Below are 72,089 nucleotides of genomic sequence, written 5' to 3' on the forward strand. Positions count from 1 at the left end.
AACAAAATCTCAGGGAAATATTCTTTACGTATTTCCCTGAGTCGAGGAATTGTCAAGTCCTGAGACCGTCCTAGACCTTGACAATTCCAACTCAGAAGGCTCATTAGATTGAAGACGGTCCCTCATTTGGGACCATCTTTTGGTTTGTGAGTTTAGGTACTTTATGAACATGAGTTGCTTCATCTAAACCTTTCCTTTTACCCAGCAAATTTATTCCTGAATCTAGAGGCAGCTCAGAATGAATTGGAGGGTCTAAGAGAGGTGTACCTAATTTGTTTCTTGCAGGCTTCAAGGATTTTTTCCTGTAGGTAGAGTTAGCCTTTGTTGTTCTAGACGTGCTCGCTTCAGAGTTAAGGATGTCGTAGACGTATGATGATTCCAGTCGAACTTCATAAAGGTTTTCTGGTTCAGTAGTATTATTCGTTGGAGAGCCTGGAAAATGAGTCTCGGTAGTGGGGGGGATTTCTGAGCCATGAGAAGTCTGACCAGTCGTATCAAATTGGAAATCAGTGGGATCATCTGACATCATAGGAAGAACTGTATTGTTATCCTTCTCGATTGGAGGTTCCATAACTTGGTTAGCTTGATTAATCAGAGTCGGGGAGTTAAAAGAAGCTAATACCGTGGATCGATCATGGACGAAATTCTGTGTATCTTTCCCTTTGAAATCTTTAATCTTCTGGAGAAGCAAAGGACACTTTTCTCGTTCATGCGTAAGACGCTGATAGAAGTAACATCGTTTCTGAATTCTTTCATAATCATAAAGGATTGTAACAGCTTCACCTGAAGGGAGAACTAGCACTTTGGATCTGCGGAGTGATTTTGTAACATCGAAAAGTATCTCAGCCCGAATGATATCCTTATTCTGAGAGATTGATGGATCATAATCAACTTGCAGAACTGGTCTTGCAAATTCAGCGAATATCGTGATCGCTTCCTTCGTGTGATGGTTAACCGGTATGTTACGAATCTGTACCCAGATTGGAAGAGATTGGAGATACTCTGGCGGAGGTTTTTCTACCCATCGGTCCATAACCAGTGACCATTGGTTATACGTATGAACCCCCAAGTTGAGAATCTTTTCCATATCCTGTGCGTATTTGAAGATGAATTGGAATTTGTCTTTTGAGAGAGCCACGCCCCTAACACGCTCATAGATGAGCCATTTCCTTGGCATATCCAAAATGATGTCTGACACATTTTGGCAGTCTGGGTTGAGGATTCTACCCATCAAGCTCAATGAATTTGTATCCTTCGAAGAAAATTGTGGCAGGTCCGGCAAATGATAGGGCTCATCTGCTTCTTCTAGCGACATGGTCTTAATCATGTTATCAATTGAGGAAGACATTCCTGGAGACTTACGAGCTTGATTAGGGAAGAGTAAGATTTTGCAGCAAGGATCAGAGCCTGAAGAAATCTTTAAAGATCTTGATTAAACAGCAGGGAATCAGATTAAAAGACCAAAGTAACAAGAACAAATGAGTAAACTGGTGAGATACGAAGAAAAAAAGATGTTTTTTCCGACAAAGATATTTTGCTTCACTTCGACATGGTCCTCCTAATTTCTCTTCATTGTGTAAAATTTCATTAAAGTCGCCTATCAGACACCAAGTTTCTTGTCTACTTATTCCAATCCTCATAAGCTTTTACCAAACTATTGATCGAGAGGTAAACAAAGGGTCCCCATATACACACGAGACAAAAAGATCTACAGAATCAAACTTAACATGAAGGTCTAGAAGATTTTTATCCATAGATAGAAAGGTGATATCAACACTGCTTTTCCAAAGTAAGGCTAAACCTCCACTCTTGCCTATAGGATTAATTGTAAACACCCTATCATAACCTAACCACTCCTGTATATCTATCAACACATTACTGTTATTCATAGTCTCCATAAGAAACAAAATCTCAGGGAAATATTCTTTACGTATTTCCCTGAGTCGAGGAATTGTCAAGTCCTGAGACCGTCCCAGACCTTGACAATTCCAACTCAGAAGGCTCATTAGATTGAAGACGGTCCCTCATTTGGGACCATCTTTTGGTTTGTGAGTTTAGGTACTTTATGAACATGAGTTGCTTCATCTAAACCTTTCCTTTTACCCAGCAAATTTATTCCTGAATCTAGAGGCAACTCAGAATGAATTGGAGGGTATAAGAGAGGTGTACCTATTTTGTTTCTTGCAGGCTTCAAGGATTTTTTCCTGTAGGTAGAGTTAGCCTTTTGATCCAATATCAAAGCATATATAAGCATGAATTCTACATGCTCTATTTAAGTATTGAAGCATAATACGACAACAAATTATTAAGTACTATCAACAAAATAATATGTTTGGTACTTAGCTCGATGATGGTGGCGTTGATTTTGGACAATTATTCAATTGAGATGATCGGCTACGAGATTAACATGATTCACCAATTGTTACATCGATTCAATGCAACCCCAGCTGCTTACCAATGAGGCAAAGATTCATAAACTAAAGCAAGAGATTACACAAACAATTAAGTATAGATGTCGATAATGAAACAATAGAGGATAAATTAAAGCATGTGTCAATCGATTTCAATAATATGGTTGTTGTGCCTATAATAAAATTATGCCATAAATTGTTTATGGGGTAAGCCGTATGTTCTACGAGCATAATAAATATGTCGATCTTAATAACATATGACTTTAGAAACTTGTCGTCTCGTACTGTTTCCGTTTAAGTAATCGCTTAAAGATCGGAGGAAGAAGAAATCTCTGAAATAGTATACGATTTTGTTCATCAAATTGTTTGTATACCATATATAATCCTAAGCTTATCCTACAATATATAAAAGCTAAAACAAATTAGAAATCACATTTCTCGTGTTGAACTATTTATAAATGTATCGTTTACCTCTTTCTATCCATATCTTATTAGAGCAAGTTCAACAGTGTATTTTAACCGATTGTTAAGGAATCCTTATGATTAAAAATAAATCAAAACACATTAAGAGCAAGATCAATGGTGGAGTGTTTAAAAAAGATTTTAAGTATGGTTTTAACTATAATAATGAGAAATAAGGAAGTTAAAAACTTTTTAAAAAAATGTAAAATGGTATGCTCCAATGGTAGATCTTAATTTTGGGTTCTTAATTTAAAAAAAAAAAAAAAAAATTGAAAAGTATAATATGTCAAATACAATTTGGTTTGTTGAATTTATAAACATTTTGTAAAACATAAATTATTGCATTTAGTAAATTTAAAGTTACATAATTTAAAAGCATATTAAAAAAATTACAAAAACGAGTAATTGTAATCTTGACTTGTGCCGAATTTTTGCCATATATTCTCAACCAAATCAGCTTTCAATCGTCGATGTCTTTTTCTATCACGAATATCATTTCGAGTGATCATCATTTCCGTGAGGTTTGAAGGTTCCACAGAATATGTGGCATCCACTTGTGAAGTTCTGTTTGATTGTTCTTGTGCGAATTCTAACACATTAAACTGAGTGTATCCATCTCGTTCGTGTTCTACTATCATATTGTGCAGTGTGATACACGCTCTCATTATCTTTCCAATTTTTGCCTTATCCCAAAAAAGAGCAGGGTTTCTGACTATGGCAAATCGAGCTTGCAATACTCCAAAAGCACGTTCCACATCTTTACGTACAAATTCTTGATATTGTGCAAATAAGGATGCTTTTTGATCTTGTGGAAGTGGAATAGATTGGACAAAAGTAGCCCATTCTGGATAAATACCATCTGTGAGATAGTAAGCCATACGATACTCATGGCCGTTGACACTATATTTCACTTTAGGAGCTTGACCGTGTAATATATCATCAAAAACAGGTGAGCGATCAAGAACATTGATATCGTTTAATGTACCTGGAGGTCCAAAAAACGCATGCCATATCCAGAGATCTTGTGAAGCTACAGCCTCTAAAACAATTGTTGGCTTTCCAGACCCACGTGTATATTGACATTTCCATGCGGTTGGGCAATTCTTCTNATCGTCGATGTCTTTTTCTATCACGAATATCATTTCGAGTGATCATCATTTCCGTGAGGTTTGAAGGTTCCACAGAATATGTGGCATCCACTTGTGAAGTTCTGTTTGATTGTTCTTGTGCGAATTCTAACACATTAAACTGAGTGTATCCATCTCGTTCGTGTTCTACTATCATATTGTGCAGTGTGATACACGCTCTCATTATCTTTCCAATTTTTGCCTTATCCCAAAAAAGAGCAGGGTTTCTGACTATGGCAAATCGAGCTTGCAATACTCCAAAAGCACGTTCCACATCTTTACGTACAAATTCTTGATATTGTGCAAATAAGGATGCTTTTTGATCTTGTGGAAGTGGAATAGATTGGACAAAAGTAGCCCATTCTGGATAAATACCATCTGTGAGATAGTAAGCCATACGATACTCATGGCCGTTGACACTATATTTCACTTTAGGAGCTTGACCGTGTAATATATCATCAAAAACAGGTGAGCGATCAAGAACATTGATATCGTTTAATGTACCTGGAGGTCCAAAAAACGCATGCCATATCCAGAGATCTTGTGAAGCTACAGCCTCTAAAACAATTGTTGGCTTTCCAGACCCACGTGTATATTGACATTTCCATGCGGTTGGGCAATTCTTCTACTCCCAATGCATACAGTCGATGCTTCCTATCATCCCAGGAAATCCCCGTAACTCTCCAATATCGAGTAGTCGTTGCAAATCTTCCGGTGTGGGTCTCCTTAGATACTCATCTCCAAATAAATCATTGATTCCTTTCACAAAATGTTCCAAGCATGAAAGTTTGTCGAAGAAATAAAACAGAAATGTTTTTGAGAAAGAAGATGTGTGAGATAACTTGTTATTCATATCAAAATAAACACAACTTGCGGTGTTTAATCGTGTAGCAAGCTTGTGGTGTACATTGTTTGCCAAAATTTGTGGTGATCCTATCAAAGTATATATCACATGCAATTTCTACTATACAAAGGTACAAATGCACTGTCACATTCTATACCAATATGTGGTTCTGAATGCACACCATCTTCTTGTCTTCTTCTTCTTTTTCTTCCGAGTACCCGCCATGCCAATATGTGGTTCTGAATGCACACCATCTTCTTGTCTTCTTCTTCTTTTTCTTCCGAGTACACACCATGCCAATATGTGGTTCCAATTTCATCTCGTGCAAGGACACAAACACAAATCAAACTGAATGATACAAAAGCAGGAAAATAAACTTGCAATTTCAAACTGAACTCAAACTAACATTTATACAACATAACATACAACAGAACTCAAAAAACAACTGAATCAGCTTAAACATACAACCGATCTTCTCAAAGAACATAAACTGAATATTACAACATACACTAACAACGTTTATAAGAACATAAACTTAAATAAACATAAACAATAAACTTAAATAAACATAAACATGAACTTAAACTCATAACTAGATCTCCAACATGTCACTGATTAACTTACTCTTCAAAGCCATTTCTTGTTCAGTAAGTGGCTCTGTTTTGCGATGAACTTAAGCATTTTATGCTTGACAATCTTCTCTTTACGCAAGCTTTGCTTCTCTTTCAATGCATAGTCCTTTTGCCTTATATCCCACATGCTGTCAAACCCTTCACTAGAAGCAACAGCTGCTTGACTAGACGTTGGTTTACTCACATGTCTTTTACCTTTGGCCTTTGCTGCCTTAATTCCAGGAGGTCGAGCTTCATCCTCCTCAGCGCCCATAACTGGCACGGAGCTTGAAGTCTGATCATCAAACTTTCTTCTCTTTGATGATCCATCACCTTTCGTGGCATAAGAGAGACACCATTTCTGATCATGTCGAAGCTCCCTCCAAGCATGCTCAAGAGTGAACTTTATCTTGTAATCGTTGGCGAATATCTGGTAAGCCATTTTCATGACATCATCTTCACTCTGGCCACTTGACCTCTCTTTTGTTGCCGCATGATAGCTCCCAACAAACTTGCTAACATGATTGTTGATCTTCTGCCACCTTCCCTTACAGTGAAGGGGCTCTCTCTTATCTATACCAGCTAGCTTAGGACTATCAGCATAATATTTTGCAATGCGTGACGAAAAGGTATTGCCTTTTTGCTGATTCGAAGTAACTGCATCCTTGCTAGTGTTCAGCCAAGCACTGATGAGCACCATGTCTTCTGTGTGAGATCACTTCCTTCTTTCTCTATGCTCCTTAGGTCCACCTTCACCTAGGCTTGGATCCTCAGCATACGAATTGGTTTCAGGAGTGTTGTATGTGGTTTGACTATTTAACAGGTCTACAAAATCTACATCTTCACTATATGGATCCATAGTCAAGTTTCTGTTTTGATTTTAATGGAGAAGGAAAACAAGAAAGCGGAATCTCTGGTTTGTGTTTACAAGGAGAAGGAAGAGCAAAGAAGAATCTCTGGTTTGTGTTGAAAGCTTTGGAAGAGCAAAGAAGAATCTCTGGTTTGTGTTTAAAGGAGAAGGAAGAGTATCTAGAAGTAATTATGTTAATGCGTAACTTGTTAGGTATAAGTATATTTTGTGTTTAAGTGTGACTTGACAAGCAATCAATGACAACTACCGAGCATAAGCACTAACTCGACAATAAATCTTTAACTGTTACAACTACCAAGCAATTTGTGTTTAACTAGGACAAAACAAGCAATCAATGTCAACTACCAAGCATTGAACTCAAACACTAACTCGAGAAAGAAATGAATTAAACAAGATTCTGAGAAAGTGAAATGGAAAGGCAGCAAAACATTATGCGTATGAGAGAAGCTTACTTGTGTATGGGTATGAAACTAACTTGGTGAGGTCATCTTCAAGACTGACAAAGCAGGAAAATGACAGAGTCACATACAGTAAGAAAAGAGGTACATTGATGGAGACTAACATGAAATTTAGACAAAACCCCAACTGAAATTTCCAGACTAACATGAAATTTAGACAATAGTACTCAAGTTACAAAACGGAGAAATCAAATAGATGATAAGAAGAAGACTGCTTACCCTTTCCAAGAAGAAGCTTCAAGACTTTGATTTGCAGTGAGGGGATTTTACTTCTCTCACTTCTCCCGGAAACAATGAGATGATGAGTCAGATAAATAAAAACCATTAGCTAGATAGATATGCCCAAAGCATATTCTTATTTATTCCCCAACACAAATTCTTTGGCCCTTATTTTTCCGGGTCTTAATCAATTTCAAACAAAGTAATTGAAGAAGAAGTAGAGGAAGAGATGAAACTCACATCCTGAACTTGCTAAAATCAAACCCCAATCGAAAGACCCAATCGACAAAGACCCAATATTAATCAAACACAAAAAACAAATACCCAAATCAGAAAACCCTAAATTTCTAAATTCTACACTTCAAATTAGAGATATGCGTACCATGGGGACAAGATTGGAGCCTTTGAACCAAACTCATCAATTTTTTAACTTCCCGATTGGTGTTTGCGGTTGAGGAATCAGGCCGAAGTTGTCACTGGCGTCGCTTGGAGGGTGATAACGGCGGATAAGAAACCGATTTCTGACACATCTCTTCTTTCGATTCGACGAATTGAGACTTGAGATCAAAATCGCAGAGGAGGAGGATGGCTCGAGGATGGCTCGAAAGAAACGAAAGAGAGAAGAAAAAATAGGCTTTGGTCGATTTTCTTTTGTTCTTGTTTTGTTTTTTTCCCCAACCAATGAAAGAGCAACACATATACGATCCTAAACAATTCTTAAAATGCTTAACTTAGAATCGATTTTAGCATTATTAGAGCAAGTTCAACAGTGTATTTTAACCGATTGTTAAGGAATCCTTATGAATAAAAATAAATCAAAATAAATCACTCTTGAGCATGCTTGGAGGAAGCTTCGACATGAGCAGAAATGGTGTCTCTCTTATGCCACGAAAGGTGATGGATCATCAAAGAGAAGAAAGTTTGATGATCAGACTTCAAGCTCCGTGCCAGTTATGGGCGCTGAGGAGGATGAAGCTCGACCTCCTGGAATTAAGGCAGCAAAGGCCAAAGGTAAAAGACATGTGAGTAAACCAACGTCTAGTCAAGCAGCTGTTGCTTCTAGTGAAGGGTTTGACAGCATGTGGGATATAAGGCAAAAGGACTATGCATTGAAAGAGAAGCAAAGCTTGCGTAAAGAGAAGATTGTCAAGCATAAAATGCTTAAGTTCATCGCAAAACAGAGCCACTTACTGAACAAGAAATGGCTTTGAAGAGTAAGTTAATCAGTGACATGTTGGAGATCTAGTTATGAGTTTAAGTTCATGTTTATGTTTGTTTAAGTTTCTGTTCTTATAAACGTTGTTAGTGTATGTTGTAATATTCAGTTTATGTTCTTTGAGAAGATCGGTTGGATGTTTAAGCTGATTCGGTTGTTTTTTGANGGAGGATGAAGCTCGACCTCCTGGAATTAAGGCAGCAAAGGCCAAAGGTAAAAGACATGTGAGTAAACCAACGTCTAGTCAAGCAGTTGTTGCTTCTAGTGAAGGGTTTGAGAGCATGTGGGATATAAGGCAAAAGGACTATGCTTTGAAAGAGAAGCAAAGCTTGCGTAAAGAGAAGATTGTCAAGCATAAAATGCTTGACAGTCTACTCGCAAAAACAGAGCCACTTACTGAACAAGAAATGGCTTTGAAGAGTAAGTTAATCAGTGACATGTTGGAGATCTAGTTATGAGTTTAAGTTCATGTTTATGTTTGTTTAAGTTTCTGTTCTTATAAACGTTGTTAGTGTATGTTGTAATATTCAGTTTATGTTCTTTGAGAAGATCGGTTGGATGTTTAAGCTGATTCGGTTGTTTTTTGAGTTATGTTGTATAAATGTTAGTTTGAGTTCAGTTTGAAATTGCAAGTTTATTTTCCTGCTTTTGTATCATTCAGTTTGATTTGTGTTTGTGTCCTTGCATCAGATGAAATTGGAACCACATATTGGCATGGTGTGTCCTCGGAAGAAAAAGAAGAAGAAGACAAGAAGATGGTGTGCATTCAGAACCACATACTGGCATGGTGTTTACTCGGAAGAAAAAGAAGAAGAAGACAAGAAGATGGTGTGCATTCAGAAACACATATTGGTATAGAATGTGACAGTTCATTTGTACCTTTGTATAGTAGAAATTGCATGTGATATATACTTTGATAGGATCACCACAAATTTTGGCAAACAATGTACACCACAAGCTTGCTCCACGATTAAACACCACAAGTTGTGTTTATTTCGATATGAATAACAAGTTATCTCACACATCTTCTTTCTCAAAAACATTTCTGTTTTATTTCTTCGACAAAAGTCTCAAGTTCATAAACATTTCTATTTAATTTCTTCCACTAAAGTCTAAAGTTCACAAACATTTCTATTTTATTTCTTCCACTAAAGTTTCAAGTTCACAAACATTTTTCTTTTATTCTTTATTCTAAGATGGCATCTTCTTCTCGTCCAAGTTTTTCAAAAATGATGGATGAATATTTTGATAATACTTTTGATAATGCTTTCGATCAAGCTTTGGATAATCAAGTTAATCAGCATGGTGATTTTGAAGAAGCAACCAACCCAAAGAAAACAAGAGTCCACATTGAAAGAAAACGGGAAGAAGGGGATATCCGTTTATGGAATGATTATTTTAGCAAAGATCCCGTATATTCTTCTCAAACATTTCGACGCTGTTTTAGAATGAACAAGGGATTGTTCATGCGTATTGTTGAACGACTCTCCACTGAATTTACATTCTTTCAACAAAGGCGAGATGCTACCGGAAAGTTCGGTTTCTCAACACTACAAAAGACTACAGCAGCAATTCGTATGATGGCATATGGCTGTCCAGCTGATGCCCTTAATGAATACCTCCGGCTTGCTCCAAGAACGGCACTTTCATGCTTGGAACATTTTGTGGAAAGAATCAATGATTTATTTGGAGATGAGTATCTAAGGAGACCCACACCGGAAGATTTGCAACAACTACTCGATATTGGAGAGTTACGGGGATTTCCTGGGATGATAGGAAGCATCGACTGTATGCATTGGGAGTGGAAGAATTGCCCAACTGCATGGAAAGGTCAATATACACGTGGGTCTGGAAAGCCAACAATTGTTTTAGAGGCTGTAGCTTCACAAGAGCTTTGGATATGGCATGCGTTTTTTGGACCTCCAGGTACATTAAACGATATCAATGTTCTTGATCGCTCACCTGTTTTTGATGATATATTACACGGTCAAGCTCCTAAAGTGAAATATAGTGTCAACAGCCATGAGTATCGTATGGCTTACTATCTCACAGATGGTATTTATCCAGAATGGGCTACTTTTGTCCAATCTATTCCACTTCCACAAGATCAAAAAGCATCCTTATTTGCACAACATCAAGAATTTGTACGTAAAGATGTCGAACGTGCTTTTGGAGTATTGCAAGCTCGATTTGCCATAGTCAGAAACCGTGCTCTTTTTTGGGATAAGGCAAAAATTGGAAAGATAATGAGAGCGTGTATCATACTGCACAATATGATAGTAGAAGACGAACGAGATGGATACACTCAGTTTAATGTGTTAGAATTCGCACAAGAACAATCAAACAGAACTTCACAAGTAGATGCCACATATTCTGTGGAACCTTCAAACCTCACGGAAATGATGATCACTCAAAATGATATTCGTGATAGAAAAAGACATCGACGATTGAAAGCTGATTTGGTTGAGAATATATGACAAAAATTCGGCACAAGTCAAGATTAAAATTAATCGTTTTTGTAATTTTTTTTAATATGCTTTTAAATTATGTAACTTTTAATTTACTAAATGCAATAATTTATGTTTTACAAAATGTTTATAAATTCAACAAACCAAATTGTATTTGACATATTATACTTTTCAAATTTTTTTTTTTTAAATTAGGAACCCAAAATTAAGATCTACCATTGGAGTATACCATTTTACATTTTTTAAAAAAGTTTTTAACTTCCTTATTTCTCATTATTATAATTAAAACCATACTTAAAATCTTTTTTTAACACTCCACCATTGAACTTTCTCTTATATATAGTTGGATATACAATTAATTATTAATTCTAAATTTTGTAAATACTCACTTCTATATAAACATAGATCGTCTTATATTTTCATCTAACAAAATAATTTATTCAAAAATATTGCTTTCAACTTGGTTCTACTGGTAAAAAAAATTTAATGGAAAGGTAATTTTTTTTTTTTAAACAAAATTTTTTTCCTACTTTTCTCCTTTTTCAGTTTTGAATAGGTAAGATTAATATGTTGACCTAAAAAAAAGATTAATGTATGTGTCTTCATTTTCTAATACTGTATTTTAAATTTAATGTAGTATTTTTAGATTTTTTTATTTAGTTTATCTTTTCACCTTTAAATTATTTGGGATTCATTTATTATCGTGCTTATAGTTTTCTATTATTTATTTATTTATGTCAAATTTTTTTTTTTTCTAATTTTTCAACCTTTATTGGGTGGTCATAGACCCTTTTTTGTGCAAACATAATTTTTACCATTCATTCAATCCTAAAAGGGAGATAAGGAGTAGAAGCTCATCATCAACCTAATGGTTAGATAAAATAGGTTAATCAAACACAACCTTACAACAAACATAGATAGATAGATAGATAGATAGATAGATTGTAAAAACAAAAATTGTTGTTGATAGATCCAGAGGACTTCGGACAAACCGGCCGCTGGATATGGGAGGGCCAGGAGTAGACGTGAGGCCCACTGAGGAAGGTGGCCAAGGAACTGAGAGTGGACATGGGGCTTACTAAGCAAGGTGGCAGTCGGGGCGTTCCAGAGACAAAGACTATATCATGGTGTGTCAAAGACACTTCCACAAATACAATGGAAAATTTAACATTAGTTACTATCAAAAGATTTTGTGACGTTAGAAAATGGTGTTTAGTTTCATTGGTTATCGGAACAAGCCATTTTGAGATAGCTAAAAGACGTGAACATGTTGTCGGCACACATGAGGAGGGCAGAGCTAAGGTTCTCTCTATGGTGGAGGAGGTTGGACGCAAGGTTATCTCCCCAAGGGAGGAAGGTGGAGGAGGTTGGACTCAAGTGGGGCCAAAGTTTTCTCCATGGTAGAGGAGGTTGGATACAAGATTATCTCCATAAGGAAGGAGGGCAGAGCCGAGGTTCTCTCAATGGTTGGTCATACACTATTATGATGATACATCATTGATTAGTATACTATGTAATATATATTTCTTTTGAAATATTTTTTGAGTCAATAATTTTAATAATTAAAAAAACTATGCAAAAGTGAAAGAAAAAATATATAATAGTTGGCTTAATGTGTTCATACAAACATTTTCTAGGTAGTGGTAAATGATATATTTATAACATAGAGTATATTTAGGTGTAAAATACGCTTTTAATGGTAATAGTAACATACATAAAAGATTTGTAAATGGATATAAATCAGTATATTATAGCAAAATAAAACTTATAAATAACGTACAACAAAAATTTAATATATTTGTTTAAATTTAGTTTTATTTTACAAAACTTTAAACCCACACATCGAACGGGTCATTATCTAGTGTAAATATATATAAAGTAGATAGCGATGTTGTACGCGAAGAAAGTTTTTTTTTACCTAAATTTGGATTTGTTAGTTACAAAATAATAGTAAAATTTTTATTTATTCAATATATTTTATAATGCTGTATATTTAATTTATTTAATTTCATACGCCGATTTTGATATGTAGTGGGTACCACTATTTAGTTTGGGTACAATACCAAAATTCGTTAATTATAAACTTGGTAAAATTTAAAAGAAATCCCAACGAATTCTATATTGACTTGTGATCCGGCATTACAAATTGATGGAATCATTTTTAGAGATCTTAATATACTAAATTTATAATAGTGATTAGTGTTAATATTAACATCATTACAATTATCGGTATACTATGTTAGTATATACTAAATTTATATACCAAAATTACATTTAGATTATGTATATGTATATTGTCAAAGTTTTATTAAGAGGTTAAAATTGTCTTCTTTTATATAGGTTAAATTAGATCCGAATTTGCAAACATTGGGCTGCATGTTGAATCTGGGAAATATGTGTAGAACTAAAAAACAGAAGGAATGAGGTAAATTCCTATATATATATATTGTCTTTGTTGATCTAGATTTTGATATGAATAGTTAACGTTATACACTTAGTGTTGTTTATATAGGGAATATTGTGTATAAAAATCAAGTTTTAGGCTAATTAAATAGTTTATTATTGTTTTCTAAGATTTCTGAAACAATAAATCAAATTTGTTATATAATTTTGAGATATTATTTTATTATTTTGTAAACCAATATAAATTTTTCTTTTGTTAGATATTAAATTAATTTAAATACAATGAAATTTTTCGTAATATGCAACATTAATGATGGTAAAAGTTTTATCAAAATTGTTTTTTTTTTTTTGTCAACAAGAAAATTAGCTCAAACGAGCCAATTTGATGGGAAATCGTTTACAAACAAAATGTGGTACGGACTTACACGCGCTTGGCGTGCTAAAGAGTCCGCCCTAACATTAACATTACGAGGTACATAAATTAAAGAAAAAGAAGAGAACTCCTCCCTGTCCATCTTTATGTCGTCTAGATAAGGTGCAAAGGCAGGCCATTCTTGAGGAGAAGACACCATCTTCACCAGATCGGAACAGTCCGTGAGAAAAGTCACCTCCCGAAAATCATGCCCAATCATACACCGCATGGCCCACCGAAATGCTTCAACTTCAGCATGTAGCGGGGAAAGACTGCGCCTGTAATTGGTAGCTCCGAGCAGAGGGGACTCTTGCTGTACAAAAGTACAACACCATCCTGCACCTGAAAAAACATCGGACTCTTTCCAAGAGCCGTCAACAAAACATCGATACCCCGAAAAAACCAAAGGAAGAGAAGGAGGACCCCCTCGAGACGGCCGAGCAGAGAGGGAAGTAGGGGACGGACCCACCAAATCCCCCTCCTCCGTCTGGGCCAGAAGCCAAGATGACGCCTCCCCTTCGGCCAATCTTACCACCTCATCAGGGTGTTCCGTTCGATTTTCAAAAACCTTGGCATTGCGTGCTTTCCAAATATACCACATAAGCCACGGGAAAAAATCAATATGTGAACCCGGATTATTCCGCCCTAGAAAATGATCTACATTAGCATAAACCGATTCTGTCGGGAAGTTCTGTGGACCCACCGGTACATGAGCCAGAGCCCAGGCCTGACGTGCAGGGGGACAAAGGAAAATAACATGGTTAATAGTTTCTTCCTCTGCCCCGCACCGCGAACAACCAACATCACAGGAAACACCACGCCGTTTCAGGTTCGCCGAAACAGAAATACAACCAGTAAGAGCTTGCCACATGAAATGTTTCAATTTAGGTGGACACCGCACTTGCCAGACCCCAGCAAGGAGAATGGTGATATCCGGCCCCGATCCAACAGCTTTAAAGAAACTGGGGGCACCTAGCCGCGCTGTATCATACCCTGATTTAACCGTATATTTACCAGACTTTGTAAAATGCCATCCCCAGGAATCCGCTTGCGGATAACTACTTAAAGGAAGGGCCTGAATCAAAGAAACATCCACAGGATCAAAATGTTCGAGAAGCCGATCCCGTCGCCAAGTGCGCGTAGCAGGATCAATAAAGTGAGATAAGGATAAATTAGGATCTGCAGGAGACCCGTTTTGTAATGCTGGTCTTGGGGATTGGGCTGGAATCCAGGGATCCGACCATATATCAATGGTATCTCCCGATCCAACCCGTTTAATAAGTCCTAGATTCACCAAAGAGCGAGCAGAGACAATACTCCTCCATCCATAGGAAGGAGAGTATGAACGCAACGGTTCCATCGGAGTAGAGTTCCGATAATACCGACTTTTAAAAACCCTGGCAAACAGAGAGTCCGGGAACTCAATCAGTCGCCATAACTGTTTAGCCAATAACGCCGTGTTAAAATCATCAACATTTCAAAAATCCAAACCACCTAACTGTTTGCTACTGCAGAGCTTGTCCCAGGCTAACCAATGCATACCCTCCTCCTGACTCGAAGAGCTCCACCAAAAATTAGCAACTGCACTTGTCAGTTTGGATGTGATTGTTTTTGGTAAACGATAAAAAGACATCACAAAACTCGGGACAGCAGTCGCAACCGACTTAACCATAACCTCTTTACCCCCTTTTGATAACAGTCGAGCCGTCCAACCAGTTGTACGGCTCTGTAATTTATCTCGAACAAAGGAGAAGACCTTCGTCTTGGACCCTCCCAAACTCTCTGGTATTCCCAAGTATGATCCCATCCCGCCCAAAGTAGAGATCCCCAGAATCCCCTGCATCTTCAATCTAGTCGGTTCATCAACCGTATGACCAAATTGGAGTGAAGACTTAGCAAAATTTATTTGCTGTCCAGATGCCGCCTCGTACTGCTTTAGAATATCCAAAACTACCCCACACTGATCCTTATCGACTTTCCAGAAAAAAGACTATCATCTGCAAATAGCAAATGCGTTATAGGGGGCATTTATTAGCCACCTTAATTCCCGTGATCCGCTTATCCGCTTCTGCCTTACAAATATTTGCTATTAAAACCTCTGTGCAAAGAATAAACAGGTAAGGAGACAGGGGATCCCCCTGCCGTAATCCTCGCTCAGGTATAATCTGACCATGTGGCTGGCCATTAATAAGAACTTGATATTGTACCGAGGAGACACAGAACATTATCCATGAGATCCATTTTTCCGCAAAGCCCATTCGGCGAAATAAAGCCTCGAGGAACCCCCACTCCACCCTATCATATGCCTTACTCATATTCGTCTTTATTGCCATAAACTTTCCCTTACAAGACTTATTAGTCCTCAAACCATGAAACATCTCTTGAGCAATCAGAATATTGTCCGAGATCAAACGACCTGGAACAAAGGCAGACTGAGTTTCTGAGATTAAACCTGGTAAGATCGTTTTTAACCGATTACACAGAACCTTTGAGAGAACCTTGTACCCCACATTACATAAACTAATCGGACGTAATTCTGCCATTCGGGTCGGTTTAGTGACCTTGGGAATCAGACATATATGTGTTTGTTTTATACCCGACTCGAAAGTGTTTTCCTCAAAGAAGCTGTTGACCAATGAGACCAGATCTACCTTAACCACATCCCATGCCTTCTGAAAAAACGAAGCAGTCATCCCATCAGGCCCCAGTGCTTTATCCGGATGCATCATAAATAAAGCCTTCCTAACTTCGCCCTCCAAGGCTGTGGCCATTAACCGTTCATTATCCATCACCGTAATAACGGATTTCCATCAAAACTTCGTCAAAACATGACGGATTAATAGACGAAAACATGTCAGCAAAATATGATACCGCTGTATCACGAACCGTCTCGTCATCCGTAGACCAAACATCATGCTTGTCGTAAAGACCGACAATCCGGTTTTTATCAAAATTGTTTAAATAAGTATATAAAGATTTGCATGTATGAGTATATTTAAATCCAAACTGATTAGGAATTTTATTGTATTTGGTTTAAAGTTTGACAGATAAAAATAAATGGTCGAATTGTCACATCACCTAAATAAGGTGGTTAATTTTTTTTTTTTTATCAGTTGTAGAAAAAACCGTTAAAGAGAAGACGATCATAAAAAATGAAAAAGGCGGCTGAGTTAGAACAAACAGTTAGATAACATTAATGATTGATAATACACAATTAAGTAGTAAAATATTTTAAACTTTTTAGTTTTATTTTTAAAACTTGTTAAAGAAAAATAATAGAAAAAAAAAAAATTATAGAAAATAAAAAGGTTTAACCTTCTAATTACTTCTTGAATTCCAACCACTTATTTCATCCATTCAGTTCAGTAACTAAATATTCAACATTAATTTATGCTACCAATCAAAACTAAATTTAAAATAGAATAATTGATTGTTTGCTAAAAAAAAAAAGGAATAATCGATGGAAACAAATATTAAATTATAATATTCTCAATCTTATAAAAGAAATATATAAAATAAGTATAAGTTTAGTAGAACCATAAGCTTGTAAACTAAATAATGTTAAAGGTGTCCTCGGACCTATCAATGTTAATTACCAAGCAGGCACCCATGAATTTTAGCCTTTTGGGGAGAAAATCACTAGATAAGATATAATACGTGGACGATCAGTTCCATGTGGTGATTCACACATGATCACTCCTATATATACAAAAGGCAAATATATCGAAAGGCAATGATTTGATGAACATGTTTTTATGTTACCATTGAAAAAACTTGTATATTCATACAGACTTGACCTAATAATCAATCCTCTGCAAAATTTGAGACTGGACAAACGTTTGCTGTCCATAACTCCATGTGCAATTTAATGAACCAAAACAAATATATATATATATATACTAGAGGGTTATTCCGTGCTACGCACGGATTTAATTTTACTTTTATTTTACAATCAAACTTCATATATTAAATTATTGAAAAAGACTCTTTCTCTCTTCAAAAGAGAGTTACCCACAAGCTTAAGTGAGAAAAATAGAAACCTCCTGTTCTTGTAAATTTCACTTGGTACATATATTATCCTTAAGAGATATGTCTAATACAAATTCAACATATCAATTTCTAAAAACCTAAAATCATTCAATTGTGATGAAAAGATCGGCTAATTTTCGATATTTGACATTATCATCACAAGGAGATTTGAACAATCTATAGCATAAATAATAATTTATCCATACCCAACCCTAACCGACACTCCATTACTAAAAACAAACCTTGATGTATAATTTAATTTATTAGTCTTGTTTAATTTATTAAATAACAAAATGTATAAAAGATTAAAATATCTCTCTGTTTTACAATTAGAATGTGTTGTTTTGGGATGCTACCAATTTTTAATATATATACGGTGAAATTTGAAATTTGTACTGTCTTCTTTTTATGTGGCTTGTATTTGTCTTTGCTTCGCAGATGAAACGACAAGTGTTTTTATTCCCTTTTCCTACTGGTTTTCCCAACATCAGAAGTTGTTTTACTTTTGTTATTGTATTTTCTGTCAACAATAGACCAGTAATGTTAAAACCCCAATCAATGCTTTTATCCCTTGCAAAATCTTGGAGAAACTTCAACCTCGGTTTTAAGCTTTGGTTTATATCATCAGTAATTATCTGTTAAATTAAAATAACTAAGAGAAAAATGTAAAATTGAAAATGTTAAAATTCAAGCGTAAATGGTTTATGATTCCTTGTTGAAATTTTTTCCACATGTGTGTCTCAAGTTCTAAGGGTAAGTGGTGTTGATCATCTTTGATAGATGTGACAGACTGACAGTGAAACTCTGGTACATAGAGAGCCGTGAAATTGTATGTAGACTCTTTGACATTGGAATAGAATGTCTTCCCTATTAAGTCTTTGATGAGGTAAGCCACCTCGTCGTCCAATTCATCTAAGTTGGCCTAAGAATAAAAAAGTGACTTAGGTTGGCAATTTTAGTTTGAATAGTACCTTCAAATAGTTAATACACAAAATAAAATAAAAAAACATATGAAAAGAACTATGAAACAACGGATTGCCACACTACGGACTCATTGAAAACAACACACCGGAGTATTCCCACAGCTTCGAATGGAGAGAAAGTGTAACGTGTCAAGGTCAAACCAGAGTTTTTCATTTTCAAATTACAGTTAGTGCATGAAATGTAGTGTCACCTATTGTGCAATACACAACTTCAACCACTTTCGCTTAACACCAAAAACAAATGTTCCTTAAAAATATCAAGACGATGTTTTAAGTAATAGTAGTAAAAATAAAATATAAATTGGTCATATTACCTGGCCTCCATCCTTGTTATTTGACGTAAGTCTCTATTTGTTCAATCATGTACAAATCTTTTGGGTCTTAATAAATTTTGGCAACTAAAATTGACGGGACATGACTTGCCTTGAAATAGTTACTGGGGAAAATATTAAAGACTATAAGATTGTTGTTCATTTAAAAAGATTATTGTACGAATATTGGGAAAAACTGATGTGCAAAGTAAGACAAAAACTGATTTAATTGGAAGCAATATATATTACATGTTGGAGAATGGGAAAAAACAAATACAGAATTAACCAGATGTATATGAAATATAATATCTTTTGCGGAATTGTTGGAGTTCAAAAAATATTGGGTTGACGATGTTGCATTTAAATATAAATAGTCTGCCCAGAGTGTAAGAAGTTTGGCATGTGTTTCAATGGCAAGTTTTTCCCAAAGAGAGACACTGCTTTCCCCGAATCAACAAATCTTCGAACTTAGATAGGCGAGTTGCATGTCTGAAAACAAGTAAAAAATTAGTTAGAGAGGAAGTTTTTAATATACAGTATGTGAGATAGGTGTATTGTGGATTAGGTAGGTTATTTACATTTTCGTCTAGAAAGAGACATTTAAAGCTGAATAAGAGATTGTTTCTTCTAAAGTATGGAGCTTCCCAAAAACAATCATATTTTTACTGGTGTTCATCGTTAGAGAGTAATTCTAGAGTAGAGTAGAGAGAAATTTTTTTAGGTTGTAACATTTTTAAAAGCGTAATTAGTGTATGGGGTGGGGGTGTTGATTCCCAGTAGATTGAGGGAAGGCGATTATAATAATAATAAAAGTAATCAGAAATTGAATTCTATTAGATTATAATTTTATGGAAAACAAATTACTAATATTTAATTGGAAATAAATAAGAAAGCAATTATCAAATGACTTAATTTACTTTGATGGCAAGACGTTACGTTTTCAAAAGCAGAATGCAAAACTAAAACTAAATTCGAGCTTCAATTTAAGTACCGTATGGGAGGAAGAGAAACACAGGTGCTGCATGTTCAGATCCTATTTGTTTGTTTGTTAAGACAAATTTTTTAATTACCAAAGGATTAAGTTGACAGTTGTGGCAATATTTAATTAGCAATGGACAAGTGTCAACTATACAAAGCGCCAAATGTCATCGCCTCAAACAAAGTTTAGAAGAAACCTTCTCTTATTATATAAGATGTGCATCTATAGTAAAATTATTTAACTCCACACACTTGGCTCTTAGCAATAAGAAAAAAATAAAAAATAAAAATAAAAAAACTAATCTTATTATATAAACTACGGATATTGTTGTATTTTCCTTTTTTTTTTTTTTTTTTTGAGTAACGACGACAGGGGACAAAACCAACTGGACATTTTTTAAAAATTTGTTTTATAAATTTTTTAACAAAATTAAAATAAAATAAAATGGAAGAACAACTGGAAATAAAAATTATTATTTGTGTTTGATAGATGTTCTCTTCCTTGAAGATCCTTGCGCGTCTTTGATGTTTCTTCTCTCCTTCAATCATTCATCCTTGAATCTATTTTTTCTCTCTTTCAAATATTAATGCGTCCAGATGTTTTTTTGAGTCATAGATATTTTTTTGTTCTTTCTATCAAATTACTCTGGTTTTGACATCTCTGTTTAAACAGGCTTGGAAGAATCATGTCTTTGAGATCAGAATCTTCCAAGGCAGAAAAGTTAACAGAGGATCCAGTTACGTACAAGACGGCACAGAGCAGCGTGACGTGCATCTACCAAGCACACATGGTTGGATTCTGGAGAAATGTTAGGGTTCTATGGTCTAAAAATCTTATGAACCATTCCTTAACCGTGATGGTCACTAGCGTACAAGGGGATATGAATTACTGTTGCAAGGTTGATCTTAAGCCATGGCACTTTTGGAACAAGAAAGGATACAAATCGTTTGAGGTTGAAGGAAACCAAGTAGATGCGTATTGGGATTTTAGGTCTGCTAAATTCAACGGCAGCCCTGAGCCGAGCTCAGATTTTTACGTGGCTCTTGTATCGGACGAGGAGGTTGTTCTATTGTTGGGTGATCACAAAAAGAAAGCTTTTAAGAGAACTAAATCAAGACCTGCCTTGGTTGACGCTGCCTTGTTCTACAAGAAAGAAAATGTGTTTGGTAAGAAGAGCTTTTCGACTAGGGCGAAGTTCAATGATAGGAAGAAAGAGCATGAGATCGTAGTGGAGAGCTCGACCGGGGAGAAGGATCCTGAGATGTGGATTAGCGTTGATGGTATCATTTTGGTTCAGGTGAGAAATCTGCAGTGGAAATTTAGGGGGAATCAAACGGTTTTGGTGGATAAAGAACCAGTTCAAGTGTTTTGGGATGTGTATGATTGGTTCTTCAGCACGCCCGGTACAGGTCACGGCTTGTTCATCTTTAAACCAGAGAACGGTGAGAGTGACGCGAGCGATGGAGGAACCAAGGATAGTAGTTCTTCTTCTTCTTCTTCGTCTGAGTTTTGTCTCTTCCTTTATGCTTGGAAATTGGAGTAAGTCTAAAATGTTTTCAAACCAAAGCTTGCATTCTTTTTGTTGCCTGACTGTAAACTCATGTTCAACATCAATCTTAGCGTGTGACCCATTCTTGATAATTTGACTAGTTCAAATTTACCAAGACGTGAAAAAGGGTTTGTTTGCAAAGACGGGCTGTTTCTCCCACTATCTATTAGTGCAATGTGTGTGTGTGTGTGTGTAACACTGACCAAGACCTTTTGATTCTTAGCCAACTCAGCAGACGATCTGATGAAGATGGAATGATTGTAAGATTGCTTGCTTGACTTTAGAATCCTCTGGTGTACACACTAGTTCTTTTCAATCTCAAGATTGTTTACATGTTTTATCGAGGAACGCTGACTCGCTGAGAAATTATAAAATAAATCCGATAAGCAAACATTACCATAAATGTAATGAAGACTTAGCCTGCTCTAGCTGCACAACATTTCAGGTTCACTTATCTCTCTACATCAAAGAAAAGCTCTGTTGATCCTCAAACATGTGACGTCCAGCTGGAGAGGAACAAAACAGGCGAGGCCCAAACAACCAACTGCCCGGGTACCAGCTGCCAGATATATTAGTGTCTATAGGGAACGGTATCGTTGGTTAGGAATGGGACCAACTACTAATGCCCAATAAAGTCACATGGATATACTCATAACCTAACTTTTTAGATGGGTAGTTTTCTTGGTTAAGAGCCTAGTATAGGATAGGTTAGTAGTATCTATTCAAAACCACAATTAGGATATGAGAAAATTACAATCTTATATATAATTTTGTTCCGAATCTCGCGAGAAGAAAAATTCATCAACTCAGCAACTTACAAAAGTAACTCAGTTTAAGACACCGAAGTCTATGCTAGTGACATCTCAAAGAAAAAACGAAGATGTAGAGAGGTACATACTAGTAGTTAAAAAGAAACGTTAAATTAGTTACGGAACATACAAAACTTTTCTACAATTACCAAAGCGGAAACGAGTGGAACAAGATGTCTTTCACGCCATCTATCAACCTACAAACAAACAACCATATCTGATAACAAGTTTTGATAATGCTTACGAGAGAGAGAGAGAGAGAGAGAGATCAGCTTGCTGCTATGTTGCAAGTGCCGATTCCGTCTCTACAGTCATTGGTAAGATCATTGAATGTTTCAATATGCTTCTTCCCTCTCAAGAACACTTCTGTATCAACAGAAGCTCTCATGTAACCGTCAAACTCGACTGGGTTTCCTCCATTAAGCTTCGTTGTCTCTGAATACCATTCGCTACTCTCGTCCCAAAGATCCTTGAACTCATCCAGAAAATGGGGTTTATACTTATCTTTCAAAGGGTTAAAGAAAGATACCTCTGGTTCATCTGTTGCAATATAAAGATTCCTTCCTTGTTCAATTTTGTCCTGAAGGGTAGGTAAGATGGATCTTGGTGAAGTATCCCTTTCAAGATTAGGCCAAACCTCCTTGTTTCTTGCCTTGTCCCCTCGCTCAATGTGAATAGCATCATAATCCCAGTTTAACCTGGAAGCAATCGCAGAGACGATCTCCATCAGTCGTTTAGATTTCCACAATAGATGCCATGGCCTTTGCACAACAGTTTCTGTCTCGCCTTCACAAACTCTGTACCAATAGTTATCTGGTTCTACAGTCCCGAACTTCCTCATGACCAATGTGTCCTTTACATCAACAAGCTTCATCGGTGTGACCCTCAAGTCTTCAACGAGATGAAGGTTTAATCCATTCTTCTTATACCATTTCCCCCAATCTGTCCAAAACTGCACTTGGTCTAACACAGAAGCAGCAGACTCTTTCAGATGCTCAAAATCAAAGTAAAACCTGAAGTCCTTCCCTTCCTCGTTCTGACCAGACAAGGTATAACCCGAAGACAGACAGAGAGTCAAATCCATCACTAATGTCCTATTCAAATACTGTGCTTCCCCTAAAGCACACAAGAAACTCCACAAGAAATGGTTCATACTCTTACACCTATCTCCCCCACCAACGTAAACCAAGTAACGACCTTGTATAAAGGCAGTCTCAGACTCAACCACAGGAAGTGAATCATTAACTGCTTCACCAACCACAGGCAATGAGAAATCATCAACCTTACCCCCAAAATTTTTCTCAAACCCGGGTTTCAAACTCCTCTTCCTCTTCCTAGCATTCACACCTGAATGATACTCACCTATCCCCATCACACTAACACTACAATTCTCAGACTTTTCAATCACAAACCTACGGTAATCCTTATAAAACGCAGCCGTTTTGCCATCTTTAGGCCTATAACGCCAAGCCATATCACAAGAAGTAGCACCTTCCACAGCTGCAGGTTTACCAAACTTATAAAAGTGAATGTCTTTGAACTTGTCTATAGTAGCTTTCATCATCAAGTGAAAAACTTCAGGATCTTTGCAATCAATTGGGATGCTGGTATCACAATCCAGCTGATTCGCATCGGAATCATTCTCAGAAGTCTCGACATCAGCTATGTTGATGAATCCAGCGAACGCGGTTTGGTTCGCCGCCATGAAATCTTCGCCGGTTTTAACAACAGTGTCATCGGATTGAAGAGTAGCGTTTGAATTAGATGTGAGGAAAGTTGTGATTTTGTCAGATGGGTGAAAAAGCGGATCTTCTGGTTCGTATGTTGCAGCGATAATGGTGAAAACCACGACTCCGATGACCAACAAAGAGAAGCCTATGCTTCCGATTAAGTTCACTGCGCTTTGCCCTATATTTTCTGGTCGGAAGCTTCCCCCTCCGGTTCTGGATCTTCCTAACATCTCTTTTTTTTTTTTCTTTTTTCTTTGTCTCTTCTCAGGATCTCTACACGAGTACAATGAATGTCATTCTCAGAGAGACAAGTACCAAGATGCAAGAGTTTTGGTCTTTGTGAAGCGGAGGAATCGAAGAGCTTTCTGCAGTTGTTTCTCTGTAATGTGTTAAAACGACATGCTTACACGTGTGGATGTGGAGCGACTCTACTTGCGTCGTCATCGACCATGGCAAAGGATGAAAGGACATTACTTTAGATCTAACGTTAATACGCTCTTTTTGTCCCTCATGTTCCAAAAATGTTTGCCAGCTACACCAAGTATTGGCTAACACACAGTTATTTGGTTATGAGTTAAACAAATATGAGTTACGTGTACAACACCATAACCATCTAATTCTGATGATTTGTTTGCCGGAATCCAGTGTTGACCGATATTGACCGACATTGACCAATGTTGACCAAAAAATTAATTTTTTTTTTATTTTTAAAAAAAAACAAAAGTTAAAAAACAATTACATAACTTTACTAAAAAATTATATAATAATTTTTTACTACAAAATAATACAACAAATATACATTTTCCTTTTATAAATTCAAAATTTGGTTTTTAATTTTATACCATATCATTTTTTTACCCTATTATATTTTATTATGTAGCATGCTATTAAATATTTTTATATAACAAATATATAAAAAATAATGGTAAATCAAAGGTTAAATATATAGCAAGGTGCAATATACTTTGACAAAAAAAAAACAAACTAGACTCAATTATAAAAAGTCTATGAACATTTTTAAGCCAAAAGATTTTAAGAAAAAATTATATGTCTCATCATTTGATATATTTGTCATATATCATATTATATTTGTTATATAAAAGGAAATTTTTGTATATAACAAAATTTTACTACAAAGTATTATAACAATTATACATTTTCCTTTTGTATATAACAAATATAAATTTCCCTTTTGTATATAATAAATATAATATGGTATAAAATTTAATACTAACTTTTGAATTTACAAAAGGAAAATGTACATATATTATACTATTTTGTAGTAAAATTTTATTATAGTAAAGATATGTAATTATTTTGTTGAATTTTGTTGTTTATGAAAAAAAAAATTGGTCAACGCCGGTCAATATCGGACAACGCCGGTCAATATCGGACAACGCCGGTCAATACCGGTCAACACCGGATTCCGGCAAAGAAAGTATCAGAGTTAAATGGTTATGGTATTGTACACATAAATCATGTTTGTTTATGCATGTCCGTATGTAATGACAATAGTTTGTGTAATTAATAAAACATTTATATTGTATGTATGTGTGGCGATGTGTTAGCATATACTTGACGTAGTTGGCAATTATTTTTCCTTTTTAGCAGTTTTTACACATTTTAAAAAAACAATAATTACTGATTTTAACTATATAATTTTCTTTTACTTAAAATATATTTTTTAATTTTATACCAATAATAAATTAAAAAATTAAATGTTTTTAATAATTACTTTTTGAAACATCAATCTATGTGAAACTAAAGGAGTATAAATTATAACTCTTATGTAATTCGATAGAATATAGATCGTATAGGTAAAATTGGGTGGAGGAGTGATACATGCAGTCTTTGTTTTAATTTAAACTACTTTCCTTCTTTCATTTTTTTCTAATATTCTTTTCTACAATTGCTAAAATAAAATTAACCGCTTCGCTTGAATGATACCAATCAAATCCAGTATGTCTAAATGTAGAAGGTTGAATGTAGCAACTCTGATTTTTTTTTTTGAATGAATGTTATATTCAGGTAAAAAAAAATTCCTTTTTACAAAGAATGCGTCCTTATTTCAAAGAGTCAGAAGAATTTAGTTGTATGGCTGTTGAAACTAGGTCTCGACGCTAGCCAAAGCTGAAGCCCGTCCGCAAACTTAGTCGTATCAGACATCATTGAGAGGAGGATATTTCGAACCAAACGATCAAGAAAGCAGACGAGTTGGACAGCGGAGCTTGGCAAGTCACCATGTCTCCGGCGGTTACGCTCGACCCAAATGGTATGTAATGTTGCTTGTAGGACAAGGAAACAGGTGGTGCCTGGTATCGTGGAGCTGGAGAGCAAAGATAGAAGGTGAGATAGACGAGCAGAGTGTTACTACGAAGGAGCCGACCAGTTAAATCACGCCAAATCCTCAAGGAGTAAGGACACATGAAGAATAAATGGTCCAACGTCTCCACTGGTGCCCGACAAAACACACAAGACGGATCTACACCTGAGTTCCAAGACAACATACGGTCCCCCGTTGTAAGCCGATTACGTGCATTAACTCCGATATTTTCACCTCTATATTTTAAATTTTCTTTTTTTTTTCACTGAAAGGATTATCATTCAAGTTCAAACTTTTACAAACATCTGTACAAAATCTAAAGCTCCAAAAGAACAGAGGAAACTAACCCAAAAGGATAAGGGAAGCAAACAACTGCAAAAGCTAATAAGATTCAACTCTAAAAACTAAGGCAGTCGGGAGAGAAACTTGAAGTAGGCACACCGACGCATGAGTTCTTCATCCGCAGATGAAGAAAGCTCAGAGAACAGACAAACACCAATACACTCAAGAGAGCGAAGGATTAAAGCTGTAGCCAAACAAGATTAACAAGGAAATTGTAGAACAGAGAAGAAGAGCACCAGCTAAAAATGAAGAAACCATCCCCTTCTATACCGCTATATCTTCAATTGAAACTCAACCCAATAACTCCAATGACGTGCTTCAGCCAAGGCTGACAACACGAAGCTATAGCTGCTGAAATGCTCCATTGAAAAAATCATTTAAGGATGCGGGGAGGAAGGGATCTTCACCTACTGGGCGAGGTAACAAGGCCCTGAGAACATTTTCTTCATTGAAAGAATGATAACCTTTTATGTTCTCCCAGCGAAAGGACTTCACACCGAAGCTGAACCAAAGCCAAGAGAAAATCAGATTTAGCTTAACAGTCGGATAAACAAAACACAAACCTTAGAAGTCACTTAACACCACCACAGAGGAAGAACCCGACAACAAAGCAACGTAATCGCAGAACCATATGGGTTTTCAAAGCCAAGCCGTGGAAACAGAAATCTGACTAAGTACAAGCCTTAAACGAAGCAGCACCACCGCAAAGCCGACAGGTTCCAAGAATAAAACTTTTCAAATCCACCTCCACAACAACCGAAAAAACAACAAGACACCACCACTCCCAATCCAACGAGAACAAAGCCAATGAGCCAGATTGTCAAGACAAACAAACCAGATTGGGAACTTGAGACCTCTAAGACTAGATCGAAGAAGCGAGACGGAACCACCGGGGAGTAGATCCGCCTACGAACAACACCAAAACCGCCACAAGCACGAGACAATAAGATTTAGGTTTGAGAAAGCTAGAAAGATATACACACTAGAAACTAGGAAGAGAAACTATTTAAATACAAGGGAGCAGGGCCGACAACGATGATGTGGAAGCCACCAATCGCCGGCCAAACGAAAATTTTTTGACGGCTAGGGCGAACACTCAAGTGAGAATTTTTTTTTTCATTAGGGCGAGCTGTATCAAAAAGTCCCCCTCTTACGATATATGTTTCAGATTTAGGGAGAGTTACTATAATATTACATAAAAGGTTTCTTATTACAAAAGTAGCACACAATTGTTGGTAATTATTAGACTAAATTTTGTACCCTTAGTATCTTTAAAACTAGTATTAGGAAAAAACCGTAATTACGGCTGATGCCATTAGTGGAAAAAAAAGCATTGGAAACTGGGAGTAAGTCTACCGATTCTTTGACGGTACATTTATCTGGTACATCAAGTCGGTAGTTATAGTTTGTATAGTAAGGTGACTAATTCAAGGTGTACGTCATATTTTATTGGTACACTTAGTTGTAGTGTTGGTACACTTATGGGTTAAGGTAGATCAATCCAATTGATATATGATTTTGTTAGATTATGTTGGTAGAGGAATTGCCCTTGATAATCGACTTATGTTTTTAGCCGGTATATGGATAGACGTAAAAGGGTGGGAAGATATTTATGATAGGCTAATGGCCTGTTGCGACAGAGTTATGCGACCGACCTCAATATTTACAGATATTTTTGGTATACTTTGTTTGTTTTTTGAAATAGTTTTCGTAGTGTATTGGTAGACTTCTAGTCTGTGGTAGATTTAGTAGGCATTTTTGACAGTTGTAAAGTCTTACCAGAATAATACGAATTTGTTTGAGCTGGCAAAGATAGTCTAGTGTTGCGATAGACTTATTGGAGAAAGATTTACGACAGTCTAAACACGTTTGCTCTCCTTCCGAATCAATGGTGTCCATGTAATAATGTTTGGAAAAGATTAATCAATCGTGTTCTGTTTGTCGGCCGGAGCAAACGTGTTTTTCGTACTCTGATTCGGAAATCTTTCGTCTGGGTTCATCCATGGAAGAGCAAGATATCTTTTTGGTGTGTGGGAGGTGGATGGTAGACAAAAAGCGATGGTTGTTTGATGTTGATACTAGCAAAGGGTGCAGGATTATAATTGCCGATAAAGAAACAAAGTTTGAAGAGTTTACTGGTATGGTGTTCGATGACTTTGGTTTCTGTGAAGGAACTTCTGGAATAAAGTTGAGCTATATGTTAGATAGATATAAAAAAAAGCGGATGTTATATGCCACCGGTGATTGTGTCGAATTGTCGGCAGTTTCAAAATTTTCTCAAACAGTGCAGAGGTGAACTCGCCCGGCTATGTGTTGAGATTGAAGATAAATCTGGTGAAACCTTGTTCGAGGAAGTTAAACCGAAAACCATAGAACCAACACCCAAGACCTCTGAAGAGGTTGTAGATGATTTCGTAGGCGTGGTAGAGGAAATGGGAAAGAAAGATGAAGATTACGAGAGTCAGAAGGTAGACGGTGAAGATAATGTAGGAAAGGATGTAGATGAAGATGAAGTAGATGACGAGGAGAGCAGTAGATTTGATTACTGTGACGACAACGATGGTGCAAGTTCAGGGGATGAAGACTATAGGGATAAAGACTATCGGCTGTACTCCAACTTTGCCCCGGATGGAGCAGAGGAATCATTGGACGATGGACCTAGGGGGTCTTGTAGAGAGGAAAAGGTGTGTAACAAAGAAACAAATATCCGTACCCGCAAGACTAAATCTGCAACTGATGCAATTGAGAAGGAGGTTCGCAAAATAGAAAACGGAGGTGGTGATATTGCTGTAGAGGATAAGTTAGATAGCAAAGAAACGTTGGTGGCAAGGTTGAGGGTGCTGAGTGTATTAGATAAATATGATTACAATGTTCGATATTCAACGCCCAGTTTGTTAATCATTGAGTGTTGGGTAAAAGGTTGTAAATGGAGAATACGGGCTTCAACCATGGGTGACTCGTCGGTGATGCATATTCGCAAATATTGTCGCGAACATACATGCTCTGTTACGGAACGATATGGTCGTAGCTTGGCTAGGGGTACACCTGAAAGTGGATACGCTGAATTACCTGCATATTTATACAGGCTGAGGTGCTCTAATCCGGGGACCCTTACTAGACTGGTCATTGATGCAGAAGACAAATTTAAGTATGTTTTCATTGCGATTGCTGGATGTATTAAGGGTTTCAGGTATATGCGGAAAGTTGTAGTTGTAGATGGAACCTTTTTGAAAGGTGAATTCAAAGGGACTCTTCTGATAGCGACAACACAAGATGGGAATTTTAATATATTCCCTTTGGCGTATGCCGTTGTTGATACAGAGAATGACAAGTCGTGGAAATAGTTATTTATGCAATTAAGTAGTGTAATTCCTCATGATGAAGAGCTTGCACTAATATCTGACCGGCATAAATCTATTGGTAACGCTATCGGTAAAGTGTACCTCCGGACAAGTCGTGGAATCTGCACTTATCATCTTCACAAGAATATTATTCAGAGATTTAGTGGGAGCGAAACATTCCGGCTGGTAAAAAAAGCAGCTGCAGCGTACCATGTATTTGATTTCGAAGAAATCTTCCAGCAAATTCAAGAAGCAAATCCGCAACTGCATGCGCACTTTCCTGGTGATAGGTACAACTTTACCACGAGCAACAATGCAGAATCGCTAAACAAAGTATTGAATCATGCGAGAGCCTATCCCATTGTAGAGTTATTAGAAGCGGTTTGAAATATGTTAACACGTTGGTTTGCTACAAAGAGAAAACAAGCTGGCGCAATGCCAACTTTACTCACCAAAGGAGTGGAGAACCTGTTACAGGTATGAGATTTATTAACATATCCATCGATATATGTCAACCCAAGGAGTGGAAAATGGTAGTGGATATGTTGTGTTGCTTTGGTTATATGAACTTACGCTTTCATTTACTCATAGACACATATTGAACATTCAAGGCGTCTAAAGGTTCAAGAAATTGATGAAGATCGATTTCAAGTAAGTAGTGGTACCTCTATGCATGTTGTCAATCTGAGGTATAAGAGGTGTTCATGTAGGCGTTTTGATCTAGAGAGGATGTCATGCGTACATGCTATCGCAGCCGAATAAACGGCCAACCAATCAGTTATAATCCAGTTCCATCCATACTTCCTCAGAGACAGCTTCTACAGTGGTTATGCGGACTCGATAATGCCGATAGATACATCCTACATCGTTCCTACTGATGTTACACCGTCCAGATGTAAACCGCCTTTTGTTAGGAATCCTCCAGGAAGGCCAAAGATGTCGAGGATGAAGTCTTTTGTCGAGGTTGCGTTGGAGACGAAGCGGCCCCGTAAACAACATGCTTGTTCTCAGTGTCAACAGGTTGGCCACAACCGTACAACATGTCCAGCTAATACGTAGTGCAGGGGCGACAATAGACGTGTTCTCTTTATATGGTGTGCACTTCACATTTGGTCCGCAACAATAGTAGTACTATATTAACGTTTTTGGTGAGAGGAGGTCCTTATCATCGGTTATTAAATGTTGTTTGTATTTTTTTTCCATGGCGTGTGAGGATAATACTCGTTTTTCCTAAGTGCCACCATCGCTTTTTGTAACATGTTTACGATGGACCTTTTTAATTTGTAAGCCCACCGTTTTGTTTGACTATAATTGTTGGAGAAATTGGTCCCGGCTGCCCTAGTTGGGCCTATTACTCGTGTGGACTTTTTAGATATGTCAAGCAAACAGTTTTATGTTTGAATAAGATATTTACAAAGGCGAAAATATATCTGTTTGCGTATTTTATGTGGTCCTTTAGAGAGGTCATAATGCGATGGAAGGATAGTTTTGCAAATGGTTTAACCACATTCACTGTACATGTCAACGGACCAAAGAACTATGTTACTTTTACCGTTTTTTTTATGTACGGTTTATAGGTACGTAAATCGTAGATAATTATTGTTGTGTACATACATATACAATGTTGTATTAATTTTTATATTTTGTTGACAAAATATAACCATATATTATCCAGAATCAGCGTATCATTCGGTTCATTCAGAAGTACAAACACACCGGAAAAAAAAATAAATAGTTAATAAATTGCATAGATCTGTGATGGTTCTTTCAATATTCTAAACTCCCTGAGCTCTCCCTTTCGCCAATCTAGTTCCTTTCTTCTTAAGGTCCTGCATTCAGATCTGAGGTAACGTCCAACGAATTCAGATCTGAGGTAAATATAGAAAGTGTATTAACGTATTTGACAGTAACAACATATACAACTAGATATTTTTATAGGAAAACAAACAGCTTACATCGCCTTGTGATGTTCCATTCCTACGAATTCTGGTTTTATATAGATTTTTGAAGAGGCAGCTGTGTTGACGAGACATGGTGGTGCACCTACAGAACATTTAGAAAATTAGATATATATGGTTTTACAAGGCTATTTTCCTTATTTGATCTATCAAATCGAACGTACCTTCGTAGCTTCCAACCTTCCAGAACCGCAAAATACAAAAGACGGGTTCGGATGTAAAAGTAAGATGACACCCGTTTGCTTCCAAGCATTTATGAAGCGAGCAACATAGTCATCTATGGCACGACACTTTAAGGTTTCATTCCTACGATTTTCTCATGTTAATATAGATCGGGAATAGGAAAAAACTTTAAATGAAAATGTATTCAAAAGGTAGCACAAATCTCCTTTACCTCCCATTCAGTAGGGTGAGGACAACTTCATTGGCCGCATTTGCCCTCTCGAGCAATCTTTTGTCTTCCACTCTAACTACACACCCACAAACATCTGATTCGGGGAAGACACATACTCTAAACGTTACAACCTATGTACTTTGATATGAAATTGTCTACTAACCTAATTATTTAGTATCAGGGCTAAAAAACTAGTAATGTGCACACATATATCATTCAGTTAAATCAAACATTTTTTAACATTGTTCCAACAATTTGTGTAATGAAAAAATTGAAGATAAGCGTACCGAATGATATGAGATGGGTAATTCTCCCTCAAGATATATCACCCAAATCCTCGAAACGGAAGTTGAGTTTCTGATTTACCGATTGGAGCAGATCCATCGTCGATTCATCAGTAAATTTGATTTGGAAAGGATGATGTGTGTTCCTCTCCCTAAGTGTTGGCTGGATGATCTTGAAATTCCTAATATCATTCCAATCACCATCATAGATATACTTCCTCAAATTCTTGTAGGTCCCTCGTAAAAACGCCACCTCGATTGTCTCACCATATAAATTGCATATCAATCCTGTATAAGACCACTGGTAGATTAACAACTTCGTGCAAATATTTTACAAAGTAAACTTGACTAACCCGTTTATCAGCAAGGAGCAGAACCCGCTTTTGAAAGAACTCAGTAACAAACCACGAATGCAAGATCTTCACTTGGATACACCAATTTGTTCTTCCTGGTTTAAGATCAGCGATGGCATCAACTCTAAATTCCATGGTTTTCTCTGATAATTTCCTGTTATTTGTTTCTACCCTGGGTTTGGAAAGGAGACAGGGAGATGTTATTTAAATAAAACAAAGCGACACCACTGGTAGTTGCGACTTACTAGCGACTCCCTCTCTCTCCTTCTCTAATAAGCGCGACTCTTCGCTTTCTTTGGTTTTCTTCGGGTGTATATTTCAAATTTTCTTAATTACGGTTTGATCGATGGGGTTACGTATGTTATATTACATCAATAACGTTATGTACTTACATGTAACATGGTATTGGAGACGTTATTATATTGTAAATGCAATATAACACTCATTGCAAATGTTATGGCAATGACCACCTTGTTGGGCATATTTTTTTGTTGTTGTAGTCCTATTTCCTCTTGTAATTTATTTTTCCTGTATCTTTTATACCCAACTTGTGTTAGAGGGTATGTCTCCATTATGTACTGTATTCTGTATAAGTACACATACACTCACAAGTAACAATATTGTGTACGTTCAGTCATACTTTAGTTCGTAGTGTACGTACAGACAACTCATTTACGTTGTGTACGTGGTATTATTTTATTATCTTGTTGATGTATGCCTTTTTCCCCTTCTACTTTCTTAATTACGTTATGGCGCCCAACCACTTTGAAATTAGACTTATCTTAGTCACAATTTGGTTCAAGCAAACTAATCACAAACGACTTTACCAAGCGAATGCACAGTTGTACCAAAACTATACATTAGTCATACCAAACGTAAACACCTATGTACCCAAGCACACTTTGTTGTACATACACAATAGGCAGATTTACCAATTGTGTATAGTTGTTATGCAAAAGAGAACAGAAAAAAAAAAGGATACAACATTAGGTAGTACATGATTCAAAATTACTAGATGAGAAAACCATGGAAACAAAAGGCCAGATTCAGTGCGCGTACACACGTTGACGAAGATATAAGTACTGCGTTGTTAACACAATACCTTTAGATGGAACGTTTAGGGTGAAACATCTAAGGAGATTGTACAGCTAAAGGATCTCAGATATAGCTTTCACCAACCACCAAAGACCGCAATTTGTGCACACCATGTCATAATCTAGATAGTTGAGAGAGTAGAAACCATGCTCCAATAAACACAAGCCATCACATTCCGGATAAGGGATCAAGGGAGCAATAGGATAGATGAATGAATCCCTGTATATGTGTTTAGTCGCACCGTCTGATATCTACCCAACAACATGAACAACCCCTTGCCCATAAGCCTTGCTTCAGATGAATTCAGTCGGTAGTGATGTGCATGAAACATGTAAAGAAAATGTCCCGCCATCTAACATAGAGAAAACCCACATGCTAGTGTGACATTATCTTCTGCGGGAACGTTACGATTTAGAAGTGCAATACCTCGCTTTATGTCTCTTTCCTCGGCAACAACCCGGAGACCTTCGTAATAGATTGCCTTTTGTTCCCAGCTTCGAGGCATTTTTTGAAGATACGCCAGTGCATCCCTTCCTCTTAGACTCTACCATTTCGGTGATGTAATTTTTGGAACCAAGAAGGATGGCAAGTAATGTTGGAGATGTTAGCATTCTTCACAACTTGGGGCGTAAGCACTGTTTTCACTCCTCGAGGTCCTGCCTTGAATATTGGAGAAAGGTACTTCAAACCATCAACTGCGAGAAACCCGACGATGATAACTAACATCTCATCTGGTAGATGTGGCAATTTTTGAGACGCAGACGCCATCTTTATGAGATTTTCAGTAGGAACAACTCCTTGTAAAAAAGGGTGTGTTGGAAGAACTAGAAGTTCCGGTTGTACTCAGTGGGAGTGGTAGAGTTTTTAATATAATTTATAGAAGGCTAACGAGATACTTATTTAGCTAACCCCCTAGCCGTTTATTGTTGTAATGTGACGAGACATACGTCATTTACGACTAAGTTTAATTACAACTCGCTGAGATATAAATCACATCTACGTTTATGTTAACACGACTTTTGGGTGTATGAGTTGTCACATCGTCTAACCTACTGCTGTCATGTCTATCCCTACGTATAGCGGAGCGGAATTTAAACAAGATAATTGTCCATGTGAAATCCGTTATTAGGGTGGCACCACGTATATACTAATGCGAAATTGCCTTACAATCTACTGTACGTACACTCAACTTACAAACTCTTGGACGTACACTGCCGTAAATTATAAACTCTTGTACGTACACTCAACTTACATAATATTATTTGTACGTACAAGATGGAACGTTTAGGGCAAAACATCTAAGGAGATAATATAACTAAAGGATCTCGGATATAGCTTTCGCCAACCACCAAAGGCCACAATTTGTGCAGACAATGTCATAATCTTGATAGTTGAGAGAGTGGAAACCATGCTCCAATAAACACATACGAGCACATTCCAGAGAAGGGATCAAGGGAGCAATAGGATATGCGAATGACTCCATGTACGTGTTCGAAACACCGTCTGATATCTACCCAAAAACATGAACAACGCCTTGCCCATAAGCCTTGCTCGTTCCGATTTAAGTGGGTAGTAATGTGCATCAAAAATGTCAAGAAAATGAATAGCCATGTCGCAATTCCCCTCTAACATAGAAAAAAACCCACATGCTAGAGTCGATAAAGCTTCTGCGGGAACGTTACGAGTTAGAAGTGCGATACCTTGCTTAATGTCTTTCGCCTCGGCAACAACCCGGAGACCTTCGTAATGAATTGCCATTTTGTTGCCAGCATCTAGGTATTTTACGAAGATACGCCTATGGATCCCTTCATTTTGGACTCTACCATTTAGGTTATGTGGTGTTTGGAACTTCGTAGGATGCCAGCATATGTTACAGATTTTAGCATCCTTCAAAACTTCTGGGGTAAGCGCCGTTTTTACTCCTCGAGGACCTGCCTTCAATATTGGAGCGAGGTACTCCAAACCATCAACTGAGAGAAAGCCGAGGATTTTTCATCAACATTTCATCTGGTATATCAGGCGTTTTTTGAGTTGCAGACGGCATTTTCAATTGATTTTTCTATGTGTTGCAACTTGTGGAGGTCAACACCTACATAAAAAAATAAATGTGTACGTAGTAAGTGGGAGTTACAGTTTTTTTTTTCATTATCATATATATAATGCTAACGACAAACATATTTAGTTAACATTGTCGTCATTTACTACAAATGTGACCAGATTCCGTAACTTATTAATGATTACAAACATATCATATTAAACTTTAGTCAACAAAACACATCGATGAGATATAAATCACATCCCTCTACTTTATTGTAAACATCTCATCTACGTCATCCTATATATGACTTTTGGGGCATCAGTTGCATCAGTTGTCGCATCGCAGTTGCCAACTGGTGTCATGTATGCCACTACGTTAAGCTGAGCGGTTATTGAATAATTTATAAAGCATTTCAAATCCGTAATAAGGTTTTCACACGTATATACTAATAGGAAAGGGGGGATTTTCCCTTGTCTCCTCCACAACATTGCCATTAGGACCTCCAAATGCTGGTTTTGTAGAGGGAAATTTTTGTTACTCAACCATCAGCACAATTCGTGGAAATTAAATTGTTTTAAAACTCAATACTCACATTAGTCCGAACCAAACAGGTTTTCTCCCTTAGTGTTAGGAAAAAACCGTTTGCTGACCACGTTTTGCGTGACGATGATATATTCACTTGAATTCACCACAGGTTGTGGTCCAGAAGTTTGGATAACAAACTCTAAGGCGGTAGAACTGTGTCCAACTACTCCGGTAAATTGTGATGACGGCACACAAACATATTCTGCTTTAGAACACCCTTCCATTGATTCAATGCATCCATCCGGACCGTTGCTCTAATCTAATGGCCGCGTATACGTCGTTTACTATGTAAACATCGCAACGGTTTATGATGTCTAAATGTAAACATGCCTAAAATATTAAGGGCCCATTATGATGCCCAAAACTATACTCAATCCCTATGTTAGTGGATGTCGAAAAATAAAATAATTAGTGGTTTGATGTTACCTCGCGATCTTTTCATGCAGCTATATCAAGTATCATTATTATCCATCCATATATTCCCCAACCACGTCAACAAGTGAGTTTTATTTAAGTTTGCATTCCTATGTGCACATAATTCTTTCATTACATTCTCATTACAAAGATGACCAACCCTACAAGTGTCATTTCTTAGGTTAGGGTTAGCTTATGCGTGAGTTACAGCTAATATTTAGCTAATTCGTATATATCGCATTTGAAATCCGAATACATGAGATTGACACGTATTTCGCACTACTCAATTGTTTAAATAATTTTAAACCAGAAGGAGTGGATCAGAGTACATATACCAAATCCTGTTCTCTGTAACAGCAATTTAATAAACGAGTAAGTCATAACGGAAGTGTAATGTTATGTATACAAAAGGCCTCCCGTAACGCAAACGCAAACTTAGAGAATTCGAGATCCAATTACATATTTCCTGGACTGGATAGAGTCAACGGTGTTGGTACATATGCATAAATGTTAATTATATGTGTACACATAAATGTTAAGACATAGTGAAGGCAACATGAGTGTGTGAAAAACAGTACGCATCATCCACAAAACAACAGAGATCCTTAACCCCATCCGTAATATTGGACTGTACTGCCCTACCGCCGCAATCGACGTCGACTTTGAATTCCCACTCTAGTTTATCATTTCGAGTCCATCTTCGGGGTATGACGGTTATAATGGCGCCTTCACTTCCAGACATCCAGTATATTAGGCAAAAGAGTAGAACTCTTAGCATAAATTGGACAACCATAACGTGATATGTGGTGGTATAAAAGAGAAAATATATCGGTAGAAGCAAACTATTGTAATGGGTTCACATCGTAGTAACAGTATCTACTGTGTCAACCGATAAGACATTTCTAAGACTATGTCGTATTAACGTGTTTCTATTCAGAGGTTACAACTCCATATACTGAATCGGGGGTGATTATGTAAACTGTCAACATGATTAAGTATGGGGAAATATTTATCGTTTTAATGTAATAATTTTTAAACAAAGACGAAACCTAAAACGACGTCATATAGAAACTGCCGTAAATTGCCATAATTTCCACTCAACTCCCCAACCACCTTCTACATCGGGTGTTTTAATAGTGGACAGGCAGTAGTTTCTGTTTATTTGTTTGTCCACATTTTGAAATTTCTTTAGTTAACTACAAGAAAATGGCGTCTTTGAGGTGTAACAGTCCTAATCTGCCAGACGAGATATTGATAAAAATAGCCCGGCATCTCGTAGTTAATGGGTTGTCTTACCTTGCTCCATTATTAAAGGTTGGTCGTCGAGGAGTGAAAACGGTGCTCGCCCCCAAAGTTCTGAAGGATGCCAACATTTACCACATCTGTTGGCATCCTTCTTCATTCCAAACGCCACAGAAGCCAAATGGTGAAAGCCAAGAAGAAGGGATTCACAGGCATATTTTTCAAAGATGTTTAGACGCTGGGAACATAATATTAATCTACAACAAGGGGTACGGGTCTTTGCCGAGGACCAAGACATTCAGCGAGGTATCACACTACTAAAAAAAACGTTCTCGAAGAAGCCGATGCCAAACTAGCATGTGGGATTTTAACTATGTTATATGGGGACGAGCAGATGGCGGTTCATTTTCTTCACCAATTTGATGCACATCACTATCCACTCCAATCAGAGGGAGTACGGCTTACGAGGAAGTTCTGTTCCAACGGTTGTGTACATTTAAGACGGCGCATAAAAACACGTACACAGATTCACTAGTATATCCCTCCAATTCATTGCTCTGTTTCCCGGACTGTGCCATGAGTAGTTGTTTGAAATCGGGCAGATTATCGACCAACATACGTGATTATGACATTTTCTTGTAAATTGCGGAGTGTGGTGGGTGGCCAAATCTATATGTGAAATCCTTTAGGTGTATTGTCGGTTCCCTTCTATGTTGCGATTTAATTCCACGTATGGTACAATTACTATGTAATGAAGATGTTAATTAACGTGTCGTTCATCAACTCTGTTTTAGTAAACCTTGCTCGATTTACTAAGTATCCATAATTACAAGCACCCTAGCAAAACCCGTTGGAAAACAGGTTTACATTATACGTTACGTGTTATCCTTAATCATAACGAGTTATTGTCAAAATCCCGGTTGTAAGCTGGGTTTGAAGACTACAAATTAGTAAACTCGTTTAGATTTGAAAGAAAAACAATTACCACGTACTGTGACTTACGTTACTTTGATTATTTAACTTTGGTTTTGTGTCAAAACCCCTCCGTGAGGTTTTTTCGGCAATATAACCAAGAGGTCTACCCAACAAACGAGAAAGTCCAACACAATATAGTCTATCCCCGTATAGATGACGTGTATTTTGTTTCACCGGTTTAAACACACATAACTATCACACAAACGACGCCGTTTGTTTCTCTTGGAAAACGGCACAAGCTGGAAAATTTCATGTTGTTTTACACTGCAAAAACAACACAAAACCCAATTTTCTATAAGCCAAACCGAATAAAATATTATATCTTATAAAAGAAATCAAAATTAGGGTTCATTAAATCGATTTGGGGGAAACAGAGAGAGCCGCTGCCATTAGCCCTGGGCATAATAACCGAATCCGAAACCCGAACCCAAACCCGAACCCGACCCGAAGTGAGCAGTTCGGTTCGGGTTCGGATAGGGTAAAATACCCGATCGGATTTGATATTTCATAAGATCGGATACCCGATCGGGTTTGGGTAATACCCGATACCCGAACCACATCCGAAGATACCCGAACATAATGTAAAACCTATTAACCCAATCCCTAATTCCCTTTTCATTTCTTTGTGTTTCTCCGACATAAGAACTTGTTATAGCCTGTTCGACTACCAAGCTTTAAAATCGAGGTTACTTTTTTGCTTTTACCCAATAAAATCAGATATTAATCTCATTTGTTCAAGCTGGAAACCCTAAATCGAATAGCATCCTCCCCTCCATCTGCGAATTCTCGAAGAAAATCACAGGTTTGTTCTTTAATTTGAAACTCATCTTCCTTTGATTTTTTTATCGTCTTCTGCAATCACAGTCCGATACTTGTTTAGAGTCTGATACTTGTTTAGAGTCTGATATCTTTGATGTTGTTTAGAGTCCGATGTTGTTTAGAGTCTGATACTTGTTTAGAGTCTGNTTAGGGTTCATTAAATCGATTTGGGGGAAACAGAGAGAGCCGCTGCCATTAGCCCTGGGCATAATAACCGAATCCGAAACCCGAACCCAAACCCGAACCCGACCCGAAGTGAGCAGTTCGGTTCGGGTTCGGATAGGGTAAAATACCCGATCGGATTTGATATTTCATAAGATCGGATACCCGATCGGGTTTGGGTAATACCCGATACCCGAACCACATCCGAAGATACCCGAACATAATGTAAAACCTATTAACCCAATCCCTAATTCCCTTTTCATTTCTTTGTGTTTCTCCGACATAAGAACTTGTTATAGCCTGTTCGACTACCAAGCTTTAAAATCAAGGTTACTTTTTTGCTTTTACCCAATAAAATCAGATATTAATCTCATTTGTTCAAGCTGGAAACCCTAAATCGAATAGCATCCTCCCCTCCATCTGCGAATTCTCGAAGAAAATCACAGGTTTGTTCTTTAATTTGAAACTCATCTTCCTTTGATTTTTTTATCGTCTTCTGCAATCACAGTCCGATCCTTGTTTAGAGTCTGATACTTGTTTAGAGTATGATATCTTTGATGTTGTTTAGAGTCCGATGTTGTTTAGAGTCTGATACTTGTTTAGAGTCTAATATCTTTGATCGTCTTTGATGTTGTTTAGAGTCCGATATGGTCGTCTGCAACTATATTTGATTTGAACGTCTTCTGCAACTCTATATGGTTTGTATATGGTGTTTGTTATGCAAATTGATTTGTAAGCGTATAATAGTTCTTGATCGTTTAGAGTCTTAGTTTGATTCGTATATGGTTTTAAGTTAAAACCATCTGATTTCTCTTAGTCTCTGACTTTGCTTTCTCTGTTTATATGATTTGTCTTTGAGTCTGCTTTGATGTTACTTTGATGTTGTATGTTTGAAACTGCTTTGATGTTGCTTTGATGTTGCTTTGTTTCTCTGTTTATATGATTTGTATGGGCCTTATATGATTTGAGTCTCTGACTTTGCTATCTCTATTAATATGATATGCAGATGGGTTCGTCAAACCCAGTGAACGAAGTTTATACCGATGATGATTTAAATGAAGAAGAAGAAATGATGACACCGAGACCAAGAGCAAGAGGAAAAAGGAAACAAACTCAGGGAAGTGGATCTGGTGGTGGCACTACTGCTGAGCAAAACAAGACACCAAGGACACTAGCACCAAGGTCTGGTGTATGGACCCATTTCACAAGATTAGCAGGCAGCCATAACAGGTGTAAGTGTAACTATTGTGGAAAGGAATTAGGATGTGCAACAAAATCAGGGACCAAGAACTTGTGGAACCATCTCAAAATATGTAAGGCCTACAAGGCATGGGAAGAAGGTCAAGATGCTACAGGAGGACAACAGGTGATTAATAAGGAAGGAAATCTCCAGTATGCAAAGGTCCCTGAGCATGTTTTCAGAGAAGCACTTAATCAAATGTTGGTGATAGGAGAGTTGCCATTGTCTTTTGTAGAAGGAGTGGCATTAAAATTTTTTTGCGATAAGGTTAGTCACTTAGTCTTTTCTTATGTGCATGATTTAATACATGTTTCTTATACGATTGATCTAATCAATCTTATCTATTTGTTACGGCTTTAATCAGTCTTTTCTTATATGTAATTCATTTAGGTTAATCTCTATAAACCACATTCAAGAAGGACAGCAACAAGAGACATTGTGAAAATGTATGTGGAGAGGAAGGCTTCTCTTAGGCAATGGTTTTTGGCTAATAAGCAAAGAGTCTCACTGACCACTGATATTTGGGTTTCTTCGGTAACATGTACTTTTTTTAAAACTAAAATTCTGATCTTAGCTTTTTATTCTTAATGACCGATACTTACTGTTATTTTTTTCTTATAGGTGAAAGTTACATGGCTATCACAGCACACTACATTGACAAACAATGGCGATTGAAGAAGCTAATCATTGGATTTAAGAAAGTGGTAAATCACAAAGGTACGACGATTGCAAACACACTTCTAGAATGTCTTGCTGAATGGGGATAGAGAAGGTGTTCAGTGTCATTGTTGACAATGCAACTGCTAATAGCAATGCTCTGAGTCAGTTTCAATCCAGCTTCTCTGAGATAGCACATGATTCTTTGGTTATGGATGGAGATTTCATGCATCTTAGGTGCGCTGGTCATATTATAAACCTGATAGTGAAGGATGGATTGACTGAAATCGATTCTAGTGTGGCTGCAGTACGTAATGGTATCTCCTATGTCAGGTCAGGACCAAATAGAAGAAAGGCGTTTCAGCAAAGAGTTGAAAATGGTAAGTTCTCAAAGGGTAGTATGCCACTAGATGTTTGCACAAGGTGGAATTCTACGTATTTGATGCTGACAAGGGCGATGAAGTTTAAAGGAGCATTTGATAAAATGGAGTTTGAGGATAAGCTTTACAATGATCACTTCTTGGAGTATGTTGATGGCGAAAAAAGGATTGGACCTCCTTTGAGTCAAGATTGGCGTAAAATTGAGAGGTTAATTAAGTTTCTTAATGTTATCTATAAGGCTACATTGGTAGTATCCGCCTCCACTACTATGAATGCACATCAGTGTTATGGCGAGATAGTTAACATTGCTGTGAAGCTTCAGTTACTTTGTGCTAGTGGGGATAGCCAAGTGAAGTTAAATGCTGAGAAAATGTTTCAGAAATTTGATAAGTATTGGGGTGGGTTGAAGAACATTAACAAGATGTTGATTATTGTTAGTGTTATGGATCCCAGAAAGAAGATGCAGTTTGCAAATTTGTGTTTTGAGGAGTTGTATGGGGTAGAGACTGTAGAAGCTAAGGCAATGAAGGATTCAGTTAAGGCTATAATGCGTGATATGTATAAAGAGTATAGTGAAAGATATGCTCAAGCAACAGCATCAATGGAACAAACTCAGTCTCACTGCTCATCTCAGAGTGTTCGAGAGAGACATCAAGACATAAGTGACTCGATCGATGATGAATTTGATGGTTACAACCCGATGGAGCAGAAGTATGATACATTGCTCAGAACTATTGGAGTTAGAGATACTAATGAACTAGATACATATCTGAGAGAAGAGGTAGAGAATCCAGATTTGATGATGGGAGTTGAGTATGATGTACTCTCTTGGTGGAAAGTCAATAGTGCAAGGTACCCTGTTTTATCTCAGATGGCTAAAGATTTATTTGCAATGCAAGTGTCATCTGTTGCTTATGAAAGTGCTTTTAGCACTAGTGGAAGGATAATAGATCTCTATAGAAGTTGTCTTACACACTACATGGTGGAGGTTCTGATGTGTACTGAACAGTGGTTAAAACAAGACATAAAGTTTGAAGAAAAGGTGCTTACAAATGCTCAAATTCTTGCAGAAGTTGAGTTTGAAGATGAGCTTCAAAGAGGTCACTTTTCTTATCTCTTTATGCCATGTTAATTACTTACTTACAACATAGAGTTTCTAATGTTTGTTAGTTTATTTTCAGAGTTTGAATCTGAAGAAGAAGGCTCTTGAGCATGTTACATGGCAGAAGAAGAAGAATTATTAGAAGACTGGTCTACTTGTTTTATCTACTTGTTTCTCTCTTTTAAACTTTATCTACTTGTTTCTCTCTATTGTACTTAAGAATTCAGACTTGCATTCTCTTTGAATCTCTAAACTCTTTAAGACTTTCAACTTTGAGTTTCAATCTTTATGTTATTCTACTTTAATTTCTAATCATTCTCATAGGTTTTTGATATTTAAGTTATATGTTGATTCGGGTATATTGGTATGTGTTCGGGTTTTTTGTACTTATTTCGGGTATTTTTATCAATTTTGGATAAAAATACTCGAAATCCATCGGGTATCCGAAATTCACTTTGGATTTCGGGTGTATCCGAAATTACCCGAACCCGGTCGGATAAAACCCGAACCCGACCCGATTCTATAAAATACCCGATCGGATCCTATTTTCATATATCCGAAGATCCGAAAATCTGAAGTTCCGAACCCGATCTGGTTCGGGTACCGGAACGCCCAGGGCTAGCTGCCATAGATGCTGGAGTAGATTGAGGAGTTGGAAATTCGGTTAATAGTTGAACGTTCCTCTTTTTTAATTTTCTCTCCTTTATTTTACGTTCTCTGTTTCGTTCTTAATGTCTGCTTTGACAAACACGAGTCCAGTTAAGTATGACGATACGGAGTATGGGATCCCGGCTGTTTGTTACTGTGGTGAAAGGCCAAAGCTACAACCTTCTTTTACAAGGACAAACCCAGGGAGTCTCTACTACACATGTCGAAATAGAGAGGTCAGTGACGTCCAAATTTGGTTTAAATGTTTAAACTGGGTCACTTATTGTGATCCTGAGGTTGAATACATCAGATTTATTTTCATAACTTGAGGTTATTATTAAAAAAAATTTGCAGGATGGGGACTATCATATTTTTAAATGGTGGGATGAAGCTATGATGGAGGAACTTAAATCAGTGAAGGAAGATATTCTAAAGTTGACTTGTTTGAATCAAATGCGTGAAGCGCTTCAGGACCAAAAAGAGGAGATTGCTAATATCTTAAATATGCACAAAGAAAATCAGATGGAGTTGGGAAGGCTGAAGGCGTTGATTGCAAACAAGAGTGATGGATTAACTATGGAGTTAAAACTGACGAATGTGTTTGTTGCGACTTTGGTTATGCTAGCAATAATGACCTATTTTTCAAGTATATTTAAAGTTTCATTAGTAGTACTTTGGGTTGTGGTTTTATTGTTTAACAATAAGTTGCACAATTATGTGGGTGTTAGTTTATTATATTTGGTTTAGTCACATCTGTTTACGTCTCAAAAACAATGACTGTTTGAAACGTTGTCGTGTTATTATTACTGACCAAACCCATGAATTAAACATAAACATTTGTACACAAATTAACACATACGCTTAACATTAAAGGTTGCCAGTATTAGGAAGATGCTTAATTAAAAAAAAAATTAAAAATTAACCATGCCTAAAACACACAACATTTTTCATCAAATTTATACTATCCACATAAGATAGATTGTTGGTAGGTAGGTAAGGTAGATAACATAAAATGTTCAGAGACGTGGTTTAAAAATTTGAAATGTACGCAACATTCACAAATGGAAACATAAGCTACGATTCTTCTTCAGTCCGCGCGCGGTGGACCAAGTATTCCAACCGGAGTTTAAAATCTTTAGCCTCAGGGAACCACGGGTCAAATATCACTTTTGAGACACCCGGTTGACTAACCACTTCCATCCCTCCTGCTGTGCGGAAAAATAATGAAAAAGTGTAACCAAAATTATTTTTCTGTAGAACTCCTATAGTTAAAAGGTGTTTTAATTGTTTTAAATACGTTTATGTAATATGTACCTCCATCCTCAAACTTCTCCCTCCAAAATCGCAAGACTACCACTGGTTTGCCTGAGGATAGCCAAAAATTGCGGACAAAATCATCGGCCATTTCATCATAAGCTACACATTGCAAGTGATGACCCCTACGCACAAAGACATCTACATTAATAGCCCATTATAACTTAAAAGTGTGTGAAAAGTAATAATCGCAATAAACGAGTCACTCAAGATTTGTCAATGAAAACCGTATCAACCGGGTTTTTTCGGCAAACCGTGGAGCAGTTGGATCGTCAACGAATATGGTTGGTTCGACGTTAGAAACTTCCCCCATCGTGTCTATGATGTCATGTCATTAGAATGATGGTACTGGCTATGATAATAGAAAAGAGAACAACAGAATGCAACGTTACCTAAGCAGCAGTTATTGGTGAAAAGAGACCATCGTTCGTAAATTGTGTTGAATTCAATGTAGTCGATGTAGTGATTGGTCGACAAGCAACAAATGTTTTCCACAACCGTGTCAGCAGTGAAGTTGATCCGAAAGTTGGACACCACGACCTTCACCGCGGATGTGTCGTTAGTGATGACGAAATTTGAGAAGGTTTTCCACAAACCCTCCTCAATCCCCCTACAGAACTGGAGCAACAGGTCCTCGCTGATTGTTGTATGCATCTTCTCCCCCTATGGTGCGGGAAAAAGTTCAACTATGATGTATGAATCATTTTGATATTAAGTGCATATAATATGATGATGAGAGTCACTTACGAAAACATTTGAAACAACCATTTCAAAGGTGGAGATGTTCGCTTCTCTCTTTATCCACTCCCAGATAGTCTTAACAGACACCTTCCAATCAGAACGCCAAGTATGGAGATCAAATAGCCTGTCGAAATGACCATAACTTTGTTGCACTTATGTTTTGAGGGTCATATTTGGTTTAGAGAGACGAATGAATACTTCACCGGGTGAGTATTTGTCTTCTTATATAAGCAGCGAACAAAGACAAATGGATTATCCATATTGTGGCTTTTCAAAACGTCGTGACTGCACTCCATACAAATACCTTGTATTTAGTTAATTAAACGGTGTAACTGCCGGTTTAGCGAAGAAGATACATCGCATGTACTAGTTAATTATGACCCTAGATTCCACGTAATATATCCTCGAATAATAGATTGGTAATTTTCACTAACCAATCCACTCTAAAATTTTAACAAACATCAACGAAAAGTGAATGATGGTTTATTAGTTCTGCCACCTCACTAATAAAGGTTGATATAAACTGTAAATGTACCAATTACTAAGTAGTAATGTATCAGTTGAATAAAAATATTAAAGAAAATCCCAACCGTTGCACTGTTTAAAAAAACTATTATAAATTATTAAGTAGTAAAGCTAAATCTTCGTTTCTGGTAGGAGACGGAAAACTGAGGCCTTAGTTTTGACGGCGCATTTGGATGTCCGATAAGTTGTTTCCATCCCGACTATTTGAATTAAGGTGTTTAGATCTGGGATAAGTTCTACAAGAGGAATGAGAATAGAAGTCCGCGTCAGAAAATTTAAGGAAGAATAGATTACGAAGGTCGGGTGAAATCTGAAAAACGGTGACTAGTTTCGCTTCCTCTTCCATCACTGGTGTTGACTAAGAAGGTAAGTGTTTCTCTAGACTTCCCCTTTTCATTGGAAGAGAGAATGGTCCCCAAATTCTATATTTGGTTGGAAGGGTATCTAGAAAATACATTTAGAAAATACATTTAGAAAATACATTTAAAAATCGATTTGATTAGTCCAGGTCATGAATTCCCTGAATAGTTGTGTATTTGTGACGGGCAAAGGATAAAGAACCCTAATCGTGAAGAGAACTGAACTTTGGTAGATATTGGAATTTGGGTTCATTGGCTTAGTGTAAGTACATACTGATAAGTACGTTAATTGTTGGTGGTAGGATGGATCCCGAAGATATAGAGATCGTTCCTCCATTGAGTTTGGATCTACCAAGGAGGTTATTTGCTCTTGACCATTACCCTCTCCAAACCAAGATCAATGCATATCTTTCTACAATAGCGAAGGTGCTGAGTGGAACAGAAGAAATGGAAAACTTGTTAAAGTCTCCATTTGGGCAGCTTTTTCGTATCCCTGCGAACAAGACCTCGTTCTCCGGGAAACTAGTTCATGGATTTGTTTGCCGTCAATTGGTGACCAAAAAGCGGCATGAGATGTGGATTGTGTTTGGTGGCAATCCAATAAAGTTTGGATTACAGGAATTTGCAGAGTTGACAGGTCTCAAATGTGGAAATTATCCAAAAAAGAAAGATGTGAAAGCAGCTACAAAAACGGAAAAGGGATGTAAGACTGTTTGGGATACACTATTCGGGGAAAACAAAGAACCAACGATCTCCGAGTTGGTAATAAAGTTGGAGACTGAGGAGATGGAAACGTGGAAGAAATTAGCTTTAGCGCTGATAGTAATATTTGATGAAGTTCTAACATGCGTTACGCAACCAGTAAAACCAGATCCGAAGATAGTGGAGATGACCAAGAATATTGATTTTTTTTCTCAAATACCCATGGGGTAGGTTGTCATTTGAACGGACGTTGGAGACTATTACAGGCTTTAATTATCCAGCAGACGTTGACAGTTTAGTGAATATTTTCAAGCAACAATCATTTGCTGTTCATGGATTTCCTCTAGCACTCCAGCTGCTGGCTTTTCAATCTGTCCCAGCACTTGCAAGATTAGTACCGTACACTACAAGAAAACAGGCAAATAGCAACTGCACTATTAGTCACTATTTGGTCGCTAAACGGTGTGTTACGACTAAATAGCGACTAAAACTAGTAGTCGTAAATCGAGAGTCGCTAAAATAAATAGTCGTAAAATTAGTCGCCAAATAGCGACTACATTACGACTATTTTGCGTAGTCGTAAATTTAGTCGTAATATAGTCACTAAATTTAGCGACCACGTTACAACTATTTTACGACAACGCAAAATAGTCATAATGTAGTCACCAAATTTAGTGACTAATTGACGACTAATTACTGACTATAGTTGTATTCAAGTATTTATACATTATTGTATTTATACAGTATTTATACAGTATTTATACAAATTACATATATTTTATTAATTGTTTTAAATATATTTAAATTATGAATAATGTTTTAAAACATTATTTTTTGAGTACTATATTTATTATTATAAACCATGATTACAAAAAAATTGTATTACAAAATAAAATTAAAAATCATAACTAAAAATAAGAATAGATGAAAAACTACATAATAAATGGTTTGTAGCACATTCTCAATTGCTTTGTATTCCATCATTGAAGCCTAGGTAGTTCCCATTAATGTTCCAAGAGCAACTCATTTCTTCAAGTACCTTCAGAACAAACAAACAAAAAATGTATCATGGGGACTCATTTCCCATTATCAATATAACACAATTTCAAAATCGAGACTAGAAATGAGAAACAATCGGGACAAGCAATTCACTATAACTAACATGTCTTCTAGCTTAAAAACGTGAGTGTGAGTAAGAAGATCGACAATGGTGACTCAAGTTAAAGAGTGCATATAAAACAGGTGTCTAGAGATCGGTATTACCAAATAACTCTTGACAAATTCAACAAAAAGCCTCACAAAAATTACAACAGAGGCTTCTAAACAAATGACTCTTTGACAGATTTAATAAAAGTCTCACAACAATAAGTAGCAAAGTATATATATTGTACCTTAATAGCGAAAGATACAATAGGATAAGAAAATGTCTTAACCAATGAAAGTTTACCTTACGCTCTGAAATAAAGTTGTACATCATGAGCTCTGTCTAAGAGTGTGCTTGGCTGTGGCTTTCTCTGTAAGCCAAACATCATCTTCGACCTAAGAACAATAGGACACTGAATCAGATGGTTTACGCATGCAACAATGTGACTTCAAAGAATTGAAGAGTAATACAAGAGTAATAAAATAAACATAAGGGTTTTACCTATCTTCTTCCAGCCAACCGCTTTCAAGCTTCTCCAAATCCAGTCTATTGATCACAAACAACAAAATAATATAGTAAACAAAAATCACATGTTCAAACCATAAGCTTCAAAGACACAAACACAAACACCAACACACACACATACCAGATTTTATCATATAAAATCACCAAAACTGAGGTGACTCTGTGAAAGAAGTGATATGCTTTTAGAGAGCTTAGTTTGAGTACCTTCGGTGACTTTGGTGACACTGAGGAGAGCCGAGTTGAGCCTTAAGTTCTTTAAGCCACAAGACTCAACCAAAACAGCTGACACTTGATCTGAGAGAAACCCACCAAAGAAAGCAAAAAAAAAACAAAAAAATTTTGCACATAAGTACTCAAGAATTCTGAAAAGATGAAATAACAAAGCAGTTCCAGGATTTTTGAAAGAAAAGAAACCCACCTCCATGGAGACCAAAACAGATGGAGCTAGACATTTGAAAGAAATGACAAGAGATATACCCGCGTGGCAACAAAGCTATTGATGCGCTACTCCTTCCCTCACTTCTCCTTCATCATTCTTCTACTTCTTATCCTCCCTCATCTGCAATCACACAGGGGATGAGAAACGCGAAAAGGCAACTAAGTGGATCACATCAGCATTGGCTACCGATATCAAGCAGATAAATCAAACTCGTTTTCAGCAGAATCAAAGTGAAAATCTATGCTCCTACAGCGGAACAAGAAAAAAAAAAAAAAAGAAGGGATAACAAATGAAAGCAACTACTAAGCCTTCAAGAACGTCGGAGAGGATAGGTGTGAGAGCAAAAGAGAACTTGACCCATTGTTGCTTGATAGAAAAATTGATTCTTTAGTCGACCCAAGTTTTCGGCTGTGCGCCGGAGAAGCACACGACTTGAATCGAAGCAGATCTTTCCCGGTTTTGAGATCCCAACTTCTAATTTCGTCGATAAATCCACGGCTTAGCTTTTTCGTCTTCTATGCCGTCTTCCTCCGCTTCACCTCTCAGCTTCTGCTTCTTATATGTCGTCTTCAAACCAATTCGAAGATTAAGGTCATTACAAACGTAGACCAGAAACCCTAATCCCAAAATCAGATTTAAAGGGGGAAATAGAGATAGAACAAACTAACCTTCTCCCACGGAAACCAGTTTCCCTTCTAGATCTGGAGATACGGTCGGAGGTTTGGCCGGACAGAGTCATCGCGATTCGAAGAAATGAGAGTGAGAGTTTCTCCGAAAGAGTTTCGAGAGTGATGATGATTTTTTTTTTCTAAGTGTAGTGTGAGGAATAGAGGCACAGGTTGGTGAAGGTTTCTTTGTTTGTTGATTTTTATTTCTTTTTTTTGTTGGCCAATTTTCAATTCATATCAAAATCCAAAGTGGTACAAAAGCCTCTCAAAGCCCAGACTAAATGATATAGTTTTATGTTTTTTTTTTATCAACAATTAGTTTCAGATTTTACAATGACTAATTTAATAAATTTTATAAGTAAATAGTTTTTGGAAGTATTAAATTATATATATACACTAAATAGTTTTAGATTAGATTTAATTTTATACACATAATGGTTATATTTTGGTTAAATGGTTTATAATTTAATTTCTATATACTATACATTATAAAAGTTTAAAATTTAAGATATAGGGTTTAAAGTACAGGGTTTGGTGTATAGGTTTATGATTTGGGGTTAAGTTTTGAATTTATGAATTATGAATTAATTTCTAAGATTTAGAGTTTATGATTTAGGTCTTGGGGTTTGGTTAAGGGTTTGGGATTAAATTTTGAAAATTATGATTTTCTTAAATAGCGACTGATATGCGACTTCTTAGCGACCGTTTACTATAAGTCGCATATTAGTCGCTAAATTGGTGACTATTTAGCAACTACATATTTTGGTGTGCAATATAGTCATAAAATAGTCGCTAAATTACGACTAAACTAGCGACTAACATATGCAGTCGTTAAAAAATGACTAATATATGACCAAATATTTGTAGTCGTAAAATAGTCGCTAAATAGTCACTACTTAGTCGCCAAAAATGACGACTACATATATAGTCGCCAATTGTAGTCGTAAAATCCATGTTTTCTTGTAGTGGTTTGACGTACAAGATCAGACGTTTAATCAAATATCGATCCATAATCTGGCTAAACTGTGCCCAATCAGGACAGCAGACATCTTCGCTTGCGAGGCTGCTAAAGAGGTATGTACTTGTTTGATATAATTCGTAAACGACTTGAAAGTATAAGTTTCGTAATATGTTTATATTTTTTCTAATACATGTATCATCTTATAGGTGGTTATTAGGCGGATGGTTGGTAGTGGGGAGCATTGTGATAGTGGAGAATTCTCGTGGCGTGATGAAGAGGAAGACCATCAAGTTGGCAACATTGAAAATCTGATTAAAGCTGGCAACAAATGGGATGAGGAAATATGGTTGGGAGGTGATGATGAGTGTCCAAAACAGATACAACCTGAAGAGAAAGGTTTGTTGACATTTATACATTACAAAGGGCTTCATTATAAATTCATTTTTTTATTAACGGCTTATTGGTGATACAGTTACAGCTGACTGTCGAAAGAGAAAAAGAGCAGACACCGCAACAATTGAAAATAAGAAAGAGAAGACCACAAGGAGACCTAATGTGCGACTGGGGGGTACGCCCGTTGTTGATGAACGTTTAGAAGATGACCTATTTGAAAGGTATGCGGCGGAACTAAGCCGGTTCTACAGGAAACAAGAAGTACTGATAAAGGAAAATCATGAAAACATGAAGATATTCGTCCGTACAGAGATCCGCACGGAGATAAGAGCTGTACTATTGGAGGTTAAAAGAAACTACTGTGGGGAACCTTCTTATGGTTCGAAGACAATTTCAGAGAAGAAGTCGTTACCAAATTCAAAAAAAAAAGAGGGAAAACTAAAAAGTTTCGAAGAATGAGTTCAGTAATGGTTAGGAAAAAAAGGAGAGGCAAGGACCCAAACTGAGGAGGCGGTGACACTGCTAAGGTTGATATGACAAATAGCGTAAGGATTGTAATATTTTCACTTCTTACATATATTAAATTATGTTAGTATCAGGGTGTTCACAGGATGTTCGAAATACTGAAGCTTCGAAGGATGTCATACATGGTGAACACTCTGTCAGTGGTGATTCGTCAGTTGGAGGCCAGGTAATAGACAACATGTCATTTAAAATGCGGGTGCATCAATTTAATGTGGGTGTTTGTTGTTGATGCACCTATCATTTCCCTTTATATAATTGATTGCAGGGTAAAACCCGTAGTCCTATTACTAGGTGGGAAACAGATAATTACGACTGTGACATGAACGAACCATCCCCGGACGATGGAGTCAATGAGTGTTGCCAAGATTATGACGGGGGTGAAGCTAAAATTGCTGTGGACCTATCACCAACTACAACTGTATCCAATGTAAGTATTTGACACAAAGTGGAGATTACAATTACGTGTGTTCGTATTCAAGCATTGTCCACCTTTAATTGAACAGATCTTGCTGCAGTTGAATACTAAAATAGAACCTGATCTACATAGTAACAAAATGGTAGGTCAGGAAGTAACCATAAAGGGGATCACCATCTGTAGGTTACATATATATTCGGTTATTTGTTTATCTCTGCCGATCTAAACGTGTAAAAATGTGTTTTGTACCAAGGTCTACAAACATGCGGTTCTACATACATATAACAAAAGTTTCTTTATCTTGAATAGTCAGAGGATGGAAAGTTCCTACAATTATCTGAACGTCAAATTTGAAACTCTGAATTCGAAGATAAGGTACATGGAGGGCCAATCGACTTCTACTTCTGCCCCAAAGCCTGGCCAATTCCCAGGTAAAGCTGTTCAAAACCCCAAGGAGTTCGCCAATGCCATCACGCTGCGAAGTGGGAAAACATTGCCTCCCAGGCAAGGAGTTCCAGACGTCACTGAGGACAGTGAGGATTTAGCTGGGGAGGATTTTGGTCAGGATGACGCTCAGACGGAGAACCCAGACGAAGCAGTCAAAGACCCGGTCGAGCCAGTGAAGCAGTCCGAACGTGAAGCTGTTAAGGAGCCTGCTGTTCCTAAAGACAGACCTGCGAGGTTCATCCCTCCACCGTACAAGCCTCCTCTACCTTTTCCAGTGAGGTTCAAGAAGCAGCTTACTGAGAAGTACAAAGCCTTGTTCGAAAAGCAAGTCAAGGAGATTGAGTTGAGAATGCCATGCTGGATGCATTCGCACTTGTTCCTCACTACCAGAAATTCCTCAAGGACTTGGTGATGGAGAGATCAAAAGAAGTTCAAGGCATGGTTGTACTAAGTCTTGAGTGCAGTGCAATCATCCAGAAGAAGGTTGTACCCAAGAAGCTCAAAGATCCTGGATCATTCACTCTACCCTGCTCCATTGGACCTATGTCTTTTGAGAGGTGCTTATGTGATCTTGGCGCTTCAGTGAATCTGATGCCATTCTCTGTGGCTAAGAGGTTGGGTTTCACAAGGTTTAAGGGATGCGACATCTCCCTCATCCTTGCAGATAGATCAGTGAGACTTCCACATGGTATCTTAGAGGACTTACCTGTCAGGATCAGAGACGTGGAAGTGCCAACCGACTTCGTGGTTCTGGAGATGGATGAAGAACCTAAAGATCCTCTGATTTTAGGAAGACCCTTCCTAGCGACTGCTGGAGCCATCATTGATGTCAGAAATGGCAAGATTGACCTCAATCTGGGCGACGACTTCACTATGAAGTTTGACATCAAGGATACCTTGAAGAAGCCAACGATAGGAGGACAAGTCTTCTACATTGAAGAGATGGATAAATTGGCTGACGAGTTGTTGGAGGAACTAGCTGAAGAAGATCATCTCAAAACCGCTCTAACCAAGGATGGAGAAGAAGGGTTTCTGCATGGGGAGACCACTTGTTACAAGAATCTGCTAGATTCCCACAAAGAAACGGATGGATCAGAGGAATTCGAGCAGATATCTGACGCAGAGGAGGTATGTGCAGTTGAGACAGAGAGTTTAGAACGTGATATCTGCCGTTCGACCGACGTCAAGACCCGACTCGAGACACCATTGTCCCGTTCGATCGAGTCGCACCCCTCTCACTCGACCGCGATCATTCCAGACTCCCGTGCTGACGACTGGTCGGAACTGAAAGCTCCAAAGGTAGAACTCAAAACTCTTCCTTCCGGGCTCAGGTACGTCTTTCTGGGAACCAATTCTACTTATCCTGTTATAGTGAATGCTAGGTTGAGTGATGATGAATTGGGGATGCTAGTAACTGAGCTAAAAAAGTATAGAAAGGCTATTGGTTATTCTTTAGATGACATCAAGGGAATTTCACCTAGTCTTTGCACCCATAGGATCAATCTTGAAAATGAATCATATGCTAGTATTGAACCCCAAAGAAGATTGAATCCTAATCTGAAAGAGGTAGTTAAGAAAGAAATCCTGAAACTACTTGATGCTGGAGTTATCTATCCTATCTCTGATAGTACTTGGGTATCTCCAGTACACTGTGTACCTAAAAAGGGAGGCATAACTGTGATCAAAAACGACAAAAATGAGTTAATCCCAACTAGAACCATCACAGGACATAGGATGTGTATAGATTATAGGAAGTTGAATGCTGTATCTAGGAAAGATCATTTTCCTCTGCCTTTCATTGATCAAATGTTGGAAAGACTAGCTAGTCATCCCTATTATTGTTTCCTTGATAGGTATAGTGGATTCTTCCAAATCCCTATCCACCCAAATGACCATGAAAAGACAACATTTACTTGTCCTTATGGAACTTTCGCCTACAGACGCATGCCATTTGGTTTGTGCAATGCTCCTGCCACCTTTCAGAGATGCATGACTTCAATTTTCTCGGATTTAATTGAGGAGTCAGTGGAAGTGTTTATGGATGACTTCTCTGTATACGGTTCCACTTTCTCCTCTTGTTTGTTGAATCTGTGCAGGGTATTGACGCAATGTGAGGAGACGAACCTGGTGCTGAACTGGGAGAAGTGCTATTTCATGTTTGAAGAAGGGATCGTTCTGGGACACAAGATTTCTGAAAGGGGAATTGAGGTCGACAAGGCAAAGATTGAGGTCATGGTTCAGCTTCAACCGCCTAAGACAGTGAAGGACATCAGGAGTTTTTTGGGACATGCTGGGTTTTACAGGAGATTCATCAAGGACTTCTCAAAAATTGCAAGACCTTTGACAAGGTTGCTGTGCAAGGAGGTTGAGTTCGAATTTGATGCAGCATGTTTGGAAGCCTTCAGCAAGATTAAAGAAGCCTTGGTTTCAGCACCCATAGTGCAAGCTCCGAATTGGGATCATCCTTTTGAGATCATGTGTGATGCTTCAGACTTCGCAGTTGGAGCAGTTCTGGGACAGCGTATTGACAAGAAGCTTCATGTCATCTACTACGCGAGTCGCACCTTGGACGAGACCCAGGGAAGGTATGCTACCACAGAGAAGGAACTCCTAGCAGTTGTGTTTGCATTTGAGAAATTCAGGAGTTATCTCGTGCNGTATACGGTTCCACTTTCTCCTCTTGTTTGTTGAATCTGTGCAGGGTATTGACGCAATGTGAGGAGACGAACCTGGTGCTGAACTGGGAGAAGTGCTATTTCATGTTTGAAGAAGGGATCGTTCTGGGACACAAGATTTCTGAAAGGGGAATTGAGGTCGACAAGGCAAAGATTGAGGTCATGGTTCAGCTTCAACCGCCTAAGACAGTGAAGGACATCAGGAGTTTTTTGGGACATGCTGGGTTTTACAGGAGATTCATCAAGGACTTCTCAAAAATTGCAAGACCTTTGACAAGGTTGCTGTGCAAGGAGGTTGAGTTCGAATTTGATGCAGCATGTTTGGAAGCCTTCAGCAAGATTAAAGAAGCCTTGGTTTCAGCACCCATAGTGCAAGCTCCGAATTGGGATCATCCTTTTGAGATCATGTGTGATGCTTCAGACTTCGCAGTTGGAGCAGTTCTGGGACAGCGTATTGACAAGAAGCTTCATGTCATCTACTACGCGAGTTGCACCTTGGACGAGACCCAGGGAAGGTATGCTACCACAGAGAAGGAACTCCTAGCAGTTGTGTTTGCATTTGAGAAATTCAGGAGTTATCTCGTGCGTTCGAAGGTCATTGTGTATACCGATCATGCCGCTCTGAGACACATCTATTCGAAGAAGGATACCAAACCGAGACTGTTTAGATGGATTCTGCTACTTCAGGAGTTCGACATGGAGATTGTTGACAAGAAAGGCATAGAAAATGGAGTTGCAGACCACTTGTCAAGAATGAGGATTGAAGATGCTGTTCCAATAGATGACTCAATGCCTGAGGAACAACTTCTCCTCGCCCAGGTTTGTGAGCAGATGCATGACACCGGGGTTGAGAACCTAAAAATCAACAGTATGGCGATCACTTCGGATACTGCGCCATGGTATGCTGACTTCGTGAATTACAAAGTCTGTGGAGAAGTTCCTAATGACATGGATCCTTACAGGAAAAAGAAGTTTTTCAGAGAGGTCAACCACTACTTCTGGGATGAGCCCTATTTGTACAAGAGAGGTTCTGACGGTCTGTTCAGGAGGTGCATAGCAGAAGGGGAAGTGCAGGGAGTGCTTGAGCATTGTCACGGTTCCGTCTATGGAGGTCATTTTGCCACATTCAAGACAGCTCAGAAGGTTCTCCAAGCAGGTCTCTGGTGGCCAACCTTGTTCAAGGACGCTCACAGTTTCATCACCAAGTGTGATGCTTGCCAGAGGATGGGCAACATCACAAGGAGGAACGAGATGCCCCAGAACCCGATCTTAGAAGTTGAGATATTTGATGTTTGGGGTATCCACTTCATGGGTCCTTTCAACCCCCCATCGAATGGCAATGTCTATATTCTGGTGGCAGTTGATTATGTTTCTAAGTGGGTTGAAGCCATTGCCAGTCCTACCAATGATCACAAGGTCGTTTTGANTGCATTTGAGAAATTCAGGAGTTATCTCGTGCGTTCGAAGGTCATTGTGTATACCGATCATGCCGCTCTGAGACACATCTATTCGAAGAAGGATACCAAACCGAGACTGTTTAGATGGATTCTGCTACTTCAGGAGTTCGACATGGAGATTGTTGACAAGAAAGGCATAGAAAATGGAGTTGCAGACCACTTGTCAAGAATGAGGATTGAAGATGCTGTTCCAATAGATGACTCAATGCCTGAGGAACAACTTCTCCTCGCCCAGGTTTGTGAGCAGATGCATGACACCGGGGTTGAGAACCTAAAAATCAACAGTATGGCGATCACTTCGGATACTGCGCCATGGTATGCTGACTTCGTGAATTACAAAGTCTGTGGAGAAGTTCCTAATGACATGGATCCTTACAGGAAAAAGAAGTTTTTCAGAGAGGTCAACCACTACTTCTGGGATGAGCCCTATTTGTACAAGAGAGGTTCTGACGGTCTGTTCAGGAGGTGCATAGCAGAAGGGGAAGTGCAGGGAGTGCTTGAGCATTGTCACGGTTCCGTCTATGGAGGTCATTTTGCCACATTCAAGACAGCTCAGAAGGTTCTCCAAGCAGGTCTCTGGTGGCCAACCTTGTTCAAGGACGCTCACAGTTTCATCACCAAGTGTGATGCTTGCCAGAGGATGGGCAACATCACAAGGAGGAACGAGATGCCCCAGAACCCGATCTTAGAAGTTGAGATATTTGATGTTTGGGGTATCCACTTCATGGGTCCTTTCAACCCCCCATCGAATGGCAATGTCTATATTCTGGTGGCAGTTGATTATGTTTCTAAGTGGGTTGAAGCCATTGCCAGTCCTACCAATGATCACAAGGTCGTTTTGAAGTTGTTCAAGAGTATAATTTTTCCAAGATATGGGATACCGCGAGCAGTGATCAGTGATGGTGGAACTCACTTCGTCAACAAGGTGTTTGAGAGTATGCTTAGAAAGTATGGGGTCAAGCACAAGGTGTCTACTGCGTATCACCCTCAGACCAGCGGACAGGTTGAAGTCTCGAATAAGCAAATCAAGGGGATCTTGTCAAGAATTGTTGGGGTTTCGAAGAAAGATTGGTCTGTCAAGCTGGATGAGACTCTCTGGGCGTACAGAACAGCGTTCAAGACGCCAATAGGCAGAACACCATTTCAGTTGGTCTATGGTAAAGCATGTCATCTCCCTGTAGAGGTTGAGTATAAGGCGCTTTGGGCTATCAAGTTACTGAACTTGGATATTGATACGGCTCAGGCTAAGAGATCTCTGGACATCCACGAGTTGGAAGAAATCAGACTTGATGCCTATGAGAGCTCAAAGATTTACAAAGAAAGAACAAAGAATTTTCATAATAAGAAAATTGTTGTCAAGGAGCTCAAGGCTGGAGATCAGGTTTTGCTTTTCAACTCCAAACTTAAGTTATTTCCTGGAAAGCTTAAGTCTAGGTGGTCTGGATCTTTTGACGTCAAGGAAGTTCTGCCATTCGGAGCCATCACTCTTCTGAACAAGGATGGTAGTGAATTCACTGTAAATGGTCAGAGAGTCAAGAAATATTTAGCTGATCAGGTCCAACCAGAGGGGTTTTCTGTGCTCCTCGATGAACCCCAAAAGCATAAAAAGCTGAAAAGTCAAGCTAGGGACTTTAAACAAGCTCACTTGGGAGGAAGTCCCAAAGGTATCACTGTAAATATTTTTTTTAGGATCCTTGTGTTTTTAATTTTTGTTTTTGGTTTTCTTGCGTTCAGGAATCTACAGAAGGAAGTATGTGCAACAGAGATGGAGGATACAGAGAAAAGCAGAGTGAATAAAAACTGAGTATGATGGTTTCTATGGTTTCTAGAGAAGAGATGGACGATAAAGAGAAATTAAAAGAAGAAGTTGGAGTATTGGTTTTATTTGGGAACAAAAGAAAGTTTAGGAGAAGGAATATTCATTATTCTTTTCACCCCACTCCCACGTGGTATCCCTCCTATCCCCTCACCCTCTCTCCTCCCTGCCCCCTCTGACCAGACACATCACCTTTGTGTCCTATCTTCCCACATCTCCCACTTGCAGTCTCTTCCACTTGCACTCTCTCCCACTTGCACGACATATCAACTCACAATTATTCATCTTCACCATCTCTTTATTTATGTAATCCCTCCTTCACTCTCAACTCACCAACCCAAACAAACAATCATCACTCTCCCATTTTTTTTGCTCGAGACCATTGCATACAAAAATCATCGACGAACCGCCGTCCGAGCTGTTTCAAGCAAACCATACCATCACGACTCGACCGACGGTGGACCATTCCTGTCCAGCCATCGTCTCGCCATCTCCACGCGCATCCAGACGACCCGACGGAATCGCCGTTCGAGTCAACCAAGTCGCTGCTCGAGTCACGCCATCGAAGTTCCGCCCAACATTGCCATCAAAATCACGACTCGACCCTTGCCGACAAGCTCCCGATCGAGTCACGCCCTCACGATTCAACCCACATCCGATCGAGTCACGCCATCACGACTCAACCCACATCCGATCGAGTCACGCCATCAAAGCACCGTCCACTTGATCCAGCTCGTTTGATTCACCGACGTGAGCTATACTTGTCTTTGCGGTTTGATACACTCCTCTCTTAGCACTCTAAATATCAAAGTTGTTAATTGCTATTATTATTTGCTCACTAACGTATTAACGTTTAGCTTTGAGTTTACATGTTTCAGAGGAACAGAAAAAGTACTGAGCTTATACACGAGATGAGAGAGGCATATGGTTGTGTTGCTGGAGAACGTTCATCCCCAGAATCCATGGTGAAGCGTTTCATGAAAATGAGAAACATGGTTGACGAGGTTGTTGGGGGTTCAGAACAACCAGCGAGTTCGAGCAGACCAGACAAACCGCTCTCCAAGAGCAAGAGTCGCGGGAAGAGACCGGCCCGAGTTTCCCTCTCCAGAGACGAAGGCAGTGACTACGAACAGGAAGAACCTGCGTCGCGTCCAGCATAAGAGCCAAGGAAATCTGTACGACGACGACAATATGAGACGAAGCTGACTCCCAAAGAGTTCTACGAGCTGTTCCAACAGTGCGAGTTCAGTGGAACAAGATATCCACATCCTGAGACGATGGAGCTACTAGGGATTGGGGAGGATGTTCAGTACTTGTTTCGGCGATGTCATCTGGAGAGAATTATGAACACCCCCAAGAGTGGATACAGAGAGGAGACAATTCAGTTTCTTTCTACCTTGGAGATGCACTGGTACGCGGATGAGCCAGGCATGATGTCTGATGGAGGATTGGGCTACATTACCTTCCGCGTTCATGGCCAGTTCTGCAATCTTACATTCCGAGCCATCGAAGAGATATTCGGTTTTCCCAGCAGAACAGGAACCACGCCGCAGTTTGACAGGAATGAGATATCTGCTCTCTGGGCAACGATCGGAAGCACGCCAACATTTACTACATCAAAAACAAAGGCGACGAAACTGAGAAGCCCGGTGTTGCGTTACTTCCAGAAAGCGGTCGCAAATGCCTTTTATGCCAAGGAGATTAAGGGATATATTACTTATGGCGAGCTTGAGATGATCGATCTGGCACTTAAAGGACTCTCGTTCACTTCCATGGATTGTACTGCGCTGCAAGGCGATATGTCCAACACCTCCGTCTCGCTCTACCTTCTCAACTACATCATGTCATACAAGACTTGGGTCTTGAGACTCACCAGCAACCGCACTCCAGGAGTAATGTGTATGGGAGGTATAGTGACTTGGTTTCTTGAGGCTGCAGGCGTTGCTCTATAATCCGAGCCGTACCCACCACGCTGGATAGACATAAACAACTTGCGGCAGCTACGCACTTTGGACTCGGGTTTGAGGAATGGACGATTGCTATACAAGTTTGTGCATCCTGCGGTCGGACCCTCGAGATTACTCCTCCCTTGCGTCGACCTGACTACAATCTTGAGGGGTGAGCATGTCGAGTTCATTCCCCCTGCGGATGCATTATACCACTCTGATGTGGAAGAGCAACATGTCGACGTCGCAGAACCAGGAGAAGATCAGATGGAATTAGACACAGTTGAGTACCGCCCTGAGCAGTTCTACTTTGAAGAGTACACCGAACCGAGAATGAGCAGAGGGGTCAAAGCAGCTCATGACCGCCTCAACAAGCTTCAACAATGGGAGAAAGCAAGAGACAAGGCGCTTCACAGCCTTTCCAAGACTGTCAAGAACCTCGTGCGTTTGTTTAGCTGCTCGACTTCCACAACCGCCGTCCCCAGGTTTGTCCCCGAGGATAACAGACCAATGTCAGGACGCCCTTCCGCGAACCTAGCGCGAACACTATCTCTGAATCCCTCTCCAGCGCGTCAATCTTCATATGTGCCATGGCAGCGTCAGCCTACACCTGTCCCTTCACGCCATTCGTCACATGAATCTAGGGAGAGAAGGGGACAAGGTTCGCGTGGTTCAGGAGACTCCTCAAGTCGTCGATCAGCGCGTCATTCTGCAGCTCATGCTGAGCAAGAGGTTGAGCAACAAGTTGGGCAGCAAGGTGATTATCAGCCTACGGATGTGGTAGTGTTAGTATTGGACCATGGTGAGTCTAGAGTCGACGACATGCAATGCGACGAGCAGCCGACCACTTATCAGAACACGCAAGCGGTTGAGCAACAAGTCGAGCAGCCAGCTAAGACCACTCTTGCGGATCCCAAACATGGTGAAGGAAAGAGCCAGTACCACGCACCAACTCCTTGGGCGAGCTCAGACTCCTTCTTCTACTACTGAGGTACTCCTACCTTCCTTTGTATATACCATTTCATTTATGCATTGTTTCTGTTGTGATTCTTAAATCCTCCTGCAAATTTTTCTTACACAGGGGCTGTGTAATTTAAGTTTAGGGGAGGGTTTGAGATGATGTATCTGATGATGTTTTCTGTGATTCTTATTTCAATTTTTTTTGCATCATATCATGTTTGAGATAGCATCCATTTATTTGCATAGAAAAACAAAAAAAAAATTGAAAAAAATTCGAAAATTTCCACAAAAACAGAGTGTTCATGTAGTTTGCATTTGCATTTTAGGATTGAGTCTAGTGTTGTGCATGTAGGGTTGTTGCATTTAGCATAGGGGTTGATGATGATTGAACCTTGTTAGCATGTTGGATTCAATAGGATAGGATCAAGGCCTTTGTTATTAGTTCTTTGATGCTTGTTGATTGAACTTGAAAATGTAAGATTGAAGCATGTTTTGAATTGACGTCATTCACTACCTATCTGAACCTAAACCTGACTTGCAATTATCTTGTTATGCATTGAAGCTGAACTCATGGATACCATATACATACTTGGATTGTCTTTCACATTTTTTACCACCCTTGTCAATCCAAGTAACTCNAGCAGCCGACCACTTATCAGAACACGCAAGCGGTTGAGCAACAAGTCGAGCAGCCAGCTAAGACCACTCTTGCGGATCCCAAACATGGTGAAGGAAAGAGCCAGTACCACGCACCAACTCCTTGGGCGAGCTCAGACTCCTTCTTCTACTACTGAGGTACTCCTACCTTCCTTTGTATATACCATTTCATTTATGCATTGTTTCTGTTGTGATTCTTAAATCCTCCTGCAAATTTTTCTTACACAGGGGCTGTGTAATTTAAGTTTAGGGGAGGGTTTGAGATGATGTATCTGATGATGTTTTCTGTGATTCTTATTTCAATTTTTTTTGCATCATATCATGTTTGAGATAGCATCCATTTATTTGCATAGAAAAACAAAAAAAAAATTGAAAAAAATTCGAAAATTTCCACAAAAACAGAGTGTTCATGTAGTTTGCATTTGCATTTTAGGATTGAGTCTAGTGTTGTGCATGTAGGGTTGTTGCATTTAGCATAGGGGTTGATGATGATTGAACCTTGTTAGCATGTTGGATTCAATAGGATAGGATCAAGGCCTTTGTTATTAGTTCTTTGATGCTTGTTGATTGAACTTGAAAATGTAAGATTGAAGCATGTTTTGAATTGACGTCATTCACTACCTATCTGAACCTAAACCTGACTTGCAATTATCTTGTTATGCATTGAAGCTGAACTCATGGATACCATATACATACTTGGATTGTCTTTCACATTTTTTACCACCCTTGTCAATCCAAGTAACTCAAGGAAGGGGATGTGTTTTCAAAGTTTACACGTCTAGTAAAGGATTTGGGGTGAGCAAAAAAGAATAATTGGTTCTGGGCATGAAATTAAAAAAAAAATAGACAAAGAAAAGAATGAAAGAATGGNTGTATATACCATTTCATTTATGCATTGTTTCTGTTGTGATTCTTAAATCCTCCTGCAAATTTTTCTTACACAGGGGCTGTGTAATTTAAGTTTAGGGGAGGGTTTGAGATGATGTATCTGATGATGTTTTCTGTGATTCTTATTTCAATTTTTTTTGCATCATATCATGTTTGAGATAGCATCCATTTATTTGCATAGAAAAACAAAAAAAAAATTGAAAAAAATTCGAAAATTTCCACAAAAACAGAGTGTTCATGTAGTTTGCATTTGCATTTTAGGATTGAGTCTAGTGTTGTGCATGTAGGGTTGTTGCATTTAGCATAGGGGTTGATGATGATTGAACCTTGTTAGCATGTTGGATTCAATAGGATAGGATCAAGGCCTTTGTTATTAGTTCTTTGATGCTTGTTGATTGAACTTGAAAATGTAAGATTGAAGCATGTTTTGAATTGACGTCATTCACTACCTATCTGAACCTAAACCTGACTTGCAATTATCTTGTTATGCATTGAAGCTGAACTCATGGATACCATATACATACTTGGATTGTCTTTCACATTTTTTACCACCCTTGTCAATCCAAGTAGCTGATTCCCATTTTTGGAACAGTTTCCCGCACCCTTAACCAACCATCTTTCAAGCCAATTGTATTCTTGAGTGTCAGGCCTTTTCCGAGTTGAGCTTGCTAGAAAGTGTTAGGTTCTAACCGACAAGAGTAGGATCCTGTGTAGTTCTAGTTCGCGTTATCCGGACTAGTAGGACTAGGTGAGAACTTGATATTGGGTATTGGGTATGGATGTGTGCAGAAAAGTAAAGGGTAGAAAGTCTTAAGGAAGGGGATGTGTTTTCAAAGTTTACACGTCTAGTAAAGGATTTGGGGTGAGCAAAGTAAAAAGAATAATTGGTTCTGGGCATGAAATTAAAAAAAAAATTAGACAAAGAAAAGAAAGTAAAAATGCTTAAGATGTCTAGAGTCTTCAGAAGAAAAGAGAATGAACCATAGTGATATTAGAGTTTTCCCAATCCGCTAGAGTGATAAGAAGTGAACTCTTCCTAAGACCAAATCTAAAGAATGAAAGAATGGGTTTGAGATGAAGTTTCTGATGAAGGGTAGAGATAGGTCCAACTTCGGTTTGGAATGTTCTTTGGGTAGACAGGGCGCTGCTCTTGTATGCATCAGTTGGTTTCAACCTTTAGCCTTCTCTTAAGCTCAACTCTTTTCATGAGAGAACCTTGTTATGTATCGATGGAACCACTTGAGAAAGAGACCACATTTGTCTCTAACCTTTCACCCTAGCCAAATGAGTTCAATGACACTGCATAGCTTGATTCATGGTTCTTTGTTAATAAATGTTAAAGGGGATGATTGATAGGATTGCATGTGTAGATCAAACGAATGAAATTCCTTCACCACGCATCATAGAACTAAAAACAAGGACCTTGATTCTAACTACTCTATTCAGCATGTTTTAGGTTCTGAGACCCCATCTTCACACCTCTTCTCCATACCTTGTTCTTGATCGTTTGCTTGAGGGCAAGCAAAGAATAAGTTTGGGGGAGTTGATATGTCTATATTTTGTCTCTGCTAAGCATGTTTTTGTCACGCATCTAGTTAGGATAACTAATTGTTTTGCATGAATTTCTACTCTCTTTTGTACACTTTTCATATTTAGGTAGTTCTTGCATTATCTTCGCATACATCGTGCATTTTGGAGTATTTCAGGTATTTAGGAGACTTTGGAGCCAGGCTGTCTCGAGTCGCGCCATCACTCCGTCATCACACATCCGCTCGGGTCACGCCATCATTCCGTCATCACACATTCGCTCGGGTCACGCCATCATTCCGTCATCACACATCCGCTCGGGTCGCGCCATCATTCCGTCATCACACATCCGCTTGGGTCACGCCANTGGAGCCAGGCTGTCTCGAGTCGCGCCATCACTCCGTCATCACACATCCGCTCGGGTCACGCCATCATTCCGTCATCACACATTCGCTCGGGTCACGCCATCATTCCGTCATCACACATCCGCTCGGGTCGCGCCATCATTCCGTCATCACACATCCGCTTGGGTCACGCCATCACACATCCGATCGAGTCGCGCTGTCATGCCGATCGAGTCGCGCTGTCGTGCCGATCGAGTCGCCGTTCGAGTCGTCCTTCGAGCCACCGGTCGGGGGATTCAGCTTTTGACGCCTTCATCAGAGTTGTAGAGAATTGAGTCATCTTTCCAATGCCGTTTATTTCAAGCCAATCGGAGCTGTGGTTCAAAAGTTATCATTGTTTTAGTAGAAGCGTATACATCCAGCTCGAGTCGCGCTGTCGTGCCGTTCGAGTCGTGTCGTTCGAGTCGCGCCGTCATGCCGTTCGAGTCGCACTGTCATGTCGTTTGAGTCGCGCTACTCGAGCCAATGCCATCACTCACTCGAGCCATCACTCATTCGCACATGTCAGGAAGACGTTCCATCTTACACGCTTCAGGAGATTCTCAAACCGACTCTTCATCTTGTCGTTTTAAGTTTTAGGGATTTTATGTCTTTTCTATAAATACGTTTTGTTAAGTCTTTGCGACGCTCTCTGAGTTTTTATCTCGTTTTTATTTTGTAAGGTTTCCCTAGCCACCAAGAACCGTTCTCAGACTTTGTATCCAGATATCTTTTGATACATTGAGTATTTGCATTTGATTTCTTCTACAAACTTGTTTATCTTATTTTTACCTATCTAAGAATGCTTGTTTCAATGTTTTCTGAGTTTGTATTGTTGATGATGATTTCCGGATCTGAGTAGTGCGTTAGTTCTTGAGGATGGGATAGATTAGGTGGAGGATCTTAGGATGTAGGGTGTTTAAGCTTGATTTGTATGATTCCCTTTTGGACTAGAGTTAGAATTACTAGTTGCTCTCTGATCAATTGGAACTAGGTTCGAGACATTTCCACACCCAAAAGGTGTTCGATGAAATGTCTGACCAACTAGTGCCAGAGATTACGTTCCTAGCCTAAGAGATTAGTTGTCTAGGATGTTTGTTGACGTGAATGAACTTGTTTGTCATGCCTGCACGACCATGTTTCTCTAGCGAGAGCTAGGTCTGGAAGTGGTTGAGTCTGAGTAGCTTTTACCAAGAGATTGGATTAGCCAAGTTGTGATGTTCATTGTTTAGGGATAGATTGCTTGTGGTATGTTAAACACTCCGTAGACTAGGATACTCCACCGACATCAATTACTCCCATCCTTAGGACTTTTATCTTTCTGATTTTTATTACATTCCCGAGACAATTTCGTTCCTCGTTTTCTTGTAGTTCATGTTTAGACTCGTTTAAGTTTCTATTCATTTCCGCTTCTTGTCATGCAATCTCGTTTCAAGTTCTGTAACTCATTTTCGTTTTGCATTTTGACCATTCTAGGATTGTTAGACAAACACTCTTCTTGAATTGGCTTGACTTGTGATTGCTTGATCGCATCTTGATTGTTAGCAACATCTCATTTGGATTGACACCTTAAGTACTACAACACATAAGGTTAATTGAACCTACTAGGAGACACACAAAAATCCTAGTATCAAGGATCTTGAGGACGGGTTAGGCTAGGCTGTGTTTGAGGTTTGTTTGCTTTGGTGAAGCTTGATTGTGGTCGAATCTCTTCTAGGCTAGATGTTCTTAATGCTAATCATGAACTGAGAGGTTAGGGTTTGATTTCAAGCATCTTAGCATCACATCAATGTTTAAGGAGCATAGATAAGGCTAGATCTAGAGGTCTTATTTGGTTTGAGATGTGTTGCTTAATGCCTGCTTGTGTAGATTCTTTACTTTGTGAGAACAAGTCTAGAGATGCATAGGTTTGATTGATTCTTGCCATGAGAGTGGAAGAAACTTGTCTTAGATTTATATGTCTAGTGATTAGCTCAAAGCTTTGCTTGAGATTTGTTGGCCAAAGTGTGATAACCTCATTCATTAGTCTAGCCCATGAATCCCTCCTCAAGGCCTTCTTTGTTTATTGATTTTTAAGTCTTAATCCTGTTGCTTGCTTGTTGTTTGATTCGTTTTTGCATTGCTCTGTTTTTATTGTGTTGCTCTGTTTCCCGGATTTATCTAGCTCGACCCTGCACTCGATCTACACTCGATCGAGTGCTAGCTCGAGTTCATCCCCAGAACTCTTGTTTATGTTTTGTAGTTGTTCTGTCTTATCTCTAGTATCATTCTATTTGCATTTCTGTTTCATTTACTCATTGTCCTGTTCATTATTGTATTGCAATAGTTCATTAGCATAGTTTCTATTTCTGTTCTTGGTTCATAACTACTGCAATCAATCTGTTCTATTTGCATTTAGCTCTTAGTTCTTGTAGTTTACTTTCTTCATTTTACTTTTTCATCTTAGGATTGTTAGTGACAAACAATCTTTACATTTGGCTTAACTTAGATTCATATACATATCTTAATTGTTCACAAACACTCATTTAGGATTGACACCTCTTATACTGCAACTGCATAAGGGGAATTGAAACACCCATCCATCCATTCCATATCTCACCATTGCATACATTCATCACCCACACCAAAAAGATCTTGTTTCACCTACATACCTCAAGAAAATATTCCCTAGACAATGAATCTCTAAAATCTTGTTAAAACACTCTCGTGATAGAAACAATCAACCTTGATCACTCCCCTACCCAACTCTCGTTGGAGAAACATGACCAAGCAGGCAATACAAACCGATTCATTATTTTCAATAAACTCCTTACACATATAATCTTTTAGGCTAAGTGAGTAAATCTCTAGCATTGATTGATTCAAGCATTTCATCTACATCTCTCGATGATAAAACACCCTAGATCAAATCTCAACATCTCAGTCTGTTGATAACATTAAGAACACCAATCTAGAAAGGAATTTATAAAACATAAACAACCAAGCTAAGACATCCTAACATATCAAGAACACCTAATTTTCTATCCCATCCCTAGAAACTTTGTTTCACTACTCAGATCTCATTGCAGAAAACATAAAAGCATAGATAAACAAAAATTTGCATTGTACTGAAAAATAAAATAGAAGTGAAGAGTACAGAGTAGAAATCTAAAAGGATTGCAAAGAAATTTAAATTAAATCTTAACAAAGTGGAAAAAGAGTTTGAATCGCTCAAGATCTCTCTCAGAAGCTCTTGCTCTCTGTTCTGAGTGTTTGCGGTGTGCTTAGGCGAGAGAAAGAAGAGGGGGGGGGGGTTATATATGGAAACCCCTTTAACCTAGCTTCCTAGTCCTCCCTGAGGGTCTGCTCGATGAGGTACACGAGGATGAGGTCGGGTTACTCCTTGGGTAGGTCTTCGGGTTGTTCTTCCTTCTCTTGAACCCTCCTCGATCGGGGTGGGGTTCGGACTGTTCTTCCTGCTCAATAGCTCTTTCGGGTACATGCTCAGATTTGACCTCTTTTCTCCCGATTTTAGGCTCTAAAGCACCTTTTTCATTCAAATTGTGCAAATGCAAGAATGCACCACCCTAAATAGCCTAAATGCGAAATCCCACAATTAATGACCTAAAAATACTAAGGTTAGGGTAAATATAATGCAAAATATGGACAAAAAACGATGCTTAAAACATGTAAATTAGAGAGCTATCAGACCTCCAAATTTAAATCTTGCTAGTCCTCTAGCAAGGAAGTAGGAGGATATGGTTTAAAAATGGGGACTCATAACTTTTTTATGCTAAGCGAAGGATTCAAGCTATAGTCCTTAAAGATAGTTTAATGGTGCTAAGATCAATCAACATACTTACAAATATTTTTCTATGCTTATTACCATGCATCGATCTAGCTCAACCTCCAACTAAAAGTAAAGACTTGCAATTCCAAAAAAACATCTCTTTCACATTCATTAAAGTGTTTGGCGAATTCTTGCAAATGGAAGGTGAATTAAGCTCAATCGGTTTCAAGGGTAAGGCTTTTTGGTAGGGTGGTTTCAAACAATATTTTGGGGTGATTTTCTCTCAAAAGAAGGAATACTAGACAGTTGTGAAAACTATCTAAGATTGAGAACAATTAGGGCATACAAAGCTTAACTCATGATAATCTACCTTTTTCTCATTCACTTTTTTTTTATCAAACCCCCCTAGAATAAAAACTACCCACATCCTTGATTTTTACTTTTTTTTTTTATAATCCCTAAGGTCTCAACTTTAAACATCTAGTTCTTTTTTTTTCTTTTTTTTTCTTTGCTAAACTCCTAATAATATTCCTATATATATATATATATATTTTTTTTTTTTCTAGGAGACTATAGCAAGATCTTTTTCTCTTTTTTTTTACTTAGAGACTTAGAACTAATTGAATCGAACCTTAGGGACTTTCTTCTTTAATTTTTTAATATTCCTCAACCCCACCCCAAATAATCATGCTAACCACCTATCTTTCAAAACTGATTCTATTAGCTAGCTCAAAAGTTCTAACTTAGCTAAAACAAGAGCCAGTTCTTTGTCGTTCTCAATACTCTCAAGGTTTCACAACCTATAGCATAATGAAAAGGCCACACTCAACAATTCACAACAAGGTTTGAAAGAAAGGTTTGGGTTCATGGGTAGGAAAAAACAAATCGGGTTAAACGAAAAGATTGGCAAAAAGGAGTGTTAACCCGAGTTTAGAGTTACCATGAGCAAGTATTCAAATTCCATAAGCAAGACAATTTAAGTTCAAGTTAAGTCCAATAATATTGAGATGATTCAATGTTCAAGCAAGTGGAGGAAACATTCAAAAGACACAAGGTTCTAAAAAAAAGATTTTTCATTTTTTCAAAGATTGATTCTAGCAACAATGAACTGTGATTAAGGGCTATAACTTCAATTATAAGGTTTGACTTTAAACAAGTTAGTTTTAATCATTGTCCCCTAAGATGCATATGCAACAATCCTATATGAAGCAAACTAGACTCAATTCTAATAATGTAAATGCAACTACATGAACACTCTTTTTTCTTATATTTTTTTTAAAAAAAAATTTCAATTTTTTTTGGGTTTTTTCAAATGCAAATAGATGCAGACTCAAATGAATAAAAATAGCATGCAAAAATTTGAATAAGAAAATAAGAAAATAAAACACAATGTTAAATACATTCTCAGACCTTCCCCCAAACTTAAATTACACAGTCCACTGTGTAAAGAAAAGTCTGAAAAAGAAGTCTAAGAATCACACAAAATGAAACAAAACTAAATGCAATGGTATAAACAATGGTGTGGATGAAAGTGGTACCTCATGGGTTCGTGAAGAAGGAGGTTGTAGCAGCCTCCATGCTTGCCAACGTGTAGCCAGGGTCGTCACCGGCTTCAGCAGGCGCTGAGATTCGCTCATCTGAGAGCTCGGTTATGTGCACGGATGACTTGCTCGGACCAGCATCCGAGGGGATGATCGGGTAAGGCATCGCATAGCTCATCGGGTAGTACGATATGTACGGTGGGAGAGGTCCGGAATGGTCACCTGTGTAGCTGCTCGCAGGGTGAATCGAGTACGACATTGGATATGGCATCTGATATGTTGGAGGGAAAGGACCCGAGTGGTCACCTGGATGTGTGCTCGATGGAGGCATCAGATACGGCATCGTGTACCCCATCGGGTTAGGCGTCGGATAGTCATCTGAGTGGCTTCTCCGCGATCTATCTGGTCTGGTGACATCCTCCTCTGCTTGGGGCTCGTAAGATGATGCTCTGTGAGGCTCTGGAGGTGCTCATCCTCGAATTCCTCCTAGTGGTCCGCTCCTCCCCATCCATGTGGGTGCATATGCTGAAGTGGGGGCTGAGGCACAGCTTGCCTTGTCTTGCAGCTCTCTGATCTGTCTTCCCATTACCTTCACTGAGCCGGTAAGGTCCTTCACTTTCCTAGCCAGGAACGTGTTCATCCTCTTTAACCATATGATTCTCTTGTGAGCTTCCCTCACCCCAAGATGCTGCTTTTGAGAGCAAACATACTCCTCAAAATTATAGTCTTCCAAGTTGTTTCCTTGTCCTTGCCCAGTTGACTCTCTCTCTTCAGCTTCGGATTCCTCCTCCGGGTTGTACAGCTCCTCCAAAGGTAGTGTGAAGTCTATGTTGTCCCCTAGCCAGATTTTGGTGCACACGACGTTGGGCAGGATCATTTGGGAGGCTCTGGCAGCTGGATGAACGAAATTGAAGAGCAACATGTCGTTTGGCCTCTCATAGGCCTAGAATCTTGCTAGTGTCAGGTACTAGATGTCTAGCCATCTCGGGTCATGTACTACTCCCTTCAAGGGCACATCACAGGCCACCAAAATTGGTGTGACCAATCCTCCTATGGAGATCTATCCA

General features: G+C 38.4%; 5 protein-coding genes and 2 long non-coding RNA genes across 11 annotated transcripts; 3 read left to right on the top strand and 4 right to left on the bottom strand.

The window, feature by feature from the left end:
- Nucleotides 5,472-6,155, bottom strand: LOC104733771 (glutathione S-transferase T3-like). The gene has a single exon (XM_010453319.1). It carries the CDS (start codon nt 6,153-6,155, stop codon nt 5,472-5,474), a length of 684 nt encoding a protein of 227 aa, XP_010451621.1.
- LOC104733772 lies at nt 9,416-10,696 on the top strand. The gene is made up of 2 exons (XM_019233638.1): nt 9,416-10,007; nt 10,146-10,696. The coding sequence occupies exons 1-2, from the start codon at nt 9,416-9,418 to the stop codon at nt 10,694-10,696; spliced, it is 1,143 nt and encodes a 380-aa protein (XP_019089183.1).
- LOC104732477 lies at nt 20,268-21,649 on the top strand. The gene has a single exon (XM_010452027.2). It carries the CDS (start codon nt 20,490-20,492, stop codon nt 21,345-21,347), a length of 858 nt encoding a protein of 285 aa, XP_010450329.1. The 5' UTR covers nt 20,268-20,489; the 3' UTR covers nt 21,348-21,649.
- LOC104732478 lies at nt 22,223-24,401 on the bottom strand. The gene has a single exon (XM_010452029.2). The coding sequence runs from the start codon at nt 24,120-24,122 to the stop codon at nt 22,431-22,433; it is 1,692 nt and encodes a 563-aa protein (XP_010450331.1). The 5' UTR covers nt 24,123-24,401; the 3' UTR covers nt 22,223-22,430.
- On the bottom strand, nt 26,589-27,696 carry LOC104732479. The gene is made up of 2 exons (XR_758857.2): nt 27,572-27,696; nt 26,589-27,463 (listed from the first exon to the last, which is right to left on the bottom strand). It is a non-coding gene; the product is annotated as an uncharacterized LOC104732479 (long non-coding RNA).
- LOC104733773 (uncharacterized protein At4g04775-like) lies at nt 44,329-45,030 on the top strand. The gene is made up of 3 exons (XM_010453321.1): nt 44,329-44,481; nt 44,600-44,860; nt 44,974-45,030. Exons 1-3 carry the CDS (start codon nt 44,329-44,331, stop codon nt 45,028-45,030), a joined length of 471 nt encoding a protein of 156 aa, XP_010451623.1.
- LOC104732480 lies at nt 48,753-50,991 on the bottom strand. 5 transcript variants are annotated; one of them, XR_758861.2, is made up of 7 exons: nt 50,663-50,983; nt 50,352-50,561; nt 49,974-50,114; nt 49,760-49,849; nt 49,532-49,576; nt 49,334-49,425; nt 48,753-48,915 (listed from the first exon to the last, which is right to left on the bottom strand). It is a non-coding gene; the product is annotated as an uncharacterized LOC104732480 (long non-coding RNA). The 5 variants fall into 5 exon arrangements; XR_758862.2 differs by having other exon boundaries at nt 49,677-49,849; nt 49,974-50,561; nt 50,663-50,991; XR_758858.2 differs by having other exon boundaries at nt 49,974-50,561; nt 50,663-50,986.

This window comes from Camelina sativa, chromosome 12 (genome assembly GCF_000633955.1).
Source record: "Camelina sativa cultivar DH55 chromosome 12, Cs, whole genome shotgun sequence".
In the NCBI taxonomy this organism is placed as follows: domain Eukaryota; kingdom Viridiplantae; phylum Streptophyta; class Magnoliopsida; order Brassicales; family Brassicaceae; genus Camelina; species Camelina sativa.

What these genes read in the sequence shown, in the direction of transcription:
- LOC104733771 (XM_010453319.1), bottom strand. Translation starts at nt 6,155, where the DNA reads ATGGTGCTCATCAGTGCTTGGCTGAACACTAGCAAGGATGCAGTTACT.
- LOC104733772 (XM_019233638.1), top strand. Translation starts at nt 9,416, where the DNA reads ATGGCATCTTCTTCTCGTCCAAGTTTTTCAAAAATGATGGATGAATAT. An exon ending in GATGATAGGAAGCATCGACT is followed by an intron (nt 10,008 to 10,145) that starts GTATGCATTGGG and finishes TTGGACCTCCAG; the next exon opens with GTACATTAAACGATATCAAT.
- LOC104732477 (XM_010452027.2), top strand. Translation starts at nt 20,490, where the DNA reads ATGTCTTTGAGATCAGAATCTTCCAAGGCAGAAAAGTTAACAGAGGAT.
- LOC104732478 (XM_010452029.2), bottom strand. Translation starts at nt 24,122, where the DNA reads ATGTTAGGAAGATCCAGAACCGGAGGGGGAAGCTTCCGACCAGAAAAT.
- LOC104733773 (XM_010453321.1), top strand. Translation starts at nt 44,329, where the DNA reads ATGTCTGCTTTGACAAACACGAGTCCAGTTAAGTATGACGATACGGAG. An exon ending in ACACATGTCGAAATAGAGAG is followed by an intron (nt 44,482 to 44,599) that starts GTCAGTGACGTC and finishes AAAAATTTGCAG; the next exon opens with GATGGGGACTATCATATTTT. An exon ending in ATGTGTTTGTTGCGACTTTG is followed by an intron (nt 44,861 to 44,973) that starts GTTATGCTAGCA and finishes TGTGGGTGTTAG; the next exon opens with TTTATTATATTTGGTTTAGT.